Genomic DNA, 70476 nt, shown 5'->3' on the forward strand with positions numbered 1-70476 from the left:
TAAATATGAACTTAATCTGCTTAATACCTGTATGCATTCGGTTTGTGGTTTGTTGACACATGTGGTAGACGTTCCCCTTTTCTCATTTGATCCATGAGCCCCTCATAGCCAAATTTGCCTTGTTTGTCCCATAAACTACATACTAAAATTAGCCTACCCTATCCGAGCTAGTAATGGTGCTTTTGGGAATGTGCTTAATGCTATTTGGTTATATGCTCAATTGAATGATTGGTGAAATGATGAGAAGGAAAAGAAGAGAAAAGGTTTGAAAGAGAAAGAAAATATAGAAAAAAAAAAAGATGAAAAAATTATATCAGACCCGACATTCAGTCGACCGACCGTCCCCTATGGTCGGTCGACCATGGTTACTGCAGTTCGAAAAATCACATGTTTCGATTATTATGATTTGGTGATTTTCACTCTCATATTATCATTTATATTCTTTGGGGAGTTGAATTTTATGGAGGTTGTGAGTTTTGTGCTTCAATTTGGCACCATATTGTATCGATTGATCTTGAGTTTGAAGTTGGGATGTTCCCGTAATTTGGATCTGTAGTTACTAGCTTGGCTTTAACTCCTCTTATCCAAATTTATCTTAGCCCCTTCTTACCCATTACCTCACATATCCATATTTACCTCGGCATGTGTTATGGTCATTTGTTTGGTTGGAATGCATATGTACGGTTGTAGAGATTACTTTCATATTAGACTGTAGGCATGTTTTCATAGGTCGTAGTTAGGTGAGAGTCATTACATATTTACTTCTTTCTATCTTTTACATATATTCACCTATGCTTATGTGTGATATGAGCGACCCGTGAGAGTCCATAATGATAAGTCTCTACAGTTGACGGTTCAGCAATTTTTAACGACTACATAACTCGTTTGCATGATTCATATTGCTAATTTATTGTTGATTTGTAGTATTAAATTGGTTTAGGCTTTACATGTTGCATTTCGCTCTGAGATTGAACTCGCTCCATTAGGTTCTAAGATCGAGTCTAGTTCTTGCTTGGGGACAAGCAAGGGTTTGGTTTGGGGAAGTTTGATGCATGTCTATTATATGATATTTTACACCTCATTCTACACGCATTTCAGAGCTCAATTGAGTAGTTTATGCTACTATTTCCCTTGTTTCGTGTATTTCTTCCTTTTCGTGTGATTTTGTAGGAATGAGAAGAATATAGCGGAAAATGAGCCAAATCCGTCCCTAAGTGTTTAGCATAGCATTTGACATGAAGGGAAAGCTTGAGGAATGAACTTGGCGCGCGTTTCAAGGCCTAAAGATAGCGGAAGCATGGGTGCGTACAAGTTACAAGCATTTGACAAGCAAAGATGCACTTCACGATATTGCAGCCTGTTTCAAATGGCTATATCTCGAGTTTTAGAGCTAATAATCAAGTGATTCGAATTGTAGGTGAAAGCTTATCCTCTTAGCTTTCCAACGCCGTGAGAATCGCTTTATTCCGATAAGTAACGAATAAATGGCAGTTGTTTTAAGATCGGCGCGTTTAGCCGCAGAATTCGTCGAGAATGCATTCAAAGACGCGTTTGGTCGATCGATGGATACATTGGTCGACCGACCAAGTATAATGAAGCACGAGATTTATTTTTTAGTCGGCTCTTTGTTACCCGACATTTGGTCGGTCGACTGCTACCTATGGTCGGTCGATTACTTCTTATTTTGACGGAAACTAAAAGACGTTAATTAAGCCCATTGTAATTAGGTTTAGTGAGGAGGTTACGTTACTTCTTCTATATAACGTAACACAACCCTCCTGTATCATTTTCATACGACGTTACTTTGGGTTTCATTCATATTCAATTCATACTTGAGTTATCAATAAAGTTCTTATTGGGGATCTATTCATTCCTCTTTTATTTTTCGGTAATTCTTGTTCCTTTACTTCAGTTTATTTATTTTGTTTATAGTTTAGAAATTGCTAGTTTAGATCCCGGAACCCTAGATTTAGTTTATGCACTTTAATCATTCTAGTATTTCAATTATGAATTCTTATGCTTTAATTACCAATTTCATTGTTGTTATTATCGTTAGTATTTCTAGCTAAATCACCATTGCTAGGATGTAGGCGAACTTAGCGTAGATGGCACTAGAATAGCTACCCTCGAATTAGGGCTTGGTCGATCGACTGGCTTATCTGGTCGGTCGACTGAGTCGGTTGGTCGGTCGACTGGGGTAGCTGGTCGATCGACCACCCTCGTGTCTGATTTGCTTCGTTTGAATCGTTAAGTGCAATATCTATCAATGAGACCTAGCGGAGACTTGTTAGATGCTTAGTTTTGACCAACCCGTAGATCGAAAGATAGGGAAGGACTTAGATTAACGAATTAAGACGGCTAAATTGCTAGACTAAAAGGTAAGTGATTTAGGCATTAGGATTACTAATCAAGAACGAAAGTTAGTATTAGTGACACCTAGGGACTAATAGCATAGACCGAGAGGGGCTATTAGTTGACTTGGACCGAGAGTACTTCTCATACCCATCACCCACGACTGTATTTCGAGACCTACCTAGACTTTTGTGCCATGGTAGCTGTAGTGACCCAACCATCCTAGCTCCTTTTTATTATTTGTTCACATCATTTATTTTCATTGCTTATTTTTTATTGTCTTTTTATTTTACTTACATTTAGTTCAGCTATTACTCATATCAAAATCCCCCTCATTGTTACCCTTAGACTAAAATAGAAAGCAATTATTATCTCCCTACCTCCCTGCGGATGGACTCTTACTACCGCTTGCTAGTAGTAGTTTGGAATTATAAATATTATTTTTGGTGCACACAACGACAGGCATCAAATTTTGGCGCCGTTGCCGGGGAGGCAGCCTAGTTTTAGTTGTTTTATTTATTTTTAGTCTTTCTCTTAGTTTAAGGGACATCTGTTCCTTGAACTATTCTCATATTCTACTTGTAGTTTCTTCTTATGCGCAGGTCACAGGATGGTGAATTGAGACCATTAGATCCTGAGATCGAAAGGACTTTGCGTGAGTTGAGACGATCATCTAGGGTATTGCCGACAGGGGAAGAGCTGAGTACTCTGTCCAGTTACTACGAGAACGAGCTGTTTGAGGAGGATCTACCTTCGTCACCTATTTCTACTTCCTCAGCTGAGACCGTCACATCTCCAGACATGGCTGAAGAAGCAAGTATAGCTAGTCACTCCAAGCCAACAGCTGCGAATCTCTATAAGGGATTCGCATTACCAGGGACGGATAGAAAATTTGAGCCGAAACCGTCTTATATTAATTTCGTTGAGAGAAACCAATTTGGGAGAGCTGCAAATGAAGATGCGGCAAAACATATGGAGACATTCATTGACTACTGCTGCTCCATACCCCCACTAGCAGGTGTGACCCAGGACCAGGTAAAGGAGACGATGTTTATATTCTCACTCCGCGATGCTGCTAGGGAGTGGTACCGAGACCTGGACCGAGCTGCTAATGGGATCACTGATTGGAATTCGCTGGCCCTAGCATTCTACAAGAAATATTTCTCTGCCTCGAAGACCAATGCCATTAGAGCTCAGATCACGAGTTTTAAACAGGGTCCTGATGAGAACTTTCATGAGGCATGGGTCCGTTTCAAGAAGTTGGTGCGAACTATTCCGCACCATGGGTTCGAGCAATGGAGCCTATGCAATCAGTTTTATAATGGGCTTTATGACGATCAGAGGGCTTTCCTGGATGTTGCAGCTAACGGCAGATTCCAGGAGAATGTTGGAGAGACTAAGGGGTGGAAGATAATTGAAGACATGGCCACCCATAAAGCTGAGCATGGAAATTCCAGGGGAAATCAAAGGAGAGTCATTGTTGAATCCCTTCTCGTAGCGCATTAGAGGCTCTTACGGCGAGATTTGATAAGTACGAGTTGGGAGGAGCTTCAAAAGGAGGGATTTATCAAGTGAATGTTGTGTCAGACGGTCCTTTCGTCTGCAAGAGATGTGGAGGAAAAGGACATGTTGCAGATTTTTGTCCTAATCCCTATGAGTCTTGTGTTGCTTTTCAACATTATAGGCAGACGAACACGTATTTTGAGCCGAATGTTCATCCGAATCTGAGGTGGTCTAGCCAGAATGTCCAAAATCCGACTCCACCTCCGCAGCCGGAACTACGTGCCCCGCATAAGCAAAGCAAAGAACCGTACCAAAAGCCTTCGTATGTCCCGCAGCAGCAGTAGTCCCATGGCTCTAATTTTACGGAGTTGAAAAATTTGTTGCTGAAGGAGTCTCAAGCCAAAGAGGCCAGAATGAAAATGTTGGAGACTCAAATTGCTCAACTAGCTAGCAAGAGTGCAACTCGAGCTCCGGGCAATTACCGTCGCAGCCGGACCAAAAGAAGGAGACCCTTAATGCTATTACTACCGAGTGGGTCTACACTTGAGGGTCCTACGATTGAAAATGCTAAAGGAAAGAAAAAGGTCACGAAAAGGCGGAGAAATGAGAAGACGTATAGCGTGGAAGCGATCGACCGACCGCATCACCCGGTCGGTCGACCACCGATCTTGTTCGGAGGACTTCCCGATGCTTCGACAATTGGGTAAAATTGCCTCGGTCGACCGACCGAGGAGGGTGGTCGACCGACCGCCAATGCTGCTGACGCTGAGCCTTATCGCCCATCTATGCCTGATAACTTGAGGGAATTCTTATTCCAAGGCGATTCAACTCCGGGAATTTTGAGAAGAGCTCTAACTACGAATGGTACTATTCGCGTCCCATATCCGGAGAGGCTAATTCCGACCAAAGAACATGTATCTTTCGATAAATTCAAAGATATGATTCGTAGTTTAAATGTTCAGGTACCTTTCCTTGAGTTGGTCAATCAAGTGCCCGCTTACATGAAATTCATTAAGCAGCTTTTAACTAAAAAGCGGTCACTTGAGCCAGTCCAGTCTGTAGTATTTACTAAGGAGTCTAGCTCTTATCTTACTCAGACTGCCCCCCGGAAATTAGCTGATCCGGGTAGTTTCTCTGTCCCATGTTCTATTGGCACATTTCCCATAGAGAAAGCCTTATGTGATTTGGGGGCTAGCATTAGTGTCATGCCCTTAAGTCTAGCGAAGAAATTAGGCTTGACCAAATTTGTCGTGATCAACATGACTGTTCAGATGGCTGATCGCTCTGCGGTCCAGCCAATAGGAGTCTTAGAGGACATTCCTGTCCAAATAGGGAAATTCTTTTTCCCTGTTGACTTTATTGTCCTAGACATGCCCGAGGACGATCATATACCTATCATTCTAGGGAGACCATTTTTGCACACTGCTGGTGCAATAATTGATGTTGGGGAGCGAACCTTGACCTTTAGGGTGGGCAAACAGTCCATTGTTTTTGCTCAAACCGCTAGGAAGAAGGATCCCATGTGGGCTGTTTCATGCAATGCTATTTCTGCTAAACCGTCTTATGTGGTCATTTCTGATGTTCCTACTTTATTGCCTGTACCCATTATTCCTGCTGTTGTGACACCTCCGCCCCAGATTGGGAGCAAATTGGAGGACGATTTGTCTGTTTCATCTATTGCAGGAGCTGGTTTGGGGAAGGATGAGTTGCCCGCTACTCCAGTTGAGCCTATTGTTCAGCGCGGCGGTCTTGGATGCTTGAGTTATGGCACTGACGAGGAGCCTGAAGAGGATGAGCCGGCCAAAGTTATAGTTTCTGACTTGGAGCTTGAGGAGTCAGATGACAAGTGGGAGGATGCGTCAGATATAGATCCGTCGGACGATGTTGTGGATTGGAGTGCTGAGAAGATAACCGCCATGGAGGGTACTTCGTGTAGCCATAAGCCATGGTCGGAGATTTCCCGCATTTTTCGCGGATAAACATTTTATTGCTTGAGTTTTTAAGACAATTTATCGCATTTAAGACTTTTTATTGTTTTTGGTTTGCGCGAGACTTCGCTTTATTTGGTTTGTTTTAGGATTTTTAAGACTATAGACTATTTTTATTGGGTTTGCGCGAATTTTGGGCGCGTATATATTGTGCACTTGCAGGTTTATAGGCCGTATTAACTCAATTTATTTAGTTAAAATCGAAGAAAACGAGTGGGAATCAATTAAACCGAGAGGCATTAGAGGTACCCTGTTTGTTACGGTTTCGGCGAGTCTTCGTTGAGAGCGTACATCTTTTATAGACAAAACTAAGGTATGAAACTATTGCAATGAGTTGGGTTATTGTTCGGTCAGGTCACGTGATTATAGTGGTTTCAGGTCAATTGGTTGTTGTTGCGGTGACGGCGAATGGTTTTTCTGTTTTAGTCGTGGGATTGTGTCCTTGGGGCGATGACAAATCTGACCGTGGGTAGTCGGGTGGAAGGCGGGTCGTGTTTGGTTGTGTTGTGTAGTGGGTGGTGGTGTCGTGGCAGTAGTGCAGTGTGGAGGACGTGGGGCGTGGTGGTGTATTGTAGTCGGAGTGTCGTGTGGCCAGGAACTGTTGGATCTGCGTAGCAATATATTATCAGGATAGTACGTAGAAGAATAGTGGTGTACGTATTAGCAAGAAGAGTATTAGGGATTGAATTCATCATCATGTGATGATGATGTAGACTTAGTAATTGAATTATGATTTTTAATTATAAAAGCAATTTGGACTACTAGGTACTTAAAGCGAGCAATTAGTGTACTTAAACGATCGAGGTTATTTAGTAAGTAATTTAATTAACACAAATTGAATTAGATAACGTATTAGTTAGTTTAGTTATTAATTAATATATGTTATAATTGTAGGATCCGACATCGTAGAGGATCACTATTAACTTGGCTTGTGTTGTGTGAAGATTTGCGAAAAGGTAGGGATTATCCTACTCATCTATTTAATTGTACAATTATAATTGTTTGTGAATATATGATTCTTGGAGTATTGTGATTGCGATTATATGAAGTTGAGATTATGGTGTTGGAGATGTTATGAGTATGATGGGAATTTGGATGTTGTTGAGTCGGTGATGGTGATTTTATTTGAAGGGACCAAACTGCTAGTCCTTGTTTGTTAGTGGATTGAAGGGACCGATATACCGCTAGTCCTTGTGAGTTATTTGTTGAAGGGACCGATATACCGCTAGTCCTTGGTTATTATTTGAAGGGACCGGTCTGAGCAACCGTTAGTCCTTGTGGCGTCAGTTGATCACTGGCCGCCCCTCAGAGTCTCTTCTCTATTAGGCTCACTACTAAGGAGATGTGCACATTCGGAGCTGAGGAAGCGTTAAGACAGAGTTTGGGAGGAGGAGGTGAATTGGAGTATACCATGGATGGTTGAAGGTTATGGGTGTTATCATAACATGGATTATCTTGACTGAGTTGGATTTATTATTATTGTACTAACACTGTTGTCTTTATTTATATTCTATTTATGTTCCATCAGTATTTTTTATGACGTTGTTTAGTTAGTCCCTACTCAACCTCGTGGTTGACCGTGTATTCGTGAACACCTGTGATGAACCGTTTTATGGGGAGCAGATTGATTTGACAGGTACTAAAGATTAGCTGACTTGGGAGCATTAGGACGTGAGCTCGACTTGGACCATTGTAACACCCCCATACTTCAAGTGCCTTACCAGAACCACTCAGGTATAAGGATGCCACCATCTCGGTTACCCGAGGCATGATATTCTTAAGACAATAACGAAACAACTTTAAAAGTAAATAAAGTTTAAAGTGATTACATAGCAATTCCAAACTGATAAAAAGAAATACAAGATTCTCAGACGATCTACTGCTAAAACTATCAAAGCTATAAAACATCGTCGACACACAATGAAGACTCCTAAGCGCCACGTGATGACTCATCCCGGCTATCTCATACGCGTCATATCATACCGCTCAATAATCGCTCACCACCCCGAATGGATCACCACAGAGTTTTTAAAACATTTAAACGGGGTCAGTACTAATCACACAACTCAATATATCAACAATAAGATAAAAGACATGACTTAACGTCACACACACACAATCACGCCAATCCCAACAATCTCAATCATCGATCGTCCCTTTGGACCAGCCCCGCCGATGGGGGGCTGCGGCCGTACCCACCAAATCCCCGCTCCTCTTAATGAGCGATAACCCTGTCCATTAATGTGCACATCCCCTTCCGTGGCGGGTTCCACGAAGGGCGAAACTAGGGCGTGAAGCCACTCCCGCAAGTGACCCCACTCAGCCGAGGACACGCCTCGAGAACCAGAGACAAACAATCACAATCAACAAACCGTCACAATAAAATTACTATATTATTCAATCAACCACAACACATCAACAATCATCCCATTATGGGACTAATACTGAGTAGGAAATCCTACCTGGAAAGCACAACTATCAGACGGTCTCTACAGCTGTATCAAAAGCTTCTTCTACGAAACCTCCTCCTATCATACAACATACAAATGCTACCAAATCACAAACTACTCAAAAACCCCCAAATCCCTAGATTAGGGTTTAACCAACTTAAAGGAAAGACAACAAAAAGGGTACATAGATCTTACCCTTGACGCAAGGATCTCAACGGTATAACAAACGATGAAAACCGACCTTCCAAACTCCGGGATTTGCTAACAATGTGATTAAGATGATGAACGTACTTTGCTTTCTCTCTTGACAGTAAATTAGGTTTTGAAAAGTGTTTAAGAACAATGACGGAAAAGATTATATACCTAATCGCATAATTAACAAAACCTGAGAAATAACTCCCCGTAAACCGGCTACTCGATCGAGTACCTAAGGTACTCGATCGAGTACCCCCTTACTCGATCGAGTATCCTAGTTACTCGATCGAGTACCCAACAGGTCAGAAACTATTTTAAAACGCAACTCACCCTTACTCGACAGAGTAAGGCCTACTCGATAGCGTACCCAAAGACTCATAAATACGGAGTATTACAACCATAGTTGTTGTCTAGATCACTTAGTTGACTTATACAACTTTATTTATTTAATTTCCGCTGCGTAGTATATTGTAATGTGAAAGTTTAAATTTAATCGGTTGGCAATGTAATAAAACCATTTTTTCTATTAAAACGTTTGCTAAAAATAATTATTAATTTTAAAAGTACAGGGTATTACACTTACCATAAATAGGATTTCCTCATACTATCTTTACTAATTTATTATTGTCATAACTTATTATTATTATTACTTTTATATATTATTATTTCCGTATTAATTCCCGAATCAAATCCCGATTACACTCATACCAACTTAATAAGTTTCGGTCCAATAAACAATAGCACACGGCCCATATTATATTAGCTAAACTCAATTCCCGACTTGTACACTTAATTTATTATTTAATTAACGTCTTACTTGTATTTATTATTAGAAATATCATTTAATCAATTATTAAATTACATAAATCACTTTCATAAATTATTATCAAAATACGGAGTATTACACCTATGCCCCTTCACCCACTCCGATAACCATTGTGGACCACGTTACCTGCGACACGGTGGCATTTGCCCACGAAGTACCCGGAAAGGCGTGTCATGAGTTTAATTCTGATCTGTAAACTTGTAAAACCGACGGACAAAATGGTTGGAGCGAGTTTACAAATAGGAGTCGACACAAAATTATGATGGAAAATTTGGAGACCTTTTGAATGAACTTTATGTCATGTCAAATTAAGTACAGAGTATAAATGATACGAAGACTAAAGATAAAGAATCGTTATTCTGGGTACTCTATGTCTACTATGACTCTTTCATGCCAATGGATACAGACATTCGATAATATTATTATAGCTGACTTTAAACATATTATATAATAACATAACAATATACAATAACTCGAAATGATATTTGTGTTAAAATGCAATAACTACGATATAATACAACTATAGTACCGATGGTGCTTCTAAAAGTAGTTCTCGTGAGCTAGCGGTGAAGGGACATTTCGAGACGAAACAGGTAATTTCATATCAGTTTTCTACTTCTCTTGTGGTATTTGCACATCCATGAAGGCGGGACTAAGTAATGGCCTTGCTAGCGAAATTGAAGCGAGCTAAGCATCTTCGTATCAATAATTTGATAGTGGAAATGGACAATGAGGCTTGTGTAAAATTGGTTTTGACGAACTAGCTATGGACTAGCTTGTCAGTAAAATCCTCAGTCTTTGGTTGTGAAATGCACAGAGTACGTGAATGCCTGAAGTTGAATTGTCAAGCTAGATCATGCTTTAACCGGGTGAGTGATTGACTCACCAAATAAGGCGTCACTGCTTCAAGAAGTCTTGTCATTATTGATGCTCCTCTGCCAGAACCTGGGGTCCATATTCAATGAAGATATTCTTGGAGTCGCTTTTTTTCTCGTGCTATAGTTTGTTAAACTCATTTCGGCCTTGCCTATCTAGGTCTCTAATTAGACCTAGCAAACAAATTATTCAGTTCGGTTTTGAATTAGGTTAGGTCGGTTTAACTTGAATCAGATTTATTTTATTTTTAGTTTCAGTTCGATTTCGATCGGATTTATTTCGGTTAGCCACTTTAATTGATTTATGTTATTTCGAATCATGTATAATTCGGGCTGAGTCAATATCAGTTCAGTTGACTTTCAATTCACTCACTATTATACATTTGAAATTCCCACTTGTACCCCTAATTTCAAGAAAATCCACTTATACCCTGCAATTTACTAGTTATTCTCACTTATATCCCGCAAGTACATGCTAATCTCACTTGCAAGTTGCACCTCTGCTTTTAAGGAAAACTCACACTCCAACATCCAAGTTAGATAGGAATTGTGACCATAATATTAAGCACCAACAATTAAGACGTTAAGTGAATTCTCGCTTGTTATTATGAAGTGGGGAAGAAGTGTTAAGTACCATTAAGTAAATGTATAAGGGTTACATAAACAATATGAAGACGAGTACTATAATTGAAATATTTATTTCTCCCCAACAAACATCGTTTTCCCTCCCAAATTCATTTTATATGACTCCACTTGATCTTTAACATTAATCTTTTACCCTTCTTCCCCACTTCATCCGCAACATTCATCATTTACTATATACATAAGAGTATAACCGTATAAGATCATTTACTCTACTTAAGGGGTATAAGTGAGAATAACTATGAAGCTGAAGGGTATGGGTGGGCTTTTTTAAAAAGTATGGGTACAAGTGAGATTAACACATACAAGTGGGGTAAAAGTGAAGATTTCCCTTGATTTATTTATATAAAAAAAATACAGTTTTTTTATGGGATACCCCTGAACTATTGGCGTTTCTAAGTGGTACCCTCGCGTTTCTGAAATTACGAGTTGTACCCTTAAACTCCATTAGTTATTCCTAAGCGTGCCCATTAGTTTCTAAGCCGACGAGTTTAGGCGTTAAGTGCATCAATTCTTATATCCTACACTCATGTGTAGGATACTCCATACTCCCCCACTCCCCTCTTATCCTCAACTTCTTCAACTCCCTCTTTTTTATTTTATTTTTTATTCTTTTACAAAAAAAAATTAGCTTCCACTTTTAAGAAAATTACAACTGTTATTCCATTTACACAAAAACTTTAGAGAGATCGGTCTCCCAATAGCATTATTGAGAGACATCTCACAAGATGAGGGGAGGGAGTTACTTATTTCTTATTTTCCATGTTATGTCTCCCACTAATTTAGAGGAAGACGGTCTCTCATGAGTGATACCGAGTTTGTCGTGCTCCTCGGTATGCAAACAATATTTATAAACTCAATATCTAACTAATGAATGTAGTAGGGTAAGGAGGTCGATCCACAGAGACGGTGTTTGGCTCTTAAATTAATTGTCCACTTCCTAGTTTAGTTCTAGCAAATGTTGAATGATTGATAAATTAGCTAATAAGACTACAACTAAAGCAAGCAATGACAAATTGATTAAGATGCTAATTAAGGAAGCAAGGGTGGTCGGGTTCACTCATGTAGAGAAAGGGTTCAAGTAATGGCATAAATAACAAGTTATTAAGGTAAGTTCAAAGGTAAATCCCCACCCCTCGATGTGAGACTAGCCCAAGGTTAAGAGTAATCGAACTCTCGCTCTAATCACCCAGGACCCACTAATCATTATGTGATATCTAGTTACAAGTCAAGCTCTCACCCAACATGTTATAAGATAGTGAAATTGACTCGAATTCTCAATGAGACATTCCCACAAACACTTTGTATGCATGACAATTAAAGGAGAAATTACCCATGAATTACTTGTTTGTTCAAGCCAATGATCTACCCCTATTAACCACACAAGATTACCCTTCCACCCAAGCAATACACTACTCAAACATACTAATAGAAATGAGTATAAAAGATGAGAACTTTATCATGTAAATAGGAAGAATAAGTATAATATAAAGACAAGTAGTTAAGCAAACAATAAGCATGTAAACAAATGAAATAAAGTGAAATTAAGAGAAGGATTATACCAATCTTAATTAAAGGAGCAAACTTTGATTGAAATAAGGAGGATGAATCTCTTCTTCCTTCAAATTGCAACCCACTAATCTAAATGTAAACTAATGAGAATTTTGGAACTTGAATAAACTAAAGAGGAATTAAATTAATGATGAAGAAAGATTACAACTTTTGATTAAAGGAAATTAAAGGGAGAAATATTAGGGTTCTTGTTACAATAATGAGAGACTAAGCGAGACAAATTTTCTAATCTAATGAATGAATAATCTAAGGTAAATTAAGGTATAATAATCTTGAACTAATGAGAGGTGTCTTTATACTAGTCTAATTATAATACTACTAATACAACTAATAATAATAATAATAATAATAATAATAATAATAATAATAATAATAATAATAATAATAATAATAATAATAATAATAATAGTAATAGTAATAGTAATAGTAATAATAATAATAATAATAATAATAATAATAATAATAATAATAATAATAATAATAATAATAATAATAATAATAATAATAATAATAATAATAATAATAATAATAATAATAATAATAATAATAATAATAATAATATTAATAATAATAATATTAATATTAATAATATTAATAATAATATCAATAATATTAATATTAATAATAATAATAATAATATTAATAATAATAATAATAATAATAATAATAATAATAATAATAATAATAATAATAATAATAATAATAATAATAATAATAATAATAATAATAATAATAATAATAATAATAATAATAATAATAATAATAATAATAATAATAATAATAAGAAGAAGAAGAAGAAGAAGAAGAAGAAGAAGAAGAAGAAGAAGAAGAACAATAACAAAAACAATAACAATAACAATAACAATAACAATAACAATAACAATAACAATAAGAAGAACAATAACAACAATAAGAAGAACAATAACAATAATAATAATAATAATAATAATAATAATAATAATAATAATAATAATAATAATGAAAGCTGCGTGCATTTATAAAAAAAAAAAAAAAAAAAAATAATAATAATAATAATAATAATAATAATAATAATAATAATAATAATAATAATAATAATAATAATAATAATAATAATAATAATAATAATAATAATAATAATAATAATAATAATAATAATAATAATAATAATAATAATAATAATAATAATAATAATAATAATAATAATAATAATAATAATCTTCTAACAATCGACACAAACAAAATAGGGAAGGGGAGAAGACACGACAAAAGGGAAGAAAAAGGGAAACCAAGAATCACGTCAAAAGGGCTCTCACCTGTCCACCGCCGTGATAAACCTGGGAGTTCTCTGAAACAAGGGGGAAATTTGATGTATTCCCAGTAGGGATGGGGCGTGACGGTGCCCGTCTGGGAGTGCGATTTTGAGAAGGAGAGTTATGGGAGCCGAGTAGGCGCGCGAGCGGGTGCCCATTTGGGAACGCAAGAGAACGAGATGAATTGATTGTGTTGTCGGTAGGTGGGGGGAGGCCGGTGGGAAGCGGCCGGTGACCCGGCTAGGAGTGTTATGTCTTTGATGTGCGATGTTCTTTGTTGCCATGGTCGAATTTAGTCGATGGTGGTCCCACGGTGTTGTTGCTGCTGCCGGTGATGGTGGATGATGGAGCAGTAGTTCAGGCGAGATGAGCAGGACGGTGGTTTTGTGGTTGTCGATATGGATTAAGCAGGTGGTCGTGGCTACTGTTTTGATGTCGGGTTTCGATGCCGACTTGATGGTCGTGCTAATAGTTGTTGTTGTTGCTAGTTGTTGTTGTTGTGATGACGGGAACACGAGCAAGGCGAGCAATTGGTGGTGGTGAGGGAGTTGATTGGTAAATGTGGGGTTGTCGTGGATTGATGGTGAAATGCAGGTGTCGACAAGGTGACAGCCGTGGTGGGTCAGCTGCTGCTATTGTTGATTAATGGTGGTGCAGGTGGTTAATGGTGGAATGGTGTAGTTGATGTCGGGTTTCAATTCGAGCCATGGTGACTCGACTGATAGGCTGCTCGTGCATGGTGATTAATGTCAGGTATGATGCGATGGAAGGTTATGGAGTGAAATGCTTGGTTTGGTTTGACATGATCAAAAAGGGATTTGCGGGGAAGGCTATGAAGAAGACATGGGATTTGCTTTGGCTAGATAGCTTGATAAGTCAACTTTCTTTGTATAATTCCTCCCCTTTTCATCCACTTGACTTTGTCTTGGACCATCTTTGACCCGTCTTCTTAGTCTCGGGTTACGTGCTCTCTCTTTATTCTTGAATCGACTCCTACAAAATTAAAACAAAATAAAGCGGTATCAAATACTTGACAAATAACCATTATTCGCAATAAACATGATTGAACTAATAATCACTAATTAAAATAGTAAAATGAGCTATTAAGTCGATTGAAGGGCACAAAAATCGAGTCAAATAAATGATTAAATCTGGGGTAAAATGATACTAAAATTATACTTATCAAATCTCCCCACACTTAAACCTTACTCGTCCTCGAGTAAGCTCATTAACTAAATTACGACCCTTAATATAAAATGAGCAAATAGCAAGTGCTTTATTATAAAAATCCGAATCGGGTTTAGCTACACTCGTAACCCTTTCAACTCACAATTTGACACTTATGAGGTGAAGTGCCCTATTGCAAGGTTGCTATAAAATTTTGGTCCAAATAGGCATTTAACTACCAAATTATGCATAGAAATGAACCGATCAAAATGCACACACTTGCCTCAATCAAGCGGAGTTTTCAAAGCCGAACAAAGAGAATCTATAGTGGAGGATGTCGCCTCCGGGTCTTGCCAAGGTGCCGACTCCCTAATTCTAGCTCAAGTAGCCTACATTGACAACACGGGGTGCCTAAGAAACAAATTCTAGGCGGGAAAGGGGAAGTACTTCGCTATACTCCCAAGAATGACACGACACACGCAAGATTCGACTCCATATCAAACCTTTGACAAAAGGAGACATAAGACCGACTCTCACGGGTTTCACTAGACACTCATTGAAGAACCGGGTGATTTTTGTGACAAAAAGTAACCAAAATCACTCCCCTAACTCGGCTTGCGAAGCACGCCCGCATTCTAATATGGTACTCCATCCAATATCCGTAAAAGAAATGTCAAATTGATGCACATACAAGAGAGACAACCGGGTTGTAATGGGGCTCGGGTTAGGTGAAAAGGGATTGGTGCAAGCACCATTTTAGGACATGTGGGGCTAAGGATCAAGTAGTCGCCACATCTAACCAATTCACTAAACCGTACCAATGCAAAATAATTCTTCCACAAAATTTGGCAAAGATTGCCATCCATCAAAAATTATTCAATTCTTTACAAAACAAACTCAATTTGCAAATTACCAACCCTTTATTAGATACAAACACGACATTCTTTTCTTTTTGTTTTCCACTTCATTTTTTTCTTTTCTATTTGATTTTCTTCTTCACTTTTTTTTCTTTCTTTTTCATTCACTCGTAACCCCTCGTAATGATGCAAAAATTGGCCAACCATCAAGCTTCATTTCACTTTTGTGATATCTATGACCATTCACTTCAAATGAAATCAAATTTCCTACCCAATTATACTCCTCAAAACAACTACAAAGACGAACTACTCAACAAAGGTGAGATGTTTATGGAATGTAGTTATTTTATTGGCAAATGAAATGGCAAGGCTTAGGCACAAATTGGGTAAACAAAAGGGAAAGATGATCAAATGGGTGAAAAATAAGCTTATTTGGCTATAGTGAGGTTACTTTATTGAATAAAAATCATCTCAATATGCACATCAACATTTCTACGGAATCAAGGAATGAGCTCCATACTTATGCGTTTTGACATGACACACCACGCAAGGAGAACTACTCACAAATACCTAACGGGACCGGTTTGATGGACCGGCCATATGGAGGCTCTATCCTCACATTTGAGTATCTATGTTAGTCCTAAGTCGAGTCTCGGGTCCAATACGATCTCACAAGGTGGTCGCAACTCGATTGTTAAGCTAGACTTCCGGGTTTTTGCAAGCAAAAACCCTAATATGTGTCATCAAGAGGTACGAGCTATCAAAAGGGAAATGACACGGGTAAAACAAATTATCATCATTGGCAACATATGCCCTCCACATTTAGACTCTCTATGCAACTATTTACAAACAAGATGCAACGTGTATGAAATGCAACTAAACATATGAACAAGCTATGTGAATGCAAGAGTGAACACATATATATACATGTCTAATCTAAATGCATACAAGTTCTAGTCCTAACAACACAAGTATATCCAAAACGGTTCCCAAAAGGAACACCCACATCAAAAATCCCGTCCTCCTCCATGCTAATATATACAACAAGAAAAGAAGGGATAAAGGAGAAAGAATTGGAAGAATTTTACCAAACGTCTTCTCTGATGCTCGCATGTGTTGTCAATCAAAAAGGTTAGGACAAATGCAATATATATAATATAAACAGTGCAATATTTTTGAAATTTTTGAATTTTTCAATTTTTAGGCATTTTTGTAATTTTCTCAAATTAACAAGCAAATATATACAAATATAAACAATATGCACAAAGTCAGGGGCGTCTCAAAAGAATCGTTGGCCCGGTGCGAGAAAATAAAATGAGGCCCTAAAAAGTGAATAAACTGTTTATTTTTCATATGCTCAACACATAAAAGTACATAAGAAAACTTGGATTACAACATTTATTCATTCAAAACTCTTCAACCATATATCAATCCTCCGTTTCAATCGATTTCCATCAACAAAACTTGAAAATTTGATTCCAAAAGGCGAAAACGTTCAATAAAATACAAAGAATTAACCAAAAGTTAATGGGGAGGCAGATTTCGGTCAGATATCCGGACTCCGTCGCGGCGTCGCCATCAATAAATTTTTCAGACGGTCTGAATCTGACCCATATAAAGAAATAAAATAATTAAACAAAATAATTATGAATTACAAACTAAAATTAGGCAATAATTTCTACCTTGTCTTTAGCTTACTTCGTCTTTGTAAGCTTTTCGACTTAAAATTGATGAACAATGGATGCTTATGTAAGAAAATAGTACGGAGTAATAGATAGATCTTTAATCCGGTGTCTAATTCGATTGAAGGAGAAATTGGGAGATGAGAATTGATTGTAAATTTGTGTCATAATTTTGTGAAGATTCAAGATATATATAATCAGAATTCTGAGATTTTTTTTATGAACGTTTGATTGTTTATTACGTTTGATTGATTATTGGGAATTGGGAGAGTTGAAATTGGGAAGGAGATAATCAGAATTGGGAAGGAGATTAATTAAGGGGAGAAAATTAGGAGTTGATTAATACTCCGTATCTTCCACGCTCAATAGTGTTTGGTTTAGTTTTTTTCTTTTTTTCTTTTTTTTTATGGTGAAGGGCTGGACTACGAATTTGGGCCCAAAATTTGGAGGCCCGGTTCGACCGCCCTGGGCTGCCCTGGGCCTTAGACACCACTGCACAAAGTGGATATTTCCCTCCCCACACTTGAAATTTACATTGTCCTCAATGGAACAAAGTTATGGAGAGAAGGGAAAATTAAAGAACATATTTTTGTATTTTTCAAAATTAAAGACATGTTTTTGTACTTTTGATATATTCAATTTTTTGGATTTTTTGATTTTTTAAAAGGAAGGTGTAATAAAATAAATAACATGTTTTTGAAAATTTTCAAGTTTTTCAACTTTTTATGGGCTTTATATAATGAATACCCTCCCCACACTTAAAACGTGACATTGTCCTCAATGGAACAAATGTAAGGAGGGAACTAAAATGCAAGTAAAGTATAAGTAAGTAAGGGAAGAGAATATATACAATTTAGTGGTTCTTGAGGGACTCCACCAAACCTCTCATCAAAATTTTGTTGCATGCAAATCCAAGTGGCATGATCCATGTCACTCAAGGCACGAAGGAGACGGTCAAAGGCTCTAGCAAAACCTTCAACTAGACACAAGTAGTGCCATGCCATAGTAATCCTCACCCGATCTCTTCTCCAACACTTCTTGTCATTCTTCCTTTTACTCTTCTTTGCACCATTTCTTGGGTCCTTTTGATGGCTTGGACCCTTCTTCTTGAAGAAGTACCTAGGATGTGAAGGGATCGGCATCTCATAAACCTCATAAAATGAGGAAACCTCTTCATGGTCATCAAGAGAAGGAGAGTGGTGAAGAATAAGAGGTGGAAGGAGTCAACTTCTCATCTTTGAGGTTCAAATTGCTATCATTCATATCACATTCAATTTGACTCTCCAGGTGAATTGAACCATTTCCGAAGAGAAGACTCTCAATTTCTTCCAAGCTATTGTCAAAACTACCAAGATCGTAGTTCTTGTCATAGATTCTCAACTCTCCAAGAATGGCAATTTCAAATTCATCAACCTCCATTTCCCAACTTTTTTCTTCTTCCCCACATTTGTCATTGACAAGCACTTCTTCTTTAATGATTTCGGAAGGAGGTGGTAGTGGGGAGTCTTCCTCATTATCATAGACATCCCAAATCGAGGCATCAAGCTCTTCATAACTTCCCTCCCCACACTTATCATTTTGCAAGGAATCTTCATAAGTGTTCCATATGGGAGGGCCAAGTTTATCTTCATCATTTGGTTCAAGACCAATCAAGAATTCCCGATCAACCCCTTTGCCAACCACAATTTCTTCCAAGACGAAATTTTCATCTTTCTCAACTTGTTCACTCACTATCTCCATTGATCCTCCTAATTCCTTCCCACTTCTCAAGGTAACCAAGTGGACTTGCTGATGAAGTGGTAGTCCATCTTCGTGTTGGAGTGTCCCCGACAATAATGCGATCACATTGTTGATCATAATGAGATCACATGTTTAAATCTCATATTAGAATACGTAAGGGATGATTCATTTTATAGTCAACTGATCAACATTAATCGGTAACGATTGGCTTGATAGAGTTTGACGTTACTGTCGTGGGACGGTGGTGGTCAGTTGATCCCTTAAGGTCACACCTAAAGGATGATGCCCTAATCTGTTAAGTTGATTAATTGTATGACGATACAAGTTAATCAATTCCTTAAAATTGAACAATTCAATTTGCGAGAGAGAATATTGATATCTTATTGTAATGGGATTAAATAATATTTATTTTAGTAATTGAAATACTTTATTACTAAAATTGTTTATTGTTTGTGAAACAATAAAGATGAGAATGAATGGTTAATTATAATTACAAGATGTTGTGAATTATAATTATATGACCCATTTTATTTATGTGATCAAGTATCACTAGTCAATTTGTTGTATGTAATTTAATTAATTTATAAAATGATATTTATGTGATAAATATGCATTAAATTAATTAATAACATGTATCATACTACATGTGACATATTGTGTGACAAATGACAAATTGACAAAATAAAATGGTAGTCCATTTTAAGTAAATGGACCGAAATGAAGAGGGTCTAGTGGATGGTGGTGATTTATTTTAATAAGCTAAAACAAACATCATCATAACACTACTTACCTAGCCTTATATGCCCAAGGTTTTTATAAGAACAAAAGGAAAAAGGGAAGGACCATATATTGGTCTCCCAACCTCCTAAAAATTGTGACCCCTTTAACATACTAGAGATTTTTGTTCTCTACCTATTCAACTCATGCATGTTTATTCATACACATGCATAACTTTCCTCTCTCATATATTTTTGTTCATCCTTCTCTAAAACTTGAGAAATGATGATCCAATTTATTCAATTGGATTTCTAATATTATTAAATGTAATATATGAGTATTAGTAATCAATTTTAAGGTAAACTACTAAACGAATATCTAGCACATAATATTTAGTAGAGATAAGGGATAATCTTGGGTGCAATCAAGAGGAGTGGCTTCTATACTTGAAGTCTTTGGAGGATCATCCTAATACTCATCATAGCTCAAGAACAAGTGATGGTAGGAGACCTTACTTGTGCCCAAATATCCGAAATATCAAATGTAAGGAACCGTTTTTCTCCTTACTCTTGTATTTGTTTTGCATGCATAAGATCCGATTTAATTTTATGATTAAATTAAACTTTCGTACTATGAATATGTAAACATATGATATTATTGAATCCCAACAAGTGGTATCAGAGCAACACGGTTGTTGCATGCAAAATCGGGTTTGTTTTTCCGAGTTAATTAGTTAACATATAAAACTTGTTATTTAGGATTTATGAAGATAAATCATGAAATAATTTTGCATGTTAAAAGTTTCTGGTCCTAAATGGATTTTAGGTCATATGGGATGATTTATGGATTTTATTGTTCATTTTATATATTATTGGCATTAAAATGCGATTTTTATGAGGAAAATGTCATTTTTGGACGAAAAATAGCTAAACTTCGAATTTTTGTGTTGTTTTTGGATATGTTTTCAAATATATTATCTACTGATGGCATGTTAAATCACATGAAAAACTAAGTTATTTTGCATGAAATATGGATTTTATAAGCTTAAATCGAATTTAAAGGGTTTATTAGGTTAATATGAGTTATATTTCGAATCGGGTCATGGAAATTTAATATGTTGTCACATGCAGTTTTACTCAGTGTGTGTAAAAATCTTAGACGGATTGAACTCTTTTTGCATGATTTATGAATTTTTGAGTAAAAATTCAATAAATGGTGACTTAATTTAGTATATAATGCTAAAACATATTTCATGACTAAAGAAAAATGTCATATGTTGCATTTTATCCCACATTTCATATCTAAAAGTGAAAAGTTGATAAAAATTAATTTGCTAATATTTTAATGGTCATAATTGATGAAACCGGTAAACCGCAACGATGTTTTTTTTCTTGAAAAATTTTCGAAATTTTTAACCTAAGTTTTGAACATTATGAGTGTCGTGGTATTTTTCCAGAATGTTCATGAGTTTAAATTTCAAATTTTGAAATTATTTGGAATTTTTGTAATTTAATTTGAAGTTTATAATATAATATTGTATTTTTGGTCCAATAATGAACAATATTAAGAAATCAAGTTGAATTATTGTCAAAATGTTAGTGAAGACTATGTTTTGAGTCCTAAATTGGTTAGGGTAATTAACTTGAACATAAATATGAATTTATGAGACATATTGTGATTTTAACAAGTTTATAATCACGCAAATCCGTAAAAACCGATAAAATATACGATATTGGCTCTTAAAAGGCAATTTAGCATAAAATAAAGCATATTCATACATATTATAATGCTGCATTTTATTTATGATTGTCTTATTTTGATTTATATAATTTTTGAATTATGTAATTTTACTTAGTATGGCCTTAGTTTTTAATTGGTATTACCCGAAATGTATGGGAATACCGATTCGGTTGTAATTATTGTGATCTCGTATCACCATTTTGTAATTTAATAGATTTAAATTTTAATTACAAATGTATAATAGGAAATTTTGTAATTCATTTTGTAATTTATTTATTCCGGAGTTCCTTGAAGACGGTGCCATTCGAGAAGGCGGTCCATCAAAGAAGGTGTTGCCTTGAAGTGCGTGTCATATGAAGTTCAAGGGACCAAAGGAGTTGGTTTCCGAATTTGTAAAATAGTTTATTAGATTTACTATTTTAGGAAGGCCATACTAGGACTTTATATTTATGCTTTGCATTTTCTTTATATGTTTGCATGCATCGCTAAATCGCCATAATTAAACATGCATTTTATTTAATCGAGTCATCGACCGTGTCAATTCTAATTATCGTAGTTCACCGCTTTAGTTCACTTAAAACGTGATAGATAATAAATTGGCATGACCTCTCGCTAAATTAATAATTGAGATATAGCCTTACCAAATAGTAGAACCCATGAAGTACCAATTTCATAAGGGAGTTGAGCCAGCTTTACCGTAATACAAACCTTGTTACGTTGGCGAAGTGGGGTAGTAAAATGTTATTACATCGAAATTTGGATTGAGCTCAACGGAAGTATTTGTGACCGTCGTCGCATATGTTCCGGGCTATAGATAAATATTAGAGTAATTTTATCGACCGAGAGTTCTAAAAGTAGAATCCATTAAAGAGTTAATTCACCAAGTTATATTGATAAGGGATGAATCGGCTACCCCGTGCCCAAGTTAATATGAATTTGGATCGCGGGATCATTTATCATAGTTGGGTAGAGGTCACTATGTAAATGCTTTACTTGTTAAATTATTTACAAGTATTATTATAACGATAAATGTTTTGTTTTCATTATTCCGTTATCATATTGTTCTATTTCTTTACCTCAATTTATACGATATCATTTCGATTTTAGTTCAAATCTCCATTAAAACATCATAACTAAAGACAAAATTTGAATTTTCTTCTAAAACCTCGTGTTATCCATTGGAAGGATCACTTGTGAAGAGTATAGATGAAAGTTATTCATGATCAAAAGGGTTTTTTATTCTTGACTAACATATCTACTTACAATAAATTGTTTCTCATATGCTTAATTGAGTTAAGTACTTTGAAACGTTACATCATTTTGGTAACTAGATTTGTTGGAAATCAAAATTGACCAAAATACCGCAACTACTTCAATGAAAGTTTTAAGACTAAACGAATGAATTGAAGAGCAGTTTTCATGAAATTCAATTTTGCTTCTCTAAGCAAAGACTCGTTGAAATGAGTGGGAGTATTATCTTAACCGTTAAGAAAAGGACGAGGTTCAAAGAAGTAAAATTAGAATGGAATTGATACAAGGTAATGTTAAAAGTAAAGTTATTGAGAATAACGATACTAAACCTATCAATCCCGACCGATAAAGTTTCCATTGTCTTAATTGTTGGACGCTAGAAAGGAAACTACCCCAAATTATTGAAGAATCAGCAAGTTAGTTGTGGGACATCTAATGACACTTTCTTCTATAAATGTTTATTTGATTGACATAAATTTTGCTAGTACTACTTCGTCAATATTAGAAACCGGTGGTGGTTTTCATCATTGTATTCGATACATAAGATGATTATGATATGACGACTAGCATCAAATAATGTCGAGAGATAGAGTCATTGTGTATTCAATCTAGTTTTGGGTTTAAAGTTGTACCTTAATTATGACTATTAAGTGCATAAACTCTGAATAAGAATATAATCTTGTTAAGATACAAAAGAGGTTTCACTTTTGTGACCCTATACACCATGATTTGATGTATGGCTAGCCCATTATCAAGGTGATTATATTCTAAACCAAACTAGAATAATATATCATGTAGATGATGCAAGACTGAAATTGGTAACTCAAGATTAAACTATAAATTCTGGAATGATGAACGCAAAGAGTTATCGAGTACTCTTGGAACCATTAGATTGTTAATCTTATGGTATATGCGTATCTTGTATTCAAAGCAAGATGTCTCGTGCTTTTTGGTTGAAAAGGAGATCGAGAATGTAAATCATTGATACAGAATAAGTTGATCATTTTCTTTTACCAACGATTTAAGTTGACACTAATGTGTTCACTTAATAAGGTAAAAAGAGAAATCTTTGAAGAAGTTCAAAGAGTTCCAGGAATCACGATTTAGTCGTGATGGGATTATCAAAGTGAAGACTTTGATATAAAGCCAAAGAAAATGTGATATAGTATCACAAGTTAATCTCTCTTAGCGCGCATTATGGGATAAGGTGTAGTTAAATGAAAATATCAAACCTTATTCGATATGGTTTGGACTTTAATCAAGTTACTTTGAGTTACTTGATCCTTTTGTGGATTTTATCATTTTGTCTAAATTTATTTTTACCAATAAATCTAAATCGATTCATATGAGATATGAAAAAGTAAGGTACCATGCTTGTAAGTTTTCACAAGAAACAAATGCTCATTTTTTCTTACAATAATCACGAGTACAACGGGTTTGTGGCTCATGAAGCTGTCTTTTTAGAATACAAGTTTATTTCTAGAAGACATAGTGGGATAAAATATTCAAGAGCCACAAAAGAATTGTGTCAAAAATTGTATGTCGCAAGAAACTGTATTTTCTTGGCTACATGACGTTGTTTCTTCGAAACCTAGGAGGTTGAACTCATCACTTGTTGAAAATGATGAATTCGTGTTACTTTTAGGAAGTAAAGAGCTTGCAACTTACAAAGAAATTGTTTGATTCAAGTTACTTCTGGAAAGTAATGATCATATGACTTAAATGAGAGTGTTTAAGTCACAACTCAATACAAGGCTTAGAGCCATGAAAATCCGAAATAAATTCCAAGTGAATTGTTAGATATCAAAGCTTGATTGGTGGCAAAAGGTTTTGCACTAGTTGAAATGCTTAAGTCTATTTGGATCTTCTTAGGGATTGTATTTCATTATGATGATATATAGCGAGTGAATCTAAAACCCACTTCTTCAATTAGAAGGAATGTATTCAATACATATCTTGAGTTTTGTAGATTCTTGCAATCCTAAGATAATGTGAAACTTAAGAAAGGGTCTTAAGTAGGACATCAATGAGTTGTAATCAATGTTTTGATCATGTTATAAAACTTTTCTCGATAGGTTGAGAAGTTGTGTTTATACATGAAGTTTAATGGGAGTTACGGAAATTTTAATTAGTCTTATATGTGGATGACATATTGATCATTGGGAATGATTTAAGACTTGTGGAGTAATATAATACATCTTTAATATCCAGATTTATGGAGATAAATCCACATTATATTATCGCCAAATAAGAAGTCTTATGTTGATAAGATTCATGATTAGTTCAATCGAGTTGAACATATTTGATTGATTCCATTTGCTTCCACTACCGGATCAATTAAATGAGTAATGATGTATAACACTTCATATACTTTGAGTATGATGAATTGGAATTGTTTCAAATCGAATTTAAGTAATAGTTACCTAGTAGCCATATAGATTATCCGTATGTGCTTGAGGAAGCATTAAGGATGTAAAGTTAAGTGTTTTTGATGCAATTCACAAATTGGTGTAAGGGCTTACACTAATGACTGTTAAGATTGTATAAGGTTTCGGATAAAAACCGTATTCAAAACACCTAAAGATGGTTAATGAACCATTGTGGCTATGTTATTTAAGAAATGGATTTGTTAGAATCGTTCTAGGCAATAAAGAACAATGAGATATGCTTACAACGGAAATTGAGTACACTTGCAATCATGAGATATGCGAGAGGGATGGGTCCCGCACACTGTAAAAACAGTGGGAGCTGTTCTATGACTAGAGAGCTTATGTCTAGATTGGATCTAGACACGTACTCAGAAAGTTTTGTAATGCAAATGTATACATTACAAAGGAAAACGAGTATGTAGTAAGGTTAAGTAAGGTACAAGAAGTTGATAAAACCTACTAACCAAAACCTTCTCATAGGCTTAACATGATGAGTCATGTCATTTCAATTGGATTGAGATGAACAACTACATACATGATCAAATTGGATTACAAGAATATGAAGTAGTAATCAGGTATTGACTATTCATATGTGATAATCACATTTGTCGTTCGAGTTTTTATCTAAAAACTCGTTTTATACTTTGTTAAATCCAAACAGGTTGTGGAGACAATATTGAACCCCGTTAAAGTGAACCCGGATTAACATGGTATTTACCCATAGTCACTTGTATGAGGTGATGTCTCGAAGTGACTAGAGTGTGATGCGATTGATGGCAAGTTCAAGTGCCATAGAGTCATATGAGATAACTAATCGATCACATAGGCAGACTGTTAGGAACACTTTGTCGGGCCTAATGACCGCTTATAGAGTTCTGGTAAATTTATATAGCCTGATCGTGGCAAGAGCTACTATAGTATTCTAATGAGTCGATTCTTTTGACTAAAGACTGTTCGCCCTAGGTGGCACAATTTCAGAGTAACTTTGATTTATGATCCTACGACCTTCGTAAATGGGGTTAAAGGGCTTATTTTGGGTTATGATAAGTTGTGGCTAGTCGAAGGGAATAATGCGATAGGAATTGTCCACCCCTTTGTCAGGGTTAAAACAATATCTCAGGGCCACTCGAGGAGTAATGAACTGGAAATGCGTGGCAACGCTCAGAAGGTATCTAAGGTAGATAATTCCAGTCAATCAGTTATTCTCCAGATCGAGGAACCCACTCTCGATGTGATCACTTGCAAGTACGACCCGAAAGACAACTTGCATTGAGTGGAAGATAGTAATAGGACAAGAGAATTGGTGACGCACACTTGTCGAGGACAAGTGGGAGATTGTTGGAGTGTCCCCGACAATAATGTGATCGCATTGTTGATCATATTGAGATCACATGTTTAAATCTCATATTAGAATACGTAAGGGATGATTCATTTTATAGTCAACTGATCAACATTAATCGGTAACGATTGGCTTGCTAGAGTTTGACGTTACTGTCGTGGGACGGTGGTGGTCAGTTGATCCCTTAAGGTCACACCTAAAGAATGATGCCTTAATCTGTTAAGTTGACTAATTGTATGACGATACAAGTTAATCAATTCCTTAAAATTGAACAATTCAATTTGCGAGAGAGAATATTGATATCTTATTGTAATGGGATTAAATAAGATTTATTTTAGTAATTGAAATACTTTATTACTAAAATTGTTTATTGTTTGTGAAACAATAAAGATGAGAATGAATGGTTAATTATAATTACAAGATGTTGTGAATTATAATTATATGACCCATTTTATTTATGTGATCAAGTATCACTAGTCAATTTGTTGTATGTAATTTAATTAATTTATAAAATGATATTTATGTGATAAATATGCGTTAAATTAATTAATAACATGTATCATACTACATGTGACATATTGTGTGACAAATGACAAATTGACAAAATAAAATGGTAGTCCATTTTAAGTAAATGGACCGAAATGAAGAGGGTCTAGTGGATGGTGGTGATTTATTTTAATAAGCTAAAACAAACATCATCATAACACAACTTACCTAGCCTTACATGCCTAAGGTTTTGATAAGAACAAAAGGAAAAAGGAAGGACCATATATTGGTCTCCCAACCTCCTAAAAACTGTGACCCCCTTTAACATACTAGAGATTTTTGTTCTCTACCTATTCAACTCATGCATGTTTATTCATACACATGCATAACTTTCCTCTCTCATATATTTTTGTTCATCCTTCTCTAAAACTTGAGAAATGATGATCCAGTTTGTTCAATTAGATTACTAATATTATTAATGTAATATATGAGTATTAGTAATCATTTTTAAGGTAAACTACTAAACAAATATCTAGCACATATTATTTAGTAGAGATAAGGGATAATCTTGGGTGCAATCAAGAGGAGTGGCTTCTATACTTGAAGTCTTTGGAGGATCATCCTAATACTCATCATAGCTCAAGAACAAGTGATGGTAGGAGACCTTACTTGTGCCCAAATATCCGGAATATCAAATGTAAGGAACCGTTTTTCTCCTTGCTCTTGTATTTGTTTTGCATGCATAAGATCCGATTTAATTTTATGACTAAATTAAACTTTCATAGTATGAATATGTAAACATATGATATTATTGAATCTCAACACTTCGGGGTTAAGCCCTTGAGTTGGCAAAGAATGCGAGCTTCTTTGAGTGTTATAAGTCCATTGATTGGCTACATGAGAATCAAATGTCCTTTGGTGAGTTTGGACATTGGTGAGTTCGGTTCTCAAATTCTTGAATTGATGATCATAATGGGCTTCTCTTTGTTGAGCTCTAGTATCTATTTCTTCCAACATTCTCTCAATGAGAGGGTTGGCATTTGGAGGTTCAATGAGTGGAGGTTGGTAAGGTTGTTGAAATTGCTCTTGTGAAGGTGGATATGGAATTTATTGTTGGAAATTTTAGTAAGGTGGAATGTATGTTTGGTTGTTTTGTTGTGGAAAGGATGAACAAGTGTCATAAGAATGCCCAATACCACCACAATTCTCACAAGTAGGAGCATATTGTTGATAGTTTCTAGGAGGAAGACCTTGTTGAGAGTAGGTCCTTGGTGGTGACCTAGGCTCTTGAACATAGTAGACCTTGGAATGATTTGGTCTTTCTTCATGATAAGCATTTTCATGCTTCCTCTCCACCAAAAAGCTATCAAATTTCTTTGACAATACATCCAACTTGGCTTTGTTTTCCAATTCTAGCTTTGAAGGTACTTCACTTTTGGACTCATTTTCTCTTCCATAGTCACCTTCTCTACCTCCATAGCTAATTTCCATGTCGGAAATATTTTAGATCAACTCCGTGATTTGGGCATTTTTCATATTGTCAAAGTTGCCACCGGAGGTTGACACAATCATATCCCTAAATCTTTGCTCAAGGGTTTTGAAGAAAATTTGGGTTGTCATCCACTTAGGGATTCCATGATGTGGGCAAGAGGTAAGAAGGTCTATAAATCTTTTCCATGCTTCACTTAAGGTTTCAAGATGCTTTTGCTTGAAGGTTTGGATTTCATGTCTTATTCTAGCGGTTTTTGAAGGAGGGTAAAACTTGTTGATAAAAGCCCTTGACAAGCTTTTCCAAGTAGTGAAAGTACCCGGTTCATGTGAATTCAACCATTTTCTTGCATTATCCTTCAAGGAAAGAGGAAAGAGCATAAGAAGAATTTGCTCTTTTGTGATGTCATCGTACTTGATCATACCCGCTTTTTCCTTGAATAAGACAAGATGTTCATGAGCATCTTCACTCTTCAAGCCGTGAAATATATCTTGTTGAATAAAGGAGATTGTATGATGACGGAGCTCAAAAGTATTAGGAGCAAGAAATCCATAATTAATTGCCGAGTAAGACCGATTAGGATCCGATCTATGGTAGTAACCCATTGGTTGGTCCGACATCTCTTTGTCAATGAAATTGGTTCTTTGTGTATTTGGTGGGCTAGGTGAGTTTGAATGTTGTGAATGGGTGGGTGAGTGATTTGGAGAGTGGTTTGGTGAATGGTTAGGTGAATGGTTTGGTTGAGAATTGGTGGTGGAGATGGATGTATTTGTAGTTGGTTTGGTGAAGGTGGAGATCTCCTTAGAGCCGATAGTGCTAACCATCTTCTTACCCGGAAAGACTTCTCAATCTCTCGATCAAGATGGACAAGAGAGTCGGTATTACACCTATACAAACACTCAAAAAGAGATCAAATGGTCCTAATGCAATGAATGCACTAGGACAAGGGTGGAAAATCAAGCAAGCAAAGTAAACTAAGCCTAGAAACAAACAATTTATCTAATCCAATATCACTGTCCCCGGCAACGGCACCATTTTGATACCGAGTTTGTCGTGCTCCTCGATATGCAAACAATATTTGTAAACTCAATACTTAACTAATGAATGTAGTAGGATAAGGAGGTCGATCCACAGAGACGGTGTTTGGCTCTTAGATTAATTGTCCACTTCCTAGTTTAGTTCTAGCAAATGTTGAATGATTGATAAATTAGCTAATAGGACTACAACTAAAGCAAGCAATGACAAATTGATTAAGATGCTAATTAAGGAAGCAAGGGTGGTCGGGTTCACTCATGTAGAGAAAGGGTTCAAGTAATGGCATAAATAACAAGTGATTAAGGTAAGTTCAAAGGTAAATCCCCACCCCTATTTGTGAGACTAGCCCAAGATTAAGAGTAATCGAACTCTCGCTCTAATCACCCAAGACCCACTAATCATCATGTGATATCTAGCTACAAGTCAAGCTCTCACCCAACATGTTATAAGATAGTGAAATTGACTCGAATTCTCAATGAGACATTCCCACAAACACTTTGTATGCATGACAATTAAAGGAGAAATTACCCATGAATTACTTGTTTGTTCAAGCCAATAATCTACCCCTATTAACCACACAAGATTACTCATCCACCCAAGCAATACACTACTCAAACATACTAATAGAAATGAGTATAAAAGATGAGAACTTTATCATGTAAATAGGAAGAACAAGCATAATATAAAGACAAGTAATTAAGCAAACAATAAGCATGTAAACAAATGAAAGGAAGTGAAATTAAGAGAAGGATTATACCAATCTTAATTAAAGGAGCAAGATGAATCTCTTCTTCCTTCAAATTGCAACCCACTAATCTAAATGTAAACTAATGAGAATTTTGGAACTTGAATAAACTAAAGAGGAATTAAATTAATGATGAAGAAAGATTGCATTTTTTGATTAAAGGAAATTAAAGGGAGAAATATTATGGTTCTTGTTACAATAATGAGAGACTAAGCGAGACTAATTTTCTAATCTAATGAATGAATAATCTAAGGTATAATAATCTTGAACTAATGAGAGGTGTCTTTTTATACTAGTCTAATTATACTACTACTACTACTACTACTACTACTAATAATAATAATAATAATAATAATAATAATAATAATAATAATAATAATAATAATAATAATAATAATAATAATAATAATAATAGTAAATAATAATAATAGTAATAATAATAATAATAATAATAATAATAATAATAATAATAATAATAATAATAATAATAATAATAATAATAATAATAATAATAATAATAATAATAATAATAATAATAATAATAATAATAATAATAATAATAATAATAATAATAATAATAATAATAATAATAATAATAATAATAATAATAATAATAATAATAATAATAATAATAATAATAATAATAATAATAATAATAATAATAATAATAATAATAATAATAATAATAATAATAATAATAATAATAATAATAATAATAATAATAATAATAATAAGGAAAAATGCAAAAAAAATTCTTCAAAGTTACTTTGGTACTTACAAGTATTGTTGCAATTATGATTCTCATGAAAATGGTAGAATCTGGTTGTTATGGAATCCTTCCACTGTGGTGGTAGTCCCTCTTACTCTTACTGCTCAATGTATCCATTGTGAGATATACCATAATGCTACTTGCCAAAAATTCTATTTGACTATGGTGTATGCTTACAATGAGGCTAGAGCTAGGGATAATCTCTGGGAACATTTGGTCAATTTTAAAAACTCAGTGAGTCCTTGGATTGTGCTTGGGGATTTTAATGTTGTTAGGGATATTGATGAGAGAATTAGTAATTCTTCTCCTGTCTTAGCTGACATTTTGGATTTCAATTCTTGCTTGTATGACTGTTGCTTGGATGATGTTACTGGTTCAGGATGTGGTCTCACTTGGACTAATAATCAAGATGCTACTACCAGGGTTTGGTCTAAGTTGGATAGGGCTCTGGCCAATTCTTCCTGGTTGCTCAAGTTCCCTGCCACTTCTGCAAATTTTATGGCCTCGGGGGTCTCTGATCACTCCCCTGTGGTGGTGACTGTTTTTGATGATCCTCCTAGGAAACGTAGGTTCAGTTTCCTTAATTGCTGGATGGATCATCCCCAATATAAGACTACTGTGACTACTGCCTGGGAGGCCCCAGTGGTTGGTACACTTCAGTTTAAGTTTTTTGCAAAACTCAAAAATGTCAGAGGTGGGCTTCAAAAGCTTCATAAAATTCATTATTCTAGTATTGCTGAGAAGGTTAAAATCCTTAAAGAGGATCTCTCTAGCTGTCAGATGCATTTGCAAAAGAATCCCCTTTCTCCTGCTCTCATTGCTGCTGAGAAGGAGCTGATTCAGAAGTATTGCAAGTTTAAAAAGATTGAGAAGTCCATCCTCCAGCAGAGGGCTAAAATTCAAAATATTGCTTATAATGATTGTTCTTCCAAATTTTTCTATGCTAAAATTCATGAGAGAACTCAACATCAAATTCTGGGACATATAAAAGATAGGTTGGGGGTTGACAAAGAAGGTCTAAATGATGTTGCTGCTGGTTTTGTGGATTATTATCAGAATTTGTTGGGCACTCATCATGAAGTCTCTCCTATTGATGCTGATTTTATTCAGCAGGGATCCTGTGTCCCTGACCATACTGTGGGTGATCTCATAAGGCCTGTTCTTTCTGATGAGATTAGAGAAGCTTTATTTGCTATTGGTTCAGATAAAAGCCCAGGTCCTGATGGGTTTTCATCTGCTTTCTTTAAAGACAATTGGGATTTAGTGGGTGCTGATTTTTGTAAAGCTGCCAATTCTTTCTTCACCACTGGGAGAATGAGTAAGCAAGCTAACTCTACTTTGATAGCTTTAATTCCTAAAAAGAAGGTGTGTGAATCTGTGCTTGATTTTAGACCCATTTCTTGCTGTACGACTTTTTATAAAACCATTAGCAAGGTCCTATCTAAAAGATTGCAGAGCATTCTTCCTCATCTGATTGGCTATGAGCAAGCTGCTTTTGTTCAGGGGAGGAACATACATGAAAATATCATGTTATCTCAGTCATTAGTTAAAGGGTATGGGAGGAAGTATCTTACTCCTAGATGTCTTATAAAGGTTGACATAAGGAAAGCTTTTGATACACTCCAATGGAAGTTTATTGAGGCTATGCTATCTGCTTACAAATTCCCTCCTCTTTTTATCTCCTGGATCATGGGCTGTGTCTCAAGCTCCTGGTTTTCTTTAAAAGTTAATGGGTCAGTACATGGGTTCTTTCAAGGAAAAAGTGGGATTCGTCAGGGTGATCCTCTCTCCCCCTATCTGTTTGTCCTTAGCATGGAGATTCTTTCAAGATATCTAAGGAAAATTTGCATTAATCCTCAGGTGTCATATCACCCTAAATGCTGCAAGATTGGGCTCACTCATTTAATCTTTACTGATGATCTCATGGTCTTCACTAGGGGTGATGTTCCCTGAATCTTAGCTGTACTGGACTCTTTGAAAAGTTTTGCTGATTGGTCTGGCCTTCATGCCAATACTGATAAAACAGAGATTTATTTTGGTGGTGTTAAGGCTAATATTAAGGACAAAATCTTGCTAGAGACTGGGTTTACTGAAGGAAGCTTTCCCTTCAGGTACCTTGGTCTTCCTCTGAACACTGCTAGAACAACCGTTGATATGTATGGTGTCTTGATCAGGAAAATTCAGCACTCTTTGCAACATTGGTCCTCTAAAATCCTCTCTTATGCTGGTAAGCTCCAACTGCTTACCTCTGTTGTTTTTGGGCTTGAAAACTTCTGGTGTGCAAGTGCCTTGCTTCCCAAAAGTATTGTTAAAAAGATTAATAAAATGTGTAAGGATTTTTTCTGGAATATTGAGGACAATCAGAGACGTTTAGTTATGAAAAGCTGGTCTAGTTTTTGTTCCCCTAGGGAAGAGGGAGGTTTTGATGTCAAAGAAGTACTTTCCTGGAACAAAGCACTTCTAGCTAAATGGATTTGGGTTTTAGAATCTAATCAAAATGGGGCTTGGTCTGCTTGGAATAAAGCCTATAACCTTTCTACTGTTAATCTTTGGGAGGCTCCCAGTAAGTCTCATTATTCTGAGAGTTTTAGGAGCATTCTTTGTGTTAAGGATGAGATGATCCAATGCACTCACTCTATCCCTGATGCAAGAGCACTACTACAGAGCTGGGTTAAGGATGGCAAATTCAATGTTCAGGCAGCTTACCATTGGTTCCGTCCTAAATATCCTTGCTGTCCTTGGTTAAAAACTCTTCATTGTCGTGCTGTTATTCCTAGGCAAGGGGTTATAGCCTCTCTAGCTAGCCAGCACAGGCTTGCCACTGTGGACTTGCTAATGAAGAAAGGGATTATGATTCCCAATCGTTGCATTCTTTGTAAACAGGCTAATGAATCTCATGGTCATTTGTTCTTCAAGTGTAGATTTTCTAGTCAAATTTGGATGAGTTTACTGAACTGGATGGGCATTTCTGGCAGAACCTGCAAGCTTCAACACGAATTGATCTGGTGCCAACTGCGGTGTAGTAAGAGGCATTGGAAACATGCTTGGTTTCTATGCTGTTTAACAAATGCTGTGTATGCAATTTGGAAAGAGAGGAACCTGCGAATCTTCACTGGTAAAGATAGCTCAGTGGATCAGATTGTTCGTAACATTAGATTTACTAGTAGTGTAAATTTACTACATGTTTGCCCTGCTAACAGTCAAATTGTAAGAACACTCACTCATACTTAGCCTTCCTCATGGTAGGCGTAGTGGATATCTTTTTGCTATGATGTATATCCTTTTATTTTTTTCCCCTTTTGGATGAATAAAAGGATTATAATTTTCTTGCAAAAAAAAAAAAAAAAAAAAAAAAATAATAATAATAATAATAATAATAATAATAATAATAATTCTATTTTTCCGGTCTCTCTCTTCTTTCTCTCTCAACGAAAAACCTCTGAAAACAAACGCGACGTGGAGTGGTTTCACTCAAGCTTGCTTCGCCGCCATGCCGAGGGGCCGGCCGCCCAAATTGCCGGTCGCTGCTCGTCATACTCGTGCCACACCATCTGGTTCTCCTGGGATTGTAAGTTCTGGTTCTTTCCCTAATTTACCTAATTCGGGATTAAATCCGGTTTCTAGGTGTTCCTGTTTCTGTGGTTTCTGGTAGTCCTACTGTTGTTGTTCCGGGCTCGAATCCTCCGGTGGGGAGTTCTGCTATTCTCCCGCCGGTGGGTTCATCTCAACAGTCGTCTGGTACTGCTGCTTTAAAAAAACCCTATGTGCAGGCTTTAAAATCGTCTGGTAAGGGTATGTCTCTGTCTTATGTTAAGTGTACTGAGGAAATTGTTATAGAGGAAGGGGATATTGCTGAGGAGGTTGATTATTGGAGTACTACTCTTGTGGGAACGGTTATGGGTCGCCAGACTTCCCTTGTGGAATTGAATTCGTTGGTATCCAAACACTGGAATCATGTTACTACGCCTGAGGTGATGTATTTCTCGCGTGGTTGGTTCTACTTTCGTTTTCTGACTAAGGAAGATATGGATAGTATTCTCAATGAGTCTTGGAATGTAAATGGGTACCCTCTGGTTTTTAAGCCTTGGTCTCCTACGGTGGTTGAAGAATTGGACATTGCTACGCAGGTTCCTATATGGGTTATTTTTCCTAATTTAGACCCTTGTTTTTGGTCTAAGGCAGCCTTAAGCAAGGTTGCTAGCTTTGTAGGAAAACCTATTTGTGCAGATGAACCTACTACTAATAAGAGTAAAATTGTTTTTGCTAGAATTTTAGTGGAGGTTGATTTGTCCAAGGAGCTTCCTAAAGGGATGGCTTTGCACACTCCTTATAGGGGAAAGATTTTGCAGAAGATTGATTATGAATGGGTCCCTCATTACTGTCATAAGTGCAAGAAGTTAGGGCATACTCAGGATAGGTGCAGCAAAAACAAACCTAAACCTGTCTATAAGCCTAAGGTGGTTGAACAACCTGCTGTAGTGGATGTCCCCTCTGTGCAGGCTAAGGATACGTTTATTGAAGTTACTCCTAAGAGGAAAGCTACTCCAATTCCTGGTGCTGCTGAGGTAGTTACTACTTTGGCTAACCAATTCTCTTCTCTGGATAATTCTGAAGATCCTGTTCAGGTTCAAATTGCAGTCCAAGATTAGACTGTGCAGCTTGTTCTTATTCCAGGAATCCCAGTGGAAATTGAACCTGGGGGGGTTTCACCCCCTCTATCACCTCAATGATCATTTCCTCCTGGAATGTGAGGGGGATGAATGATCCTCTAAAACAGCAGGAGGTTTTAGAATTCCTGAAAAGGAATAAGGTTGACTGTGGGGCAGTTATTGAAACCCATATTAAGAGTAATTTAGCTCCGGTTATATACAAAAGGCAGTTTAGTAGTTATTCTCTTGCTACAAATTATAACTCTCACCCTGGTGGTCGGATTTGGCTCTTGTGGAATCCTGCTACTGTGCAGGTGAGGGTGTTGGATTCTAGTGCTCAATTCCTCCATTGTTCCTTGTTGCATTTTTCTTCTCAAAAGCATATCCTCCTTACTGTGGTCTATGCTTTCAATAGAGCTCAGGAAAGAATTGAGCTATGGAATGCTCTTAAAAGTCTTTCTCATGGTCTGGTTGATCCCTGGGTTTGTGTGGGAGATTTTAATGTTTCTCTTCGATCTGAGGAACGGGTGGGTTGTGTTCTTCATGATAAGGAAATGCAGGATTTTAGGGATTGCCTTCACTCTTGTGTTCTGGAGGACCATCCTTATACTGGAGGGGTTTATACTTGGCATAATAATCAAGTCTCTTCTCCTAAGTGGGCTAAATTAGATAGGCTTCTTGTTAATTCTTCTTGGTTCCTTCAGATTTCAGGGTCATCTGTTGCTTTTCTTCCTTCTGGAGTCTCTGATCACTCGTCCATTCTTCTCAATGTGGCAGCTACTCATACTATTCATAAGCCTTTTCGGTACCTTAATTGTTGGTCTCTTTCTCCTAAATTTGGTGACTGTGTTTCTAGTGGATGGAATGCTCCTGCTTCTGGGAATAAGATTTTCTCCTTTTTTTCTAAATTGAGAGCTTTAAGGCCTGTGTTGAAGCAACTTCACTCTCAGGATTATACTAACTTAACCTCTAGAGTTCATGTTTGCTAAACTTAAGCTTCGTGGATTGCCAGTTTGCTCTTGCAAGACTCTCCCTTAACATGTTCTTTTACATCGCAAGAGAAGCATCTCTTGCATCAGATAGGCTTGTTAAGGAAGCTCGAGATGGGAATGCTTTCTCGTAAGGCTAAAATTCACCATCTTAAACTCTCTGATATGAATACCAGGTTCTTTTACGCTAGTATTGCTGTTAGAAAGGCTAAGAATACTATTGGGATTATCACTGATGCTCAGGGGCAGCTTTGTCAAGGGCACCAACAGGTTACTCAGGCATTTCTAAACTATTATCAGAACCTCTTAGGGACTGCAGAACCTAATGCTGCCCTCCCTGCAGATCTGTTTCAGGAAAATATTCTCTGTCAGGTTCCTCACCTGAACAATATGGTCACAGCTTCTGAAATTGAAACTGCCCTCTTTTCCATTGACAGAAATAAAAGTCCTGGGGTAGACGGCTTTTCTTCAGGTTTTTTTAAGGATACTTGGGCAACTACTGGGCCTGACTTTGTGGCTGCTGTCCAGGAATTTTTCAAGAAAGGGGTTATGCCGCGTGCTGCTAACTCTACTCTTATATCTCTTATCCCTAAAACTGAGGCACCTAAATCTGTTACGGAGTTCAGGCCTATTTCTTGTTGTACTGTCTTTTACAAGACAGTCAGCAAGATTCTTGATAATAGAATGAAAACTGTTTTGGGATCTATTATTGGTCTTGAGCAAGCTGCATTTATTGAGAGGCGAGATTTATTTGATAACTCAATGCTTGCCCATGAGTTGGCTGCTAAGTACAACAGAGCTCATCTTACTCCTCGTTGTATCCTGAAAGTGGACATAAAGAAGGCGTTTGATTCTGTGAACTGGGCTTTCTTGGCTGAGTGTTTGAAATTATTTGGGTTTCCTGATCAGTTCAGTAAGTGGGTGCTTGCTTGTGTCACAGCTTCTCATTTCTCTCTTAACATCAATGGGTCTGTTGAAGGGTTCTTTCCTGGGAGGAGGGGTCTGAGGCAAGGAGACCCCCTCTCTCCTTACCTCTTTGCCTTGTGTATGGAGGTTCTATCCAGGTTGCTTAGACGACTTCCTACTTACTCTGGATTTTCCTATCACCCCAAATGCGTAAAAATTAATCTCACTCACCTTATTTTTACGGATGATTTATTGGTTTTTACTCGAGGTGACTTGCCATCCATTCAGGCTGTGGATGTTTGTCTTGACCAGTTTGCTTCTTTTTCTGGTTTGAGAGTCAACCCTCTGAAGTCTAATCTCTACTTTGGAGGTGTCTCACTCCAGATTAAGAGTCTTATTCTCACTGCCACTGGATATGTAGAGGGTGCTCTCCCTGTGAGATATTTGGGTATTCCCTTTTCAAAGGCTCGTCGACTCACTAGAGATGTTTGTGCCTTTGTTGGAAAAGATAAGAAGCAAAATTAATCATTGGGCAAATCATTTGTTGAGCTACGCTGGTAAGTGTGCTCTTGTCAACTCAGTCATTTTTGGGCTTCAAAATTTCTGGGGGGCTAGTGTTTTATTGCCTAAGGGGATAATCAAGAAAATTAACAAACTTTGTAAAAATTTTATTTGGGGTATTGGGGATGGGCAACGAAGGATGGTCTTCAAAAGCTGGAAGAGTCTTTGTTGTCCTCTTGTTGAAGGTGGCATTAACATCAAGGAGATCCTTAGTTGGAATAAGTGCCTCATGTTGGATTGGCTTAGGAAAATTGAGCTTGATTCACCTACAATTTGGGTAAGATGGATCAATGCTTATGTTTTAAAAGGGGTGAGTGTTTGGGACTTCCTGATTACTCTTGCCTACTCTTGGAGCTGGCATAGTATTATCCACTGCCGAGACTCCTTTCTTCAGCTGCTGATGCAAAGCTCTTCCTCTTGCGCCCTGATTTTAAGTCCCAAGCTTATGAATTATTTCGTGACCATGGGGAATGCTTCCCTCTGGCTCGAACCCTTGGGGACTCTGTGAACTTTCCTAAGCATGTTGTGATCAGCCTCCTTGCACTTCAAAACAAGCTTTCCACTATTGATAATATCCGTGCTAGAGGGCTTTACTTGGTTAATCGGTGTGCATTGTGTGAATGCAATGCTGAATGCAGGTCCCATTTATTCTTCACTTGTCCTTTCTCTTCTAAGATTTGGCTCTTTATTTCTCAATGGCTTCACATAGGCGCCCCTAATGTCCTTAGTAGAATTGCTCGCTGGTTCCAACGGTGCAACAGGGGCAAGAGCTTATTGAAGCGTCAGAGGCGATGTGCCCTTCTTTGCTCCTTGTATCTCATCTGGCAGGAGAGAAACAAGAGGGTGTTTGAAGGCAAATCAACTTCTCCTTCTACTCTTATTAGGAAGATTGTATATCTAGTGATGCTTCGTTCTTGTTAAGGGTGTAGCCCTCTTGGTGTTCTTTTGGTTTTTCCTTTGGCTTAGGTGGTCTCTCTGACCTTCCTTATAGAGGTAGTTTGGGATCTTGTACTTATAACGTTATTTGTTTAATATTAAGATCCAAGCTTTCTGCAAAAAAAAAAATAAAAAAAAAAAAAAAAAAAAAAAAAAAAAAAAATAATAATAATAATAATAATAATAATAATAATAATAATAACAATAACAATAACAACAATAACAATAACAATAATAATAATCTTAATCTCCTAACAATCGACACAAACAAAATAGGGAAGGGGAGAAGACACGAAAAAAGGGAAGAAAAAGGGAAACCAAGAACCACGCCAAGAAGGGGCTCAGCCGGTCCACCGGCCGCCGGTGGTGGCACCGACTGGGAGTTCTCTGGAAACAAGGGGGAAATTTGATGTATTCCCAGCCGGGATGGGGGCGGCAGACAGTGCCCCGTCTGGGAGTGCGATTTTGAGAAGGAGAGTTGTGGGAGCCGGGTAGGCGGTAGACGGGTGCCCGGCTGGGAACGCAAGAGAACGAGATGAATTGATTGTGTTGTCCAGGCCGGTGGGGAGGCAGTCGGTGACCCGGCTAGGAGTGTTATGTGCTAATGTGCGCTGTTGCTGCCGCCGTGGTCGAATTTAGTCGATGGTGGTCCCACGGTGTTGTTGCTGTTGCCGGTGATGGTGGATGACGGAGCAGTAATTCAGGTGAGATGAGCAGGACGGTGGTTCCGTGGTTGTCGATATGGATTGAGCAGGTGGTCATGGCTACTGTTTTGATGTCGGGTTTCGATGCCGACTTGATGGCCGTGCTAATGGTTATTGTTGCTGTGATGATGGGAACACGAGCAGGGCGAGCAATTGGTGGTGGTGACGGAGTTAATTGGTAAGGGGTTGTCGTGGATTGATGGTGAAATGCAGGTGTCGACAAGGTGACAGCCGTGGTGGGTCAGCTGCTGCTATTGTTGATTAATGGTGGTGCAGGTGGTTAATGGTGGAATGGTGTGGTTGATGTCGGGTTTCAATTTGAGCCATGGTGACTCGATTGAGCAGGTCGTCGTGCATGGTGATTAATTTCAGGTATGATGCGATGGAAGGTTATGTAGTGAAATGCTTGGCTGGTTTGACATGATCAAAAAGGGATTTGCGGGGAAGGCTATGAAGAAGACATGGGATTTGCTTTGGCTAGATAGTTTGATAAGTCAACTTTTTTTTGTATAATTCATCTCCTTTTCATCCACTTGAATTTTTCTTGGACCATCTTTGACCCGTCTTCTTAGTCTCGGGTTATGTGCTCTCTCTTTATTCTTGAATCGACTCCTACAAAATTAAAACAAAATAAAGCGTTATCGAATACTTGACAAATAACCATTATTCGCAATAAACATGATTGAACTAATAATCACTAATTAAAATAGTAAAATGAACTATTAAGTCGATTGAAGGGCACAAAAATCGAGTCGAATAAATGATTAAATATGGGGTAAAATGACACTAAAATTATACTTATCAACGAGACCTATTGGTTTAAGTGTTATGTAATGTTACATTCACGATATCACACTATTATATTCATTTTAAGTTTAATTAATATGACAATGTTGTTTAATATTATGTGTTTTATAGTGCGATATTCATAATGTGACATTATCATATTCACTTTCAGTTTAGTGAACATGACAGTGTAGTTTGATGAATACGTATTATGTAGTGTGATATTCATCATATGAATCTATTATATTCACTTTCAGTTTAGTGAATATGACATTTATAGTTTAGTGAATATGGCTTTATTTGTTCAAATATATTGAACAATGATCATGAACGTTTTATTCCATATCAAAACCGCATAATACAAAAATAATTTAAAAGAATAAAAATAATTATGTGAGATTATATAAATATATTAATTACATGATGTGAATATGTGAGGAAAAATAAAATAAATAACAAAATATATCAAAGATGATCTCTATTTGTAAAGGAATAAAAATTATGTAAAATGATTTTTTTTTTATTTTCTAATTTATTAAATTTAAGATTTATTTAATAAAAGAAAAAATTAAGTGGAGAGAGTACCATGCACCATACTCCTGGGTTCATGGTATAATTTACCAATTTTCCCCTCATTTTTGTTACTTTAACTTTCCTCTTTAATTTTATATATACTTCTCTCTTTAAATCTCCTATTTATATGTTACTTTCCCATCCTTCCTCTATTCTCCTATTTTTATTTCCTTCCTCTATTCTTTTAATCTTATTTGTACCCTTCCACCAAATTTTGATGTCTTGTTCAGCTTGTTGGAGGAGCACTCCCATTACGAGTATTCAATTTAGAACATAAGCTTATTTCGGCAGAAATACGTCATTAAGATCTCTGAATCTACAAGCAATTCAAGAAACACAAATTCTCATTATAGACGGGAGATATCCGTCTATAGATATAGACGTACCAAATATCCACTCACTTTAAGCATAAGACAAGCAATAAGTTGCATGGTGAGGCCTAAAAATGTCACCACTTTAAGCATATTTGATCCGTCTTTTACTTTAGACGGATATATCCGTCTACAGTGCCACTAATTGTTCAAGAAAAGCATATTTTAAATGTCTTGAATGTGACCACTTTGTAATATGTGTTGGGGAAAAGCATGTCATTCTAACAAGAGTTTGGAAGGTTCTAAGTGGAAATGAAGTTGATAAAGTCTCAAGCAAGAAATTTTAATGGGAGAAGAAGTTGTTTTTGCAATGAGAGGGAGACAAAAATTAGGGGATGAGAAGAAGCAGAGCAAGTTGAAGGGTTTTGAATAGAACGAAGAATGTGATCAAAACTTTTGATAAATGAAGAAGTGTATAGAGGAATTCATACATAGCCAAGCCATAACACAATCATTATTAGATTACTCTTATCGGTAGGTCTAAGCAACAAGGTCTTCAATAAAGACAAACAAGAAATAAAGAAAATAAAGTGAAAATAAAATAGAAAGCTGGACCTAGTCGTAGAAACGTTCAAGTATAGAACCTTGGAACATCTAGTGGAACGCACCACATGACAACACGCAATAGGCGAAGGGATTTTTTTTATAAAACCACAATGAAACTCTCCTTCTTTGCTTTTTTAAAACAATTATAACATTAAATTTGTAAATTATAAAAAATTAAGATTTATACTAATAATTATAATATTTTATGCTCTACATTTAGAGACCATATTTGACATATTTTAGTTTGATCATTTTTTATTTTCATGGTAGAACAAAAGTAGGAGAGATATTGGATTGAGGTCAGTTAAGGCAAGGCTTGATAAAACACGAAAAATAGTAGGAAGGGCTTGTAAGTAGGTTTAGGAACAAAAATTAATATTTTAATGCAGGAACTAGAGCTAACAAACCTACTAATAAACATGGTCTTAGTAATCCAATTCATCATATCACATATGCACTTAACGTCTAAACTTGATGGTTTAGAAACTAACTAGTATTATTTGCGCACGATATTTTTAGAAGGTGGTTGTAGATTTTAAAAAATCCAGTTACTTGTATAATCCATTTTGAATTTAACGAAAAAATCTATTTGTAACACTACTACAACCCCTTACATTCCCGACGCTTTATGGTCGACCTTTTAAAGGCGTCGACCCAAGTTCCCCCATCTATACTATATAAATAAAATGCTACCTTAACAAATTCAATTTTATTTCACATCACCTTAACACATTCAATTTTATTCTACATGAGATTTGTATACCTCATTAATTTCTATCATTTCACTCTATGGAATAATTATTAAATCTATGCAATATAGTTTAAAAGGCTAACTAAAAGCATTCAATTTTATTCCAAGTGACATTCTTATAAATAATTTTATTTATTATTTGATTATTTAATGACCATAGTTAAAAATTTAGAATAACAAAAAAAAAACATTGTAAATAACAACCACAAAATCTCAAACAAATTTTCACTCAAAATTTGATAATTTTAATCCTCGAAAAGCAAACAAGGATTAAATAGGAAAGTAATAGAGGGAACTAATAGAGGGAGTTGATAGTAATCACGATACGGAGTAATTTTAATTCACAGCCTTTTTATCATTTGCGATGTTTCCAAATAATCCGTGTTTATACAAGTAATATTAACCAAAAGAGATAAACTTATACATATACGAGTTTTAAAACTAGTACTCCGTACCATTTTATTAATGTAATAAGAACTAGGTTAGACCCCGACACCCCGTGCTACAACACGACATATTTTAGATTTTGTTATGTATAGTTATTTACAATTAAGTTATTGAGATTAAATAAAAATACTTTTTATTTAACTTTATGATCTACTTAAATATAAAATATAATATTAGTATTATTAGGTAAAAAAAAGATGTTGACTACAATTGAATTACATTCAAATTATCTACTGTCTTAACCTTTACTATAATTATTGTTAAAAATAATATTGTCATTACAGGCAACTAAAAGTTCTACATATTACTAAAAAGAAATACTCATTGTATATAAAAAAAAAAGAAAAAATATTCTCACAACACACTACAATACAACCCTGAAATCGCTTGATGATGATTAATTAGATGATGATTAGATGAATTAATTATATTATAAAATAATTAGACGTAGTTCCCATATTTAGATGATTATTAATTATAGCTGTAATCTTACGTAATATATAAAATAATTAGATGATGATTAATTATTAGTTTAGGAAATTTATTTTTGGCAATGAATATTTGCTTGATAGTGTGATAGATGCTAGACAGATTGCTACTAAGATTACTTTGCTATTTATGTGGAAATTTATTAGGGAATAATTTAGATTGGACATTTGGCCCGTGTAGTGTCTTAAGTCAAAAGGCTCAATTGTAGATTAACTTTTAGGCGGGAAAAAACGTAGAATCGCCTAATCTTTTAGTAAATAGGGGGATTTTTTAATTAGGTGTTTGGCCTTACTTTTATAAAAGAGTTTTTCATTTTTAAAAGGACTTTTTCATAAACTACTTTTTAAAAAATTGTAAGTGTTTGGCCAAATTTAAAAAAAAAGTTGTTTTTTCATGGTTTGATATGTTTGGCCAATTTGTGAACATTTTTTTGTTTTGCTTTTAAAAAATATCACATGTATGCCAAATATTATCATTTGAATAAAATTTATATTGACCGAATTTGGAAATAAGGAAAGTCAATCAAATATTCTTTTTGGCATAAGATAGTGATAAGTGCATTTTCTATACATTTTAACCCCTTATATTAGCTTTATTTCACATGTCATTTAGCACTTATCTTAGTGTTTTATAAGCTAATATGTGTATTCTAGTGTCTTTGCTTGTCTTGTCATATTTTGTAGGTACTTAAAGTTTTTGGAGCTAAAATATTACAAATAAGTTACTAGAAGAAATAAGCTAAGTAAGAGCACAAGTTTGGGCTAAGTGTTGGAAGTGCATGGATTTTGCATGAAGAAAGTGTTGGATCAAAATGAAAATACAAGCAAAGTCATTGTGCAAAGTCAAGCCCAAATTCAAAGTTCAAATTATGGTGGAAACTATTGGATGCTAAGAAGAGCTTAGGATGCTAATATCACATTTAACCAAGTGAATTATGATGGAATTAGTGGCTCACTTAGGATTCCTTTGGTAATTAATCAAGCAATTAAGAGAAAATATTTGGGGTTGACTCCTTGTATTTACTCTATGTTTCACCCCTTATTTCTTATATAAAGGGTGTAGATTTCAACACACCACACACCATTCACATACACAATTTCTCATAATTCTCTCTAAAGTTTAGTAGTTAGATTAGTTTAGTTATTAGCTTAGTTTAGTTTAGATTTACTTTATGTTATAAACATTTCAATATAATTTCCATTCAAGTTATATTCCAATTTACATTTACAAGTTATTTATATTACAAGTATTGTTCTTCCATTTCCATTTCCATTTTCAATTGCAAGGTAATTTCTTATTCATATTTTCATTATGTTGTCATTTATCACTAGTTTAATTTACATCTCCATCATGTTAGAGTAGTTTCTTTTGTCTAGGGAATGAAGGGAGCCATGCATAAAAAGTATTTGTAAAATGTTAAATTAGGTTGATATAATATTATCTAATTGTTTCTATCACATGTTTGCACCTTAATGTTTAATCTTTGTTTAAAGGCCTTATTCATTGATTAAGTTTGTTCATTCGTTCTAAAAGTCGAGAGGCATGTAATTGAATTAGACTAAGCATGTGTAGTAGGACGACCTAGTCATGGACGAGAGTTTCTCTAGGATCCGGTCTATGGTTGACACTAATATCGTAAGGTGGGTGTCTCTAAGCCTAAACAATTAACGATTTATCAACTCCTATGTTTAATTTGAGCATTTACATAATTTGCATGTGTGACCCGACCTCCCTAGACATTTTATTTATTATTGTTTTATCACTTCAACCCAATCAATCAATCGATAATCTACCAAGGTAAAATTCACTCCATATCAACTAATTAACAACTCCCGTCTCTCTGTGGTTCGACCCCTACGTACTACATTCATTTGTTTTGCTAGGGTATAAATATTATCTTTGAATAGGTGTGCGATAGCCTATCAGATAGAATCTTATGAATATAAAGAAAATTAGAAGTAGAAGTAGAAGCAACAATTTGCTACTTCTGCTTCTAGTGGCTTGAAAGGTGCTTTATGACTTTTTAAAAGTAGTTTTAAACACTCTAAATAATAGTGTTTGACATAACTTCTACTTTTTCATTTACAAAAGCACTTCTAAAACTAGGCCACATAGCACCTTAAAAAACCGCTGACTCTCACTAGGGTTTTCATTTCTCGCGCTCGACTGTACACACACACCTTCCCAAATATTTTGATTTTTCCCCCAAAAAATCAAACCGCCCGATTCATCTCCTCAATTTCTCCCCAAACATTTCACTTCAAAACCTAATTCGTTTTTTGCAGACCTAGTTTCTCCTCAAAAATAGTAATTAATTAATGAAAACCCAATTCATTAACGCTTGATTCAATTGTCGCATCTTGTTCATCCTCCGCAATTGCTCATCACAAGGAATCGCGACTCGTTGATCATCATCGTCATCTAAATAGGTACGTAATTAATCAAAATCTAATTAACGCTTGTGTTTTATTTATTGCTTTCGATCGTTGTTTCATCGTCATCGCAAGTGTTTGTGTCTTGTTCGTTGTTGTTACATCGTCATCGCAATGCTTTGTGTAATTGTTCTTCGCTCTTTTTTTTTGCCTGGTTCTGTGTTTCATATTAAGAACGATGTCGAACTCGGGTAGTCGGGTTTATAATTGAAACCCGATGACACGATATTATTGACTTCCGCACCATAGAGAAGCCCTAGTCGACGTTCACTACTTCACCCAAATACCCATATTCTTCAGATGAAAAATTACCCGACTATCTAGCATAAACAAAATCACTTGCTATTACTTGCGGGCTAGCTTGGTATGGAGTAATTGTTATGGAAGTAAAGAGCTTAAAACAAGAAGAAAATGGAGTAAATTGAGCTGGTATCTAAAGATGGAAACGAACAAGGGAGGGTAATAATTACCACATCTCAAGCAAGCTTTTTCCCTTGTTGTTTAATGTTGTCTTATTGGAAGGTAGTTATAAACCCATTTTACCAACCTCCATTCCCTACACTTCCATTGACAAGAGGTGAGGTTGTTCACCTTGAATGCCATCTTTTTTTTCCTGTCTAAACTCTTTTTCCGTTACATTAACAGTCATTAGCGGTTTCAGATAATAATAAAGGTTAAGCTCACCGGATTAAAACTTTGTTTGTGTGCAATGGATTTATAATCATTAATATTTAATTTTCATGGTTTTTTCCGTAAATATTGAATGGTTGAGTTGGTTAAAAGTTGAAACTACTGAAAAATCAATAGAGTTTGGAGCTTTTTTGTTGAATACTTGAGTTTTTCTCATAAGGTATTATATAATTGACACTCTTTCTCTCTTTAAAAAGGGATACATTTTTTGGTTTTTTTGAGGAATTTTCATTTTTTTGGTTGAAATTAGTATAGATCCTGCTATACAAAGACGGTAATTTTTAGTTTTGGTTTATAAAGAGGCGCGCTCAATAAAATTATTTGCATAAATTAACCGAACTTTTAATTTAATGTTATAATGTACTAAATACGGAGTATAATATTAGTAAGAGGTAAAAAAGAAAGTTTACTATCATCAAAGAACAATTTAAGTTAAGTTATTTTGGTCTTAAACTATTAATCTATATATCTATCTATCTATATATCTATATAAATTATATGCCACATGCTAAATAATGAATGATAAGTGGGCATAATGTTGCATATCCTCTAAAAATAGAGGAAGTGTTCCTCTTCTTCCTTCAAAGAGGATATGTAACAATGGTTCCACATTGAAGAGGATATCCTCTTAGATGAGAGAGAGTGTTAAGAGGATGGTTCATCCTCTTCAATGTGGATGCTCTTAATCTCATAGTAATTCTTGCTAATAATAATTGGTTGTAGTAAATGTATAATGTTTCATTTAGTTTTAGTTGTTAGCTTAGAAATCTGTTCCAATAAATTAGAAATTTTCTTAGTGAATTTTTTCCAGTCCAACTTCTAACTCTCTTGTTTTCCACTCTCACCGACTATTAAACTTTTTGTAGCATTCATTTTTGATGACTTCCTCTTTCATCCCCTTAATTAATTCAGTAATACATCTCGAACAAAGAACGAATGAGAATTTATACTTTTAAGCGTATTTTATTGTTATTACTAATTATTTTTGTTGTTTATTAATGTAATACTCCGTATTTATGTCTTGGGGGGTACTTAAGGGCAAGTTGCGAAGATAAATAGTTTCTGACCTGTTGGGCACTCGATCGAGTAGCTGGGGCACTCGATCGAGTAGGGGGGTACTCGATCGAGTACCTTGGGTACTCGATCGAGTGTCCGGTTTATCGGGGGTTTTTCTCGGGTTTTGTTAATTACGCGATTAAGGTATTTAAACATATTCGTCTTTATTCTAAATCACTTTTTACAAAACCTAAAACCTGTTTAAGAGAGAAAGCAACTGGTTCTTCTTCCTAATCGCGTTCTTGACAATTCCGGAGTTGGGACGGTCGGTTTGTATCGTAGTTCGCGTCGTTGGATTCCTTGCGTCGAGGGTAAGCTTCTAGCATAATTTTTATAATGTTTTGCTAGGTTTGGTCAAACCCTAATTTAGGGTTTGGGGGTTTTATGAGTAGTAAGTAATTAGTAGTCTTTATGTGTTATGTATGATAGGAGGAGAATTCGTAGAGGAGCCGTTTTGATACAGCTGTAGATACCGTCTGCGTGTTGTGCTTTCCAGGTAGGATTTCCTACTCAGTATTAGTCCCATAATGGGATGTTGGTGATGTGCTGTAGTTAGTTGTTTGATATGATGATTGTGATTGTGATTGTGATTGTGATTGTGATTGGTTTCTATGGCTCTCGAGATGCGTTCTCTATTTGAGTGGGGTCACTTGCGGGAGTGATCTCACGCCTAGTTTCGCCCTTCGTGGAACCCGCCACGAAAGGGGATGTGCACATTAATGGACGGGGTTATCGCTCGTACGATGAGCGGGGCTTAGGTGGGAACGGGTTGCGGTCCCCAGCTGTGGCCGGGTCCGGTGGGATCGGATTGAGATGATGGGAGTTGGTGGTGTGTGTGTGTGTGTGACAGTTCAGCTGTCTGTTTGTCTTATTATTGTTATCTATATTGATTGTGTGATTAGTACTGACCCCGGTGTTGTTTTGTAAAACCTGCGGTGATCCATTCGGGGATGGTGAGCAGATATTGAGCAGGTATAGAGATGAGTACGGGGATAGCTGGGATGGCCACGACATGACGATAGAGTCTTCCGCTGTAGTTTAGCATTTATTTATATTTCAGTTGAGAACAGATAGTTTGGAATAATGTATTGTACTTTCAGTTTGGTTTCGAGGATTGTATTCATCATTAAACTATTTATAATAAATGTTGTTTCCGTTTTGTCTATTTGATTATCATACCTCGGGCGACCGAGATGGTGATGTCTTCATACCCCATGTCCTGTGGCACTTTGAGGCTGGGTGCTACAAATGATATCGAGCGACGATCCTGGAACCTGACCAATGAACTTAATGGTTTGTGAAGTCAATTAAAATGAGCAGTTTAAAAGTCGAGGGAGCTAGTACAAAACAGGAGGCGTCCTAAGATGCGAAGGGGTCGCCTTTGGCAACTTTGAAGCAGTCACATAGGAATGTGTTTGTCAATCATATGTGTGTTGTCATAATCCTTAACAATGATAGATGAAGTGATGTTGATTATTTGGATGTGGAAGAGGTTGAGTAAAGATAAGAAAAAAGTAAGACTTGATCTCTGGAATAACATGCCGATAAATTTACAATGTAGAATATTTAATAACATGACGAATTGATCTTGTTGGATAAGTAGAATAGTCATGCATATTATTTATGATATCATGAGTTTTATAAGATTTAGCATGTTAGTATGTGACGTAACATGCGGGTAGCTCTTCGTATGAAGGATACTTGATCAATCAGTGAGACTAACTCGATCGGGTGGGTTTGGCGCGATTTTGAGTCGAGAATCGGCGATTTTAGGGCACTCACATCGAGTAACTAGGAATTTTCGATCGTAGGGTCACTCGATCCAGTAGCTAGATACTCACGTCGAGGTGGCGGAGATCAAGGTGTTTGGTTCTCGGAGTTTGGTTACTCGATCGAGTACATGGGGCACTCGATCGAGTAGTCTACTCGATCGAGAATGGGTTTGGAGACTCTCGTCCCGGTAGGTGTTTGGGCAGCGTTTTAGTGTTTTGGTCTAGTGCGTGTGTTTATGTTTTATCCCTTTCTTGTATAGCTTCAAGATGCCGCCAAGAGAAATGCCTCGTAGAGCCGAAAGCTTATGACTACCGACATCGTCAAGATAAAAAAGCAACAGGATGCTCTTCTGAGACCTTCAAGAAAGTGAATGAGGATAAGGAGTAAGAGTAAGGAGAAGGAGGGTTGACCATGCTAAAGTCATTACTCTATCCACGCGAGTTTAATCAAAGAAGGGTATAAGGGAGTTGAACCAATCACCGTCATCATAATAGATTTAGTTCGTCTCCGATGAGATGAGAGTGATCAGTCGATTTATCCGAGGGGAGGCAACAAGGACTCAAATATGTGAGTGCCAGAGATATATACAACCAAGTCATCACAATTGACATTTCTGCAGGTCAGGAGGAAGGAGTTCTCGTGTCAACATGAGGAGTGTTTGAGGGGAGAGTTTGACAAGTTTAATGAATGTCTCAATGGTGCGACTCAAAAGTGCCTAACGAGAAATTTAGATATGAGGGATATGGTTTGAGCAGGGAGAACAAGCTTTCGAGGTTCGAGAGAGGCTAACCATGAAATTTCGGGATAAGTTACTCGTGGAGTCTTCCATCGATTTAAAGGAAGCATACGAGAGGGGCCGGGAGAGCTCAGAGGCGTGGAGATGGCTCAGGAGAGAGTGGTCGTGGAGAGAAGAGTAGTTCGAGAGCTCGAGGGTGGCGGCCAATCTAATTTCCCGGGCAGGGCAACCACAATCAATCTAAGGGTTTTCTCGGGTCCGGCTTATGGGTCAAACTTCCTTTGGGAGAGGCGTGGGAGTGTGAGTAACAATGGGAGTGACTGCTTTGTTGTGGTGGCGTAGGCCACAAAGAGATACGAGTGCACAGTGCACCGCGATCTTTCAGCAGACTGCGCGAGCTTCGCGAGCAACGGAGACCGGCGGGATCATGGCCAAACCGGGGAGGTCGAGCTACGAGTGGAGGCACCTTGCAACGCGGTAATTCTTATCAAGACAGAGCGAACAACAACAACAACAATCAAGGGTCGGGTCACTAAGCCGGACTGTGATCCCACTCAAGATCTTGTCCCAGGAGGCGAGAAGACCGTGTGCAAGTTGTTCGCATGGACAAGAAAGCTTGGTGAGGAGGATGAGCACGTTATCCTGGTACATTTCTTGTTAATGGTGTCCTACGTTTGTTTTGTTTGATTCGGGGGCTTCTCGGTCGTTTGTGTCTTCGAGTCATGTAAAACAGTTGGGTTTGAGAGTATATGGTTCGTTAGGAACAAGTTTTACGTACCTTCGGGAGAGTCTGCATGCCCGTGTGGGAGGTTGTTTAGAGATGTATCCTTGATAGATTTAGGGCAAGTCGATTTCCCTGTAGACTTGCTAGAGTTTCCTTTTAATGGTTTTGAGATGATAGTTGGGATGGATTGGTTAGGAAAGTATAAAGCTAAGATAGACTGTCATCAAAAGAAAGTGTCCCTAAGAGGCCCTAGGGTGTTAGTGTGTTCTGTGGGTTTCTAGTCAAACCCAAAGTTAAGTTGATTACATTGTCACCAAGTCGTATCCGAGAAGGATGTCCTCCGATTTTGTGCCATGTGAGAGATGACCGGATAGAAACCGATAGCGGTTGACGAGATACCGGTGGTGGGAGAATTTGCGAGATGTTTTTCCGAGAGGAGATTCGGGGTTGCCACCGAAGAGGGAGATAGATTTCACCGTAGAGTTGAAGCCGTGACGGGGCCAATCTCTAAGGCACCGTAATGCCGTATGGGTCCTAAGGAGATGGAGGAGCTTAGAAGCAGTTGGATGATTTGATAGAGAAGGGATACATTAGACCAAGTGTATCGCCTTGGGGAGCACCGATTCTTTTTCGTGAAGAAGAAAGATGGGAGTTTGAGGCAAATGCATAGATTGGGAGAGTCGGGCAGTGTGACGATAAAGAACAAGTATCCTTTGCGGGGATAGATGACCTGTTTGATCGGTTAAGTGGTGCAACGGTCTTTTCTAAGATTGATTTGAGGTCGGGGTACCATCAGGTGAAGATTAGAGATGTGGACATACCAAAGACGACTTTCACGTCGAGGTATGGCCATTATGAGTATGTGGTGATGCCGTTTGGATTTTCTAATGCGCCGGCCGGTGTTTATGGATACGATGAATAGGATCTTGGACGGTTCTTGGACCGGTTCGTGGTGGTGTTTATCGATGATATCTTAGTCTACTCTAAGACTAAGGAGGAGCACGAGGAGATCCGAGGATCGTGTTACAGACTTTGAGGGATCATGAGTTGTATGCTAAGCTGTCCAAGTGTGAGTTTTGGTTGGAGAAAGTTGCTTTTACGGGGCATATAATCTCTAAAGATGGGGTAGCCGTGGATCGAGGCGAAGATAGAGGCAGTGACAAAGTGGGAAGCACCAAAGAATGTTCTTTGAAGTGAGAATTTTCTTGGTTTAGCCGGATACTGCGGACGGTTCGTGAAAGATTTCTCCAAGATAGCTAGACCGATGACGGCGTTGATGAGGAAAGAGAACGGGTTTCGTTGGGATGAGAGTTGTGAGACGGCGTTCCAAACATTAAAGGAACGTTTGACCACAGCTCCGTCTCGCATTACCCGAGGGGAGCGAGAATTTCGAGGTTTATACGGATGCCTCGAAGAATGGGTTGGGGTGTGTGTTGATGCAGAATGGTAAATTAATTGCCTATGCTTCTAGGCAGTTGAAGCCTTATGAGGAGAACTACCCTACTCATGATCTGGAGTTGGGTGCAGTGGTGTTTGCTCTCAAGATTTGGAGACATTACCTTTATGGAGCAATCTTTAAGGTATTTTCGATCACAAGAGTTTCAAGTACATCTTCACGAGAAGGAGTTGAACATGAGACGAGAGAGGTGGATGGAGTTGATTGGCGACTATGACATGGAAATAATCTACCATGAAGGGAAGGCCAATGTTGTAGCTGATGCTTTGAGTAGGAAGAGTGTACATTCTTTGTGTACAGCTCTATCTTTGATGAGGCTAAGAGATGAGGTAGCGAGCTTTGGGATACATATGATGCAGAAAGGAGATGCCATGGGTGATATGACAGTACATATGGAGTTTTATGATGACATTCAGGATAAGCAGGCTTTGGATCCTAAGATAGTGGAGTGGAGAGCTGGGGTAGAGAAAGGGACGGTGTCCGCTTTTCCATTCTGAGATGGTAGTTTGAGGTTTGATGGTAGGTGGTGTGTTCCTAATGACGAGGAGTTGAAAAAGACAATCATGACAGAGACGCATTGCACACCATATTAGTTCATCGGGTGGAGACAAGCTATACAAAGATTTAAGAAAACGTTTTGGTGGCCAGGATGAAGAAAGAGACGACTGAGTTTGTGTCCGTTGTTTGACATGCGAGAGAGTTAAAGGGAACAGGAGAAGACCACAAGGTAAGGTTCGATCTTTGGAGGTGCCGAGTGGAAGTGGGAATCCATTTCCGCTGGATTTACGTGTGGGTTGCGAAAAAGAGGTATTGGTAACAACATGATTTGGGTGATAGTGGATCGTCCGACCAGAAGTCGACTCAACTTTGTTGATGAAAGATACATGGACTGACACGATTGGCTGTAACTTTGTCGAGAAGAACGTGCTTAAGATTCATGGAGTCCCCCAAGGACATAGTGTCGACGGAGATGCGAAGGTTTATATCGAGGTTTTGGAAGGTTGCGAGAATCGTTGAGACAACTTTGAAGATCGTCTGACATTCATCCCCTACTGACGGATAAGCGGTGAGAAGAAGCAATCAAGACCTCTTTGAGGATATGTTGCGACTTATGTGATAGATTTGGTAGTATTTGGGGAAGCGGTTGGACTTGATAGAATTTTCTTACGATATGAGTTATCGCTACAGTATAGGTATGTACCGTTTGAGGCTTTTGTATGGGAGGAGATGCAAGAGTCCAATCTGTTGGGACTGATAATCTTGCTTGATGGTTATAGGACGAAGATGGTACATGAGATGGTGGAGCAGTTAAGATGATCGGGGAACGGATGAGAGCGGCCAAGGATCAGCAGAGTTATGCGAGATCTACATCGTCGGGACATAGAGTTTCGGGTTGGGGACGAGTTCTTAAAGTTTCTCTATCTGCGAGGAGTTATGAGATTTGGGAAGAAAGAGCGAAAGCTAAGTCGAGGAAGTTATAGGGCCTTATGAGATCTTAGAAGCGAGTTGGGGAAGTTGCTTATCGTTTGCAGCTTTACGTTGCGTTGGAGAGAGTACGCCAATGTGTTTCATGTATCGCGTTTGCGAAGTATGTGAGTGACCGAGTCACATGTGTTGGAAGCGAGAAGAGCCCATTTGGATGAGTCTTTATCATATCTTGAGGTACCTAAGCAGATCTAAGGCAAAGAGAAAGGTTAGAAAGACCAGGAGTGGTGAAGCAGTTTTGCTTAAGATCCTTTGAGTGCTCACGAGGCAGGAAGCTACATGGGACGAGGATATCATGAAAGAGCGCTACCACTTTCCTTTTGATCAGGTATGTATGGTTCAGGGGCGTAACCTTGTTTCTTTAGGGGGTAGGAGATGATCGCGGCGGTTTTAAGAGTTTATGCACCTTTTGTATATTCACATGGGGTATGTTTGTGGGATAGGTTGGGTTTAGTGTCATGTCTTATGGGGTTTGTTTTGTTTGACTATGAGTCGGTAATGTTTTGGTACCTGTTTTAGTAGTGTTTTGAACTTAGGAGACGAGAGTTCTTTTAAGAGGAAAAGCTACATGTACTCGTATTTGTAATGTTGGGGGTACTGTGAGTAGCCCTTACTGTCGAGTAAGAGGCAAGTTGCGAGATAAATAGTTTCTGACCTGTTGGGCACTCGATCAGTGGCGGGCACTCGATCGAGTAGGAAAATACTCGATCGAGTACCTTGGTACTCGATCGAGTGTCGGTTTCGAGTTTTCTCGGGTTTTGTTAATTACGTTGGTATTTTAAACATATTATTCGTCTTTATTCTAAATCACTTTTTTACAAAACCTAAAACCTGCTTTAAGAGAAAACAGCGGTTCTTCTTCCTAATCGCGTTCTTGACAATTCCCATTTGGAGCAGCCCATGGTTTGTATCGTAGTTCGGCGTCGTTTAGTTCCTTAAGTAGAGGTAGCTTCTAGCATAATTTTTATAATGTTTTGTTGGTTTAAATTGAGAACCCTAATTTGGGTTTGGGGGTTTATGAGTAGTAGTATTTAGTGATGTATTATTGTTATGTATGATAGGAGAGGAATTAGTAGAAGGAGCGTTTTGATACATTTTGTAAAATCTGAAGTATCCAGTACTATTATAGATGAAATTCTCTCAGTGTCTAATGGGATATTAGTGATCTGTGATTGGTTGACTTTAACATGGCGGTTATGATTGTGATTGTGATTGTGATTGTGATTGTGATTGGTTTCTTTGGCTCTTGGGGATGTTCTCGGTTGTGAGTGGGGTCACTTGCGGGGAGTGATCTATACTGGTTAAGCCCTTAGTGGACCTTCACGAAAGGGGATAATGCACATTAATGGACAGAGGTTATCAAAACAATAGTGGTAGGCTTAGGTGGGAACGGCCGCGGTCCCCCATCAAGGTGGCTGGTCCAGGACAACAAGATGGAGAATGATGGGAGTTGGTGGTGTGTGTGTGTGTGTGTGTGATTCAGCCGTGTTTTGTCTTATTATTGTTATCTACATTGGATTTGTAGATTAGTACCGACCGGTGTTGTTTTGTAAAACCCGCGGTGATCCATTCGGGGATGGTGAGCAGATATTGAGCAGGCAGAGATGAGCGGATAGCTGACGGCCACGACATGACGATGTAGTCTTCCGTCGTAGTTTAGCATTTATTTATATTTCAAATGAGAAACGTATAGTTTGGAATAATGTATTGTACTTTCATTTGGTTTCGAGGATTGTATTTATTCATTAAACTATTTATAATAAATGTTGTTTCCGTTTTGTCTATTTGATTATCATACCTAAGGCGACCGAGATGGTGATGTCTTCATACCGAGTGGTCCGGGTAAGGCACTTGAGTATGGGGGTGTTACAATTAATTAGTGGAGAACTTGACTATACTTGGGTGCATTTTATTGTTCACTTTAAAGAGTTTTTGTGGAGCACATTATACATGGTCCAAAGATTTGTACTTCTAAGCATGCAAAGGGTATGTCATTATTACTTATTATTAGTGTATTGTTTTGTGATAAGATATGTATTTGGCCTGGTTTTAAGCCATGGTTGTTACTTCCGAGTCATTGTAACTTTATTTGTGATTGACGGGCTTTTCTATATGATTACATAAGGTATATGGAGTACATACATCATAGTCCTTACTACCAAGCTAGCTTTTTTATCTCTGGGGAGTTCACAATGTACTTTAATGTTAGTTTTGAGTAGTGTAGAAGAATGTTCCCATGTGTGTTTTTGGTAGCAAGTTGTTTAAGGATGAAGCTATTAGTGGGTAGATAATTAGTTGTCTTCTTGAGTCATTTTACTTTACTTAATCAGATCATAATTTGAAACCAAATAATAATGAGTCTTTGGCTTTATGAGAAATGGTAAAATGTAAGTTATATATTATTTAAATAGATAAAAAATTACGTAAAGAAAAACATATGATATATGTTTAGTACTCATCGTCCATGATAATCAAAAGAAAATTTCCCATCAAAGACAAGCAAACCATTGATTCATGCCTTTGTCTTAAAAAGTGCATACTTCTGCTTAAATTGAGAATTTGTGTTCAATTTGTATGGTCTTGGACGTTTAGTGTCATGGTGCACTAAGTGTCTCTTTTTTTATATTGGTCTCTAATTTTGTATAATTATGCTTGAATCTATTAATTCAAGTCTACTTTTTAATAATTTTATAAGTATACTATTTATAAGTCTGCGGGGGGAATTTGGATCACTTAATTATGTTGCTACAATGTTGTAGGAACTCTAGATATAACGAGTTAGTTATATTTCTTATATATCTTAGTTTGAATGCCGTGCGTTCTTGCAGAGGTAATTAAACTTATTTATAATGCAAAAGAAAACGTTATAAGCGTTTAATGTTTATATTATATGTCTAATGATTTGTTTACATATTATTAAAATATCTCTTTCAAAAAAAATAAAAGATTAATATATACGTGGGTTAACTCTTATTTATAATCATATAATCACCCCACCTTATATAATCTTTAGATGTGGGACAATTCTACTATTTATAAGTAATATATTCACAAAATTGGATTTTTTTTTTCTGATGTGGGACAATTCTAATATTTATACGTAATATATATTTATCAAACTGCATTATTTTCAATGTGGAACAAATAACATATTCAAAATTACACCATCTTTTTGCACTTGGTTGACATCCAACCAGATCTCGAACAGAATACGGATAATTGCTACTCATTATATCTAATAGTTATACTTAAATTTAATAATATGATCAAGTACTCTCCATTAATATTTGTACGTTGTTTTTCTTCAAAAAATTTTTAACATAATTGAGATACGGAAATTTCTTTGTACCTCTTAATTTTGTTAGATTTTCCATGTTACCCCTACTTTTAAAAGTCTGCCTATGGTACCCTTGAGGTTCCATTTTTTTGCGCATGGTACCCCCTAATGTAAAATACCGTTAAATGAACGTTAAGTTTGATGGCGTGACAATAAAATAACAATTAAAAAATAATACCTCTTTTATTGTTTTATTGGTACAGATATCTCTCTTTTAAATGCAAATTTAATTAACTACATCATTATAATATTGGAAATTTCTCATGGTAACCTTGAACTTTGATAGATTACGCATGCTACCATGGACGTTTGTTTTCTATTTTTTTATCATAATTAAAATATGTGCAAATGATAAGAACTTATACTCTAATGATAGAATATTTTTTAACACAATTCTAATTATATTATTTAAACATAGTATATTAACCACACCTACATTATTTTTCAATATGGGACATATAAAATCTATAAGTAGAAAATATAATGATATAAACTTTTAAGAGCTCTCCAAGACAATACTTAAGCGACTCAAAGATTTTGGGTTGATGCCTAAGTTCTAAGGATGCTCATAGAATCACCCACCTTATACTATATTTCGATGTGGGAAAATTCTATTTTTTATATGTAATATATTTATCACCTATATTATTTTTCAATGTGAGAGATATAACATACTATGAAATACACATCTTTAATATGTGCAAATTATATGAAATCTATATATACTCTAATGATAGCATTTCTTACCATGAATCTAATAATATTATTTTCATAATTTTTTTAACGACATTATTTTGTCAAATGAAATTTAAAAGTTTTTATATAAAAATTATAAACATCACTTGAATATAAAATAAGAAATATATAATATATATTATAATAACTAAAAGATTTTCCAAACATTAACTTAGGTTATAAATCATTATTGTAGAGACGATGTAATACAAACTCTTTTAAGAGTTATCTCGACAAGTGACAATACTCAAGGAAATCAAAGATTTTGGGTTAGACTTCTATTTATAATCATAAGATCACCATGCCTTATGGTAATCTTCCGATGTGGGACAATTCTAATATTTATACATAGTATATTCACCACACTTACGTTACTTTTCAATGTAGGACAAATAAAATACTAAGTACACCATTTTTTTTTTGCACCTACTTTGACATCAACCCGATTTAATAATGAGAAAATACAATAAAATACAATATACACTCTAATGATAGCATTTTTTTGTCACAATCTAATTATATAATTTTCATACGATACTTTTTTTTCAAATGAAATATAAAGTTTTTATATCAAAATTATAAACATCACTTTAATATAATATAGAAAATGTATATATATGGGACATATTCACAACACCTACATTATTTTTCAATGTGGGACATATAACATACTAAAAAGTCTATATCTTTTATATCAAAAAAATTTGGATTAATACCTAAGTTTCAAGGATGCCTCCTATTTATATTTATAGAATCACCATACCGTATACTATTATTTCAATGTGAGATACATAATTTAATTATTTAGACGTAGTATGTTCATAATGCCTACATTATTTTTCAATGTGAAAGATATAACATACCAAGAAATACATATCTCTTCTTAAAAAACCACTATTGTATACATATTATCTTTTTTTGAAGGTAAAACCACTTAGTCTCGATCATTAGATATGAATCTCTACATCGTACATATAACGACTCATTAACGCTCTATTCGCATTGAGAAGACAACCATTAGTAAAATCTTTAGTTTGTACAGTAGGGAGACTACCATTAGTAAAACCTTTAGTTATTTTTTGATTTTCTTGTTCATGTTCTTAACTTTCCCGGGTAGTTCCCAATGATTTCCACTTTATTTTTTGTATCATATCATAGATAATGATAGAAAATCTTAAGAGCTCTTTAAAACAATATTTATGAGACTTAACAAATTTTGGGTGGATACATAAGTTCCAAATATGCATCCTATTTATAATCATAGGATCACATCATCTTATACTAATCTTTCGATGTGGGACAATTCTAATATTTATATGTAGTATATTCACCACACCTACTTATTTTCCAATGTGGGACAAAACATACTACAAAGTACACAATTTTACGTATTAAGAAGTACACCATTTTTAATACGTGCAAATAATATGAAATTTATACTCTAATGATAGCATTTTTTAACACAAAGCTAATTATATTATTTTCATAATTTTTTTGATGATATTTTTTTGCCAAATGAAATGTAAAAGTTTGATCTAAAAATTGGAAATATCACTTGAATATAATGTAGGAAATATACATATTATAATAATTAAAAGATTTTCTACTTTATTTTTTACATTAAAAATTATACTTTCCTAAATTGATTTTTGATGATGTGGACGCTCAGATCGCCTGAAAAAACTCTTTATATATATATATAGATAGATTGGTATGACTATTACTTTCAGATCGATCATGGAGAAAACTCGGAAAAGTTACTCCATAAAATTGGCCTTGGAGACCAAAGATTCCGATGGCTATTACATGCGGCCTAAACTATCTTCATTTTGATCAAGTCTTTGTCGTGCTAATCACAATTAAAGAACATGCAATTTGAAGGAACCGAGCTTTAATACTTCGCATCTTAGTTGCTGACTAATGTTTTTTGCCCCCTTAAAGACTCCAAGTTAGCACACGAAAATGTTCTTGATGCTGGTTTTGCCAAGAGGCACCAAATTAATGCATACGAAGGGGGGGATGTTTTTTATATTGGTGTTTTTAAATTCAAAGTTGTTACTTCGAGTTGTTACATAGCGTGAAAGCATAGATGAGTCACTCAAAATTGTTGATGGGAAATGAACAGCATAATTTCTATTAACTTAATACTTATGTAATGTGAAATGATTCCAGTTGAATTTTCTTCGTTTGATTTTTTTTTTGATGCACATTATTGGCAGTTATAAGACTTTACCCATAATGAAAATAAGAATTACGTAAGTAGGTCACAATTCCGAGTCTAAGAAAATTGTGAAAGCTACAAGCCTACAACCCTCTCTATTTTTAGAGAGTAATAATCTTAAAATTGTATCTATATATTTTTATGCGTAATAAAGATGCACTCGACGGCTCTAAAACTAAGAACACTATAATGTTAAATCATTCCATGGAACTAATTTATGACATTAATAGTACATAAATAATATTTTGTAAATCATTTTATTATTTGAGCAAGAAATATCCGTAATATGCAAATTGAGTTGTATATCATTTGAGAGTACGTCAACTTTCATTAATTAGTGAGAATATTAGTCGGAATAGAAAGATTTGACCACAATATTATGACATTAATAATACATAAATAATATTGTGTAAATTATTTTATTATTTGAGCGGTATAATAGAATAGAAAGGATACAATCCGTAATATGCAATATATTCTAATATGCAAGTTGAGCCGTATTAAATCATTTGAGAGTTGGTCCACTTTCATTAATTAGTGAGAATATTAGCCAGAATAGGAAAGATTTGACCACAATATTTAAGTGGTAGAATGGTGCCATAGAATTTTTTTTTAACATAACGAGTCTCCAAATCTTGGCTATTAATTAATAGAAAGAATATACTATAAAATGCAATTGAGCGCAAAATGTTAGTGAGCGGGAACAGTTGAGCGGCAAAATCCTAGGTGTGTTAATCTTTTAGTATATAGGGGATGTGAGGTATCAGGTATATATTAGAAACAACAAAAGAAAAAAATTGTTTTTTACAAGGAAACAATATGCTAGCTAATATTCGATCAAAACATCAAATATAGCTATACTAATTGCAGCCAACTTGACTATTTATCCAAAATGTTCGGCCATTTAGCATCAAAGATTCTAACCTGGATCTTTAACTTTACTCTGAGTATAGTCTGACAAAGTTGATGAACTCTTTGACAACCGTTCTGGACTATCCCACCTTGCATCATTATTCGCTTTTGTTCTTCTCACGCCGTATAGCATAATAGCGGTAGCAATCAGAAAGTAAGCTTTCCTTTCAACTTTGCCTTTCTTTACTCCTCTTCCCTGAAGTGCATCACTATAGGTAATCTGCAATTTACACCAAGTCTCAATCATCCAAGAATGATTCTCACGAAGAATAATTTCTAAAAAAGGTGTTCGGGGGTCTTTTTCATCCGGTTCAAATCTGACGATTCTTATCATTGCTGCAACCAATCTGAACAACTTTTCTTTGACATTCATTGCCTTATGCATAACTAACCAAGTAGTGGCTGAATGTTTAGGGATATTCTGGGTGCTCTAAACTTGTCTTGCATGCAGGTTGCTTTTCATAGTTTTTTCCTCCTCTGCCATTGTAGAATCCATCTTTGAACGCCTCCTTAGCCTTACAAATTCTTTTTCCGTTCGAAAAGGTAGTCATCTTTAGGCTTATCTTTGCTCCCAATTCGCCCTCTAATATAGACACTATTAATCCGCTTTGACCCATGTAAACTCGGAAATTTCCTTTGATTCCGCTTTTCATTGAAAAATTTCGCTCTTTGTTATGCTTACTATTTTGTGCAAATTTACGGAAACATATATTTTTTAGAATTAATAATAAATATTGAGCAATTACTTCTTTCGATCTTAAATATAGAGCAGAGAGAAGTCAAATTATTAGTAAATGGTATAGAGAATTCGCATAAAATGGAATGCGAGAACATTAATTTCCAACATAAAAACTATGCATAATGTAAAGATTTAAAGCATGTAGTCCTGTGTGCAACTTCTCGAGGTGACAATAGAATAAAGCTAAAAAAAACGGAATCGCTCGCATTACCTTAACAAGAAGATGTGCCAAGAGGCGGCTTACTAGCTAGAAGGTCCCTTAGTCTCTAAAAGTCTTGACTTAGTTAGCTCGTACTAAGTCTCATGCTTAGACTCCAGGTCCCTTCTTATTCTTTTTACTACTTTTATCTACTCCCACTTCTAATTCTAAGACCCGTCATACTAGCTAGTAGCCAGTATTCCAGCAATCAGTCGATTACTAAGCCATCAATCATCACTCTGCAGGTTATCCTTTGTCTGCGTATTCGCTTCTCCATCCCCAATTGCTTTCGCTTTTGGAGATATTCCCTTCCGATTCTCCATTTTGCTAAATGTACCCGATTTACCCTTGATCCATAATTTATCATTCTTAGCGGTAACCCACCATGCTTTGATTCCGGATATTAGGTGTTTTAAATTAAAAGATACTCCGTATATAAAGATAAAGCATAAGAAATACATATTATTCACAAGTTTTCCATACTAGAAAACAACAACACCCGTGGATATCTTCCATAAACATTGTCAATTAAAATTAATAGTAAAGTATATAAAGTTACACAATTATAAAATTTAGAGTAAATATACTCCTATTTATTTTTATATGTCATTCTAATTTTTCGAGACTTCCCTCTTCAATCTCTCTTAAAAATATAAAAAATAAAATATCATCAAATGGATACTCATATGAAAGCCTTTTCATAAGGAATTTAATGATATATTTTTTATTATTTGTGAACTACTTTGATTTTTGCAATGGGGATAATCCCAAAGGGCCAAAAAAGTTTGTAGAAAGTGAATTAAAGATTGTTACTATAACTATGCAATTCCATTTAAGTACAAAATCAAATATTTTTATTCATGGTATAAATTTACGTAATTTATTTTCGCAGTACACTTTTTACTCATTGCAGTACTTTTTACGCGATACTTTCCATTTGTATAACCTTGGTAAAAATCACCCTAAACCTAATTCTCTCGATTTCTAACCGCACAACCTCTCAAATTAATCAAATTTCTTCAATTAAAAACAATAATTGGGAGGCAAACGATCTTTAATTTGATAATCACATACTAATGAATCAAATAAATGTTTTTTAGAAGCAAATTGAATTCGGGGTTATTATTTGTTAAAGATCTATTTACTATTATCATAATGAGATTAGTTGTTAGTAGGTGAATAGGCACGAAATAATTCACAACACATTTCTTGATCATTCAATTCAATACAATATCATACAACCAACACCTTAATCAAATGTACGATAATTATTAAACCTAACTCTAGGAAAACCTATTCGACAAGAAAGTTCATTTGCAAAGCCGTAGAAAAGCGATCACGATCAAGCACTTAGTGGATGTGTGACATAGTCTCATCACGGTGCGATTAATCAAGGCCGACTATGGTCGGTGTTTTACGGCGTGGGGACGAGAGTGGCGAGGGGAGGGTGGATAATGGGTGGTTGGTAGGGGAAAGGGTGGTGATTTGGCTAAGGATGAGCTTAGTGGTTGGTAAAACAGGTTTTTTCCTTCTTTATTTTCTTCAATGTAGTACACAATACATGTGCGGAAATGCGAGCAAGGCAGGGAAAATGTACGGTATCAAAGAAAATCACGTAAAAATCAATACCCTAAATTTATTAGAAACAAGATATATCTGCAATTTGTCCTTAAATGATGTTGGGAATCAATTAAATAGAATAAAAATGTCAATGGGAGCAATTAAATAGAAAACAAATATTGGTAGGTGATATGTGATTTAGGTGGGAATATTTTGAAGGCTCTTAATCTTTACTATACGCACGCTTGTGAGTGAATACCGTAGAGTTTTTAAGGCATAACCTGTAAGTCAAAAAATGCGAGACATTTTTAAAATTCATTAATAGCAGACCATAGAAAAACCAAAAAAAAAAAAAAAATAAACTGCCTCTAAACCCTCGCTTGGACTTTCGTTCCATTCCCAATTTCCAGTCTCCCTGGTGCTTTTCTGGTTTCATCGCTAATCTCTTCTTTTCAATCACTTACTCAAGGTATTTTCATAAAGTTGCAATCTTTCCATCCCAGATTTCAATTTATCCAATCATTTTTCATTTTAGTGCAGTAAAAATGGCAATGAGAGGAGCAGTAATAAAAAGGATGCATTGATATGAATGCAATTGGTGGGTTCTTCACCAGATTCACTCATTCCCTTGCAATTGCACCATCATTCAAATACTCCATTCAACCTATTTCTTCTCCTACTTTGTCTATTCCTGAACCCGATACCGCCTTTCGCCCCGAACTTCCTGCCTTTTCCTCTCATCTTGGTTCCATGGACCTCATGGCTGTACCCAAGAAAAAGGTATTCCTTTTATTATTCCATTTTGCCCCTATTTTTAAATTTTTGATTTGTTGTTTCATGTTTGATTAGTTGGCAGTGGAATCAGAAAGAGGACTGATGTACTCCCTCCGTTCAAATGATTTGTTTAACATTAAAATACCCCCACAATGTTAATATAAAAGAACAAACGATTTGTGATTTAAGGGAGATATTCACTAAAATGTTATGAGGGAGTAATATTTAAGCTGAATCGCTCTACTTTATACAGATTTCAAAGTGTTACAAGTGAGGCCTCAGAAATGGGCCTAAGGCGTTGGTCGACCTTGGTCATAGTTCGATGCAAGTAAGTCTTTTCTTATGTACCTGTATAATAGCTTAGCTAATTGTACTTGTAGTATAAACTTGAATACAGTTGAAACTGATTTGTGGATTCACCAACTGAGTAGATGATGCAATAGAATTTCTAATTTCAGATGTGCTGGAAACAAAGATATTCAAAATTGTAGACAGATTAATTGATAGTCAATGCTGTGTTGATTCTGAATCTTCCGCTAAACGGGGTTTACATTTTTTATATCCAACTTGACTTGATAATACTTTCATAATTCACAAAAACTTATACGCGACACTGATATATATGTTACAGGTTCTCCCACGCGAGACTATCCATACAAGGCCTGTTGAGAATTAGTTTCTGAGTTTTTGGACATGGTTAGGTTTCCGGACATGGTCACTCCCCATCCCTTTGATTTTGTTCACACAGTACATAAAAGAGTAATGGCAGCACTCATTACTCTTGGTTATGGATTATAATGGAATAAATCAAATGGTCACTAAAGTGGTCTCTTCTTCTTTTGTGAAGTAGCGGTCCTTCGACGCAGCTTCTCGACACAATTTTCATCTTGGGTTCAGTTGAAATGCACTTTCATTAAGCTTACCCCCGCACTATGGGTGCCATCGAGGCATTGGGGTAATGTTGTTGTTGTACATAAAAGAGTATCAAGTGTTTCTTACGTAGAAGTAAAAGTTCGTTAATGCAATTTTACGCAATTTTTACTAAGGGTTATTTGAAAACCATTTCTTTCGGGGTCATACACCCCACCCCCTTACTCCCGCAAAAGTTAGGAGCCTTTGAGGAATCATCAAGTGATTATTGATGGTGTTAATTCATAGCCGCTTAGCATAGTACTTCCTCCATTCAACTCCACTCTACCACTTTCTTTTTCACGTTTCACAGCAGCGTGTCTTTTATTTTTAATGTGCACAAGTAAAGACGAGATCAAACATGATCCCACATGAATATATTTCCACTTTCACGATTTGAGAAAAAATCAAAATTGAATACAATAATTGTGAATAGTGTATAAAAGTGAAATAGGTAGAGGGAGTTGAATGGAGGAATTATATTATATATCGGTCTTTGTCGTGATAATTGAATCTGTGCCGCAGCCTAAACCTAGGTTACCGCATTATAAACTCCCCGTTCACTGCCTCAAAACGGGGTGTGGAAACCTTCACAAAATTCACAACCGCGTTCCAACCCAAATTTAATATCAGTGTTTGATAGTTTATCTGAAAAAAAGCTAAGGAATGTAGTACAAAAGGAACAATGAAAGCACTTTATTCTGATGAAATCAAATTACAATCAGAGTCAAACCATTTAACATTGAAGTTGTTTTCAGTGCGTCTTCTCGTCAATTACTCCCTCTCGTCCGGTCATTTGTTGTCCTTTTCCATTTTGGAGTATCTCACTAATCAATTGTAGTCCTTCTATTTTCGAGAATGAACTCATTTAGTACTTGATCATTCACACTCAATTTATTGCACTTGTCATTTAGTATTTGCCTTCCTACAACAATTGACCGGGACAGAAGAAGTACTTGGTAATTTTTACAGCGCCTATATGGGTGTTCAATTTCAACCTGCTCCACTCACAGGGTTCCATAAAGTTGGGGGACTCATAAATATATTTACATCCATTAATTATCAGTAAAATGGGTTTGGATCCTGGTTTTGGTGTATTTGCTCATATCAGCATTGCCAGTGTTCAAATCTGCATTTTTCTTTTACTTGAATCGACTCATCATTTACTTAAATCTTTAAATTCTTTAATTGAATGCCCTCAATAGTCAATCGATCATCCATTCCCAAGTTCACAAATTCTCATTTGGATTTGAGGTATCAAGTTTGGCTCTTCTATGTCAACCATTTCATGCATTGTGATTCTTCATTTACCTAACCAAAATCTCTACCCAAAATTATGACAATGAGAAGGAAAAAAGAAAAAACCTTCACAGTTTGAATGTGATAAAAGTTCACGAGATAAGTACCGGAGTATTTGTTTTTTTTGTTAACTTTATTTTTCCCATGAACAGGTTGTATTAATTTTGAATTTTTTTCATTAATCAGGGCCACATTTGTAAAATGCTGCACAGGAGTCCTCATATTCTCCAACACCGCTCTGCCTATTTACTATTGCTGCCGTTGCGTTTACCAATATTTAACCTGTTGTTTGATCCTGGCTTCACAGGTGCTGTAGCGTGTTAAGCTGCAGCATTTTCTACTGTTGCAGTGGGCGCAGGGATGATGATTCTGGTGAGAGAAGCAGCGAACCAACTAATCAGCTCATATACATTGAAGCTCATTTTGTTAGTTGTTATTTAGTCAAGCTCATAATTTCTTAGTTATTCGTCAAGCTCATAATTTCTTAGTTATTCGTCAAGGTTTTCTCTGCCATCTTCATAAAGTAAATTGTACTGCGCAAAGATTTTATCACAATTAATTTCTTGTCAAGCTAATTCTATTATGCTTTTAATAGGTTAAATCGTGGAACTGTTCACAGTTTAATTTGACAAGAAGTTATTGTGAGATTATCGTGCTGTGACTTAATGTGGCATATTTGGCTATTATGGAGTTAAAAGTTCCCCTGTAAACGGTTTTTTTACAATTATTGTAAAACCATGTATTAGTTTACATAATTAGCTCCATAAAAATAATCTCCACTACTTACCATGTTTTATGCGAAGGTTATCAAGAAGTTTCTGGTATGTTTTGGCGTTTTACAATGTCTTGGTGTAATTGGTTTTATAAGAGATTTACTCTGGAGTTTGGTGTTTTACATGTGGCTATTATATTCTTCATTCTCAGATTATAATCACACGATCTCTAATGAAAATTTATGTACTACGTTGACATATCATGACGAAGAAAAGGGTGCTATTATTTGTATCATGGCGAAGAATAGGGAGCTAATGCGTGCAAGTGGCGGCAAAAATCTCTCGGAGAGCACGCTCTTTTGTTGAATTTTCTTTTCCGTATGTATTTCGTGAAACACAAAATTTTGGTTAAGAATCTCTTGGGTGGCTAACATTCATGGCCATTTAAATAAATAAGTGAATAAAGGATAAACGAAGGTGCGCAACCAAGCACGCATTCTTCTAATGGTCCAATTTAGGTCGGATATTTCTTTTATAGGTGTTTATAAATTTTGCATTTTCATTTGGTGGATAGGGAAAAATTGTTAATAAGGATGGTCTAATCAAACATTCCACCAGCTCATATAACTCGATCCTGCTCACAATCAAATTCAAATTCAACCTAATCTAACATTTAAACCGAATTGATTGTTGAAGCTAGTGTCTTTTTTCATGATTAATATGGGACATCACAACCATTAGAAATAGTCTTTAACCCGTCAAGCGAAATTGCCTTGCATTTATTTTAAGAAGTGAAGTATCTCATTCAATCGTTTGTTTACCTTTTTTTTATTTATTTCAGGTATCTATAATCTATAAAATATAATTAAAAGGGTACCTAAAATAATGTGACTTGACAAATTTTAATGTGACGTGACATATTTAAATGGCATTTGACATATTTTAATGTGACATAAGCGATTTAATATGACATGGATTATCAATTTATTATTACATGACATTAATTTAATTCATTTATTTATAAATTAATTTAATTCACTTATCTATTATACTAAAGGATATTATCATTATTCCTAAACTAAATTTGTATATTAAATATATTGTTTTCTAAAATTTATAACCCTTACAAATTTACATCAAAATTTCATAATTTATAATTAATATTGACATTTTAATTGAATTTTTTGTAATAAAATATATTAATAAATTTCATAATTTATAATTAAAATTGAAATTTCAATTGAATTTTTTGTAAGGCAAATGTTACAAAACTGGCCCCAGGGGACGTTGGTTAAGATAAAAAAAAATAAAGAGAAAATGTTTAAAATATTAATAAAGATTAATAAATGAGATTTATTCCTCTGTTACAGAATAGTAATTATTCATCCTCGACCTCAGGACTTTGGTAAGCGACTTTAAGGTCATCGCCAAATTGGGTATATAAGTGACCACGATTCCTCTATTAGGCATATCTGAAAGGTAAATCGCTCCCATATCTTAAGCCATATATTGAGCCTCAATCTCCACCAATATTTCAAGGTCATCCCTACGACAACGCCCTCTAACTACCACCACTGACCTCTTAACCTCTATTTTAGGAAGGGGGTTTCACCATCCCCCCTGGGTATGGAAAAGTGATTAGGTTTGATTTTTCCCGTCACGTTTTGAATCGAACCTAATCCCTTTTATAGGAAAATTATCAATATGGAAGTAGGGAACTCGAGTTTTACTTTGGTGGTTTGATAATTATTGATCGGTGATTTATGGTGCATGCATTTACTAAGGTAGCACCGTTTGTTTTTGGGTGCTCGGGACGAAGTGGCCCATGAGGGAATGAGATATTGGTGGTCGTGAGAAAGTTAGCGATAAAGCGGTGAGATTTTGGTGGTGATAGGTGATGATTGGGACGGAGGGTGGTGGTGGTTCAGTGGTTAGTTAGTGGATTTGGCGGTATCATTTGTCAGTGGGTTAGTTTCATTCATATCGGACAGATTCATTAGGAGGGAAGGGAATCAATATTATTAAGTTTATTTTTGTCGTTTTAATGTAGTAATAGGATTTGTAATACCCGTATCAAAGCCAAAGGAGGTGTTGATTATCAAGATCCTTTTGTAATAAAACATGTTAACAAATTAATTAAAACTTTTCATATTACTTAACGCATCCATTTTATTAACATTTTTTCCTATTTAATTCATTTTTTAAAAATAAATATGCTAATGAATTGATTAAAATCTTCACATCCCTTAACACCCACTAAATTAACTAAATGTTTTTCTATTTAATTAATTTTTGTAATATAATATGTTAATAAATTAATTAAACTTTGATATTACTTAATACAATATAATTCCATTAACATTTTTCCCTTATTAAATTCAATTTCGAGTTTTCAAGAATCATTATCTAATTTAATAATACAAATGAGCTTAAAGAAATGCAGATGGGAATTTATGGTTGTGTGATGGCTATAAAACCTAGAATAGTTTCTATTCAGTTTATTTATTTATAATAAATTGCCCATGAGTTTCTAAGTTGTGGATTATATTTTATGGTTTAATTTATTTATTTGATTATAATGAATATATTAAGTTTTGTTGTTGTTGTTGTTGTTGTGTCCAATAAAGTATATTTTTTAGGTTTTTCTATGGGGTGCCCCTGAACTTTTCATGTTTCTAACTTGTACCTCGCGTTTTCAAATTATCAGTTGTACCCCTAAACTCCATTAATTAGTGTCAAACATGACCCTTAGTTTCTAAACCGTCAAATAAGGACGTCAAATGCTTACATGGCGTGATGACTTGGACGACTTATCCTATGTGGGTTGATGATCGTGCTATGACTAGGATAAGTAAGACTTCCTCTATACACTTTGTT

General features: G+C 35.9%; 1 protein-coding gene, 1 long non-coding RNA gene and 2 other non-coding genes across 4 annotated transcripts; 3 read left to right on the top strand and 1 right to left on the bottom strand.

Annotated features, from left to right (window-relative positions):
* Nucleotides 1-3534: 3534 nt before the first annotated feature.
* On the bottom strand, nt 3535-3641 carry LOC141638639 (small nucleolar RNA R71). The gene has a single exon (XR_012542172.1). It is a non-coding gene; the product is annotated as a small nucleolar RNA R71 (small nucleolar RNA).
* Nucleotides 3642-28733: 25092 nt separating this feature from the next.
* LOC141638638 (small nucleolar RNA R71) lies at nt 28734-28840 on the top strand. Its single transcript, XR_012542171.1, has one exon. It is a non-coding gene; the product is annotated as a small nucleolar RNA R71 (small nucleolar RNA).
* Nucleotides 28841-35867: 7027 nt separating this feature from the next.
* Nucleotides 35868-36779, top strand: LOC141638634 (uncharacterized). The gene has a single exon (XM_074447976.1). It carries the CDS (start codon nt 35868-35870, stop codon nt 36777-36779), a length of 912 nt encoding a protein of 303 aa, XP_074304077.1.
* Nucleotides 36780-48459: 11680 nt separating this feature from the next.
* Nucleotides 48460-49186, top strand: LOC141638635 (uncharacterized). Its single transcript, XR_012542168.1, has 2 exons — nt 48460-48523; nt 48989-49186. It is a non-coding gene; the product is annotated as an uncharacterized LOC141638635 (long non-coding RNA).
* The last annotated feature ends 21290 nt before the right edge of the window (nt 49187-70476 follow it).

This window comes from Silene latifolia, unplaced genomic scaffold (assembly GCF_048544455.1).
Source record: "Silene latifolia isolate original U9 population unplaced genomic scaffold, ASM4854445v1 scaffold_200, whole genome shotgun sequence".
NCBI classification, from domain to species: domain Eukaryota; kingdom Viridiplantae; phylum Streptophyta; class Magnoliopsida; order Caryophyllales; family Caryophyllaceae; genus Silene; species Silene latifolia.

Bases quoted from the DNA above. Each gene is read 5' to 3' on its own strand.
- LOC141638634 (XM_074447976.1), top strand. From the start codon at position 35,868: ATGATCATTTCCTCCTGGAATGTGAGGGGGATGAATGATCCTCTAAAA.